This window comes from Idiotropiscis lumnitzeri, chromosome 7, assembly GCF_059441095.1.
Source record: "Idiotropiscis lumnitzeri isolate Australia: NSW breed Sydney's pygmy pipehorse chromosome 7, RoL_Ilum_1.0, whole genome shotgun sequence".
Taxonomy (NCBI): domain Eukaryota; kingdom Metazoa; phylum Chordata; class Actinopteri; order Syngnathiformes; family Syngnathidae; genus Idiotropiscis; species Idiotropiscis lumnitzeri.
In genome coordinates, this window is record NC_142397.1 from 12,237,368 (window position 1) to 12,309,456 (window position 72,089).

The following is a 72,089-nucleotide window of genomic DNA, read 5'->3' on the forward strand; positions in this document are numbered from 1 at the left end:
AGCAGTCAGTGAGAGCAGAGGAAAGCCGGTAAAAAGCACGAAACGAATAAAGTCACAATTCCATCTCTACTGCTGATTACCAAGGACACCAGGTCCCCAACAGTTGGGGAAGATCATCATATGTATCTCGGACCAGGGTGCCCACTGCCAACAACAGCGTGAGATTACCCCATCTTTGCCTGTCCGGAGTATTTTGTCTGGAAGGTCAGCAAGTTCCTGGAAGTACTCTGTAGTGGTGATCATCCATCGGGTAAAATGCCGGGGGATATTTTTGGCAATTGTGTGAGTATTGAAATAACAGCCATGATAAATTTGAGTGCTGTTGACTATTTTATGGATTTTTCCATTTGTCCCTCAGTTGTCTACTTATTGTGCTTGATGGGCCTATGGAAGTGCAGGGCCTTGATCGCAGATTGCTGGCTAAATTTACACATATGACAGAGTCTGCATGATTTTGAAGTTATCTTGTAACCACTAAAAAACAAGAAGTTTTCTCATCATGGCCTTGGCATTTGTTCCATTATGTTCATCTCCTATTTTTAACAAACTCTACTTGCCCAACACATACCACTTGGTAAGAATTAAAAAGGGTGTTGACGCGACTTGGCATTCAACCCTCCTATGGGACACTCAGAGTATTTATGTCTCTATTTTCGTCTGCTTTATAGGTCCATCCTTCAGTTGTTAGCTGACCATTAGACCTTTTTTTTCCCCATAAATAACTATTGCGGACGCAGCTCGTCATTGTAATCATCTCAAATTCCTCTTCCATGATATCTGTACTTGAAGGATGCAGGCAACATTCTTCAAGATTTATTATCAGTCGATCAGTGAAGACAAACATCTAACCCCACCCATTCCCTCCACCACACACATTGCCGAATAATACCGGTTTGTACCTTTCAGCATTAATGGTGCCTTGACAGGTGTGTTACTTACCCTTGCTATTAGCACGAAGACAGCCCTAACCCACCACAGACGCTGACCTTTGAACTTTGCTCCCATAAGAGTCCTAAAGGTATTTTTCCTCTTTGACCCGGAGGACATAACGTCCTCAATTTTCAAAAACAATTTCAAATGTGGGCTCGTCAGACCACAGAAGACTTTTCGACTTTGTATCAGTCCATTTGAGATGAGCTCGGGCGCAGAGAATCCGGTGGCGTTTCTGGGATAAATGGCTTTTGCATTGCATAATAAAGTTTGAAGTTGCAACAGCATTCTGTATTTACTGACATTAGATTTCTGAAACATTCCTGAGCTCAAGTGCTTAAATTCTTTACACATTGATGTCGGTTTACGATGCATTGCCGCATTCACTGTTGGATTTCGGCCTTGCCGCTTACATGCAGTGATTTCTCCAGATTCTTTGAAACTTTTGATGATATCATGGACTGTAGATGATGAAATCCCTCCACGCAGTTGTTCACAGAGAGGTGAACCTCGCCCCAGCTTTGCTTCCTTTTCTCCCCAATCATGGCACCCACAAGTTCCCAATTAGCCTGTTCACCTGTTGGATGTTCCAATCACCTGTTTGATGAGCATTCCTCAACTTTCTCTTTTGTCTTTTCTGACACCTGTCCCATCTTCTTTGGAACATGTTGCAGCCATGAAATTCAAAGTTAAATGAATATTTGTCAAAAACAATTCAGTTGATCAATTTGAATATGAAATAATTTGGCTTTGTAGTGTATTCAATTAAAAGAGGTTGAACAGGATTGTCAAATGATTGTATTTCGTTTAGGTTTTTTCTTACACAATGTTTTACACGAGGTTCCAATTTCAATGGAAATGAGGCTGTATAATAGTATTTTCCTAGTCAGGCATTTCCCAAGGAGCCAAATGTAATTGAAGAAGAGTGAAGACACATACATATTTTTTAATTGCTAAAACAAATATGAAAGGGCTTGACAAACGGTCTAATTGAAGTACGATTCCAGAACGTACCATCAGTGTTTTTTTTCTCTCTTTCTGTTTTTGGACTGATGCCAACAACTAGCACAACCTGAGATATGTGCCTGACCTGGTCCATCAAAATATGTTCCTCTTTATTATAAGACATTTGTTTTTTTGTAAAATGGAAGACAACGGAATGTATCGATTCGGTGGTACTGCAGATTTACCTGCGATTATTACCGTATGAGCATCAAATGGTACTAGTGATTTGCAAATTAATGCTGCACTGTGTTCAACAGTCTCACATATAGAGCCGACACAGTAAATTGGTAGTTATCAGCAATTCTAGGATTAGCGATTTAGGCGCGCTCTTGGTGGTTGTAAGTCTCATGAGAAGGGGAGCTGTGTATCGAAAGGCATTACCGGTTTGACCACCTCTAATGTTTCCAAGCTTGAAAAATACTTCAGCAAACTGAGTGATGGAGTATAAACTTTTTTTTGCCACATTGGTTAGGGCAAGGTACACTTTCAAATTCACTCAAGGAGGGTACTGGGAGGTTTGCGCACAGTGCACTGATCAATTCGTCTCGTCGCTCATCAACACAGGTGGAAGAGGGCGAGGTGGTTTAAATCAGTGTCAAGCAAAAGGACGTGTACTGTATTTTAGTTGTTCAACTATTAATTTTCAATCATGTTTTTATGCTGTTTTAGCTAGTTAAAAAGTACATGCAGCAAAAAATAAAGACCTAAAATATTGGGGCTGCTATCATTTTCTTTCGCAGTCCATCAGGACCCTCAAAAAAAAACCGAGACACGCCTATGTTTATCAGTCAAGTCAATTATGTAATTTAGGTTATTGCAGGCTTTTAAACCTGAGATAATAAATATGAAATTAAGTGACACTCGCTTTTCTTCAATATTCCATTTGTCTACTTGAATAGAAAAATGGGCTTGGTAATCACTTTTAATGTCCACTGCCAAGTCTTTATTACAACATGTTCCGCCTTAACTATGCCTCATTGTTGTATGTGTGGCGGAGTCTTTAATTAATGAATGTGTCACTGTCAGAAATGTTGTTCACCACTCAACCTTGACATCTGTCCCACAGCATAGAAATCATTGTCTCTTATTTTTGTCATTTAAAAAAAAAAAAAGAGTGGCAATTTAATTTGAATAAAATTAGATGAGGCACGCCAACAACTTTGGCAGGATACATATGCAGAAAACTCTTAATTTTTTTAAGTCATTCACTGCCACTGACGTGTATAGAAGCCAAAACGTACATTAATTTTACTTGCACTGTCAGTGTTAACGTTATTCACCAACATGAAAAAACAGCGACTAATGTGCTCTTTAGAATTTTTAAGAACTAAGGCAGTCGATAGAAAGAGGAAGTTGGACACACATTACTAAAATTCACAGAAAAAAAATCTGACTAAAAATCTTGCAAATTTACACATTAAATTTGAAAGTGACAAAGTCGTTGCTTTCTATGATTGTTATGATTGAACAGGTTTTGCTCGATTCCTGTTCTTTTTTTGACACATTTAGCTGATCATTAGTGCTGTGCGCAGTGCCCATTTTCATGTTTTTATTCAGTTGTCATGCCGAGAGGTTTTTTTTTGCATGTCCATTCCTTCTTATCCTAATCAGTCTGTGACATGGTAGAAACAATGCAAAAATTAAGCGTTCATTGCGGATTAAAATGTTGGAAAATTCAATGTTAACAGGTGAGTGTTTATTTATGCTGATTTATAATTTCACACAAACAAAAACAAATGAACATAAATTTTCAAAAATAATTTATTTTACCATTAATTTGGTACAAGATCAAAGCAAAACCCTCTATTATTAAGCTACACTTAAGTCTTGGAGAAAATGTAAAATTTACTCTTAACTAATATGGATAAGTTCTTCCTCTTCTTCTTGTAACTGCAATTCTTGCCAATACATTTTAACCCAACATAGAGACAAATGCATTAGTAAAAATATCGATTCCTTGAAAAGTAAATGAAAACAAGTTTTGGTTTATTGAACACGGTTCTATCATCATTTCCAGTGCAGGTCTAGCATGAGGTGAGATCTATGTCTGCTCAAGAGAGGGCGAGACTGGTTTTTGGTATACGTATAGTCTTTTGAGAATGTACCTGTATATAGATGATGTACTTGCACACAGCAAAATTTATTATACTTGTTTGATGATCACTTGACAGTTACTCTGATAAATAATGTTTCCTTACCTTTTTGACCCCAGCTGCCTCAAAAATCTTAATTCAGATATTAATTGAGATAAATAAATATTCAAAATTAGGCTTGGACTTATGAAAAAAAACAAACCAAAAAAAAACACAACTGACAGTTTGAATATGATTATATAAAATCAAGCCAAAAATGAAAAAAAAATTCCAGAGTTACAGTGCGGCAGACAAAAATTCAGTGCAGCTCCTTTACTTGGCAAAGACGAAAATAACTTTCAATACTGCACTCAACTCATTATATTATATTATATTATATTATATTATATTATATTATATTATATTATATTATATTATATTATATTATATTATATTATATTATATTATATTATATTATATTATATTATATTATATTATATTATATTATATTATATTATATTATATTATATTATATTATATTATATTATATTATATTATCCATCCATTATCTGTTCCGCTTCTCCTCACAAGGGTTATGAGCGTGCTGGAACCTAACCCAGCCGTCTGCCGGTAGTAGGTGGAGTACACCCTGGACTGGTTGCCAGATCATATGCTATATTATATTGCACCAGCCATGGAGGTAAAAGAGAAAAAGACTGGTTGGAGAAGGCCATATGGTATATCCCATAATGCAAAATTCTATTAATGCTGCAGGAAATTCTTGTTGCAAGCATATCTCATAAACACAGTCCACACACGTGCACAAATAGATTATGTGGGCATGCAGTCAAGGTACAGTTATCATTTGTGAGGGGGTGGGCTCACGTCTGACAGTCAAGCAATATGGAAGACATATTTACCTCCTGCACTCTTTACAAACAGAATAACATGATAAACAATGAAATTATAAGGAAAGTGCAATTGTAGTGGAGCATTATTCCATTTGCCGTCCTACAAGCCTGTAGATCATCTGTGGAAAAACACAGTCACATAGAATATTTATGTAGGATTAAAACAATATATGTGATCAATTATAATGTAAAACAGTAACCTGTTTTGCAAACACTGACAATTCAGTATACAACATGTGAGGTCTGATTGTTAAATTGTCTGCGGTGGACTTTTGAAATGTCTTTTGGACAAAATTTGGCACATGACTAAATGTTTAAAGTATGGGCCTAGTCAAGATGGCTCGTTTTTCACTCACAAGCTCAGTTTATATATTTTTTGATCTCATCACAAAATAAATAAATTAATAATAAATGTCTATGTCTACTCATTCCCCCTTCGGTCTCTGTTAAATATCCCGACTGGTGCTTGTATGCCGTGCGTCCTCACCCTGATCAGTAAAAAAGCAGTGTGCCGCGTCCTCTCAGCATAATCTATGTACCTCTGCTCACTTACACAGTTCTTCATTCTCATAAAAATCAGCCATTGATCACTGTTTTTGGGCGTTATGATCAATGAAAGTACAATGATTTCCAACAGAGAGTTTGTAATCTGTCCCTTTACTGACTCTGCAGTCCCATAGGGAGAGAGGAGGGGGGCGTGGCCATATTCCTCATTAAAAGTAGTCATTTTCCAAGTCGTCACTTATTTCCTAAAAAAATGATAATTCATTTCAGGTTCCTGATTAAAAAATATAGAATTTGAACTTTTTAGTGAAAAATGCCCCCGCTTGCTCGGAGAGATACTTTAAGTATTTTCTCTTCGGAAAGTGTGTTTTTGCTAAAACTCCTTCCGTTATGTTCTTCAAAAGCATGTGCACTAATAAATGGTGAAAAATGACCTACCTGAAACCTTCTGTATCCTTGGCATCACTTTAGTCCACAAGTGACACTCTTTAGCTCTCATCATACTTCGTTTTTCAGGAAGTTTAGAGTTCAGCATGACATACTCTTTGCCTTCAGGGGTGAACAAGGGCCATGCAGCCCCATCAATTCCTGGATTTCTGAATAGAAAACGAAAAAAAAAGATTTGAGACAAAATAAACTTACACGCTTCAGGCACGCCTCATTCTAATTATCAATGCCCAGTAAAAGATTCATGAAGAAATTTGAAGTTCATCCCCCTTGCTGCAGTATAACTTTATGTGGTCTGAATTGCTGCTGTCCCAACTCCAATTGATTAGGCAATAACACATTTTTCAAATTCACCTGTTGCGTTGCTGGTATTCCAGAACTTTGGTGTTGATTTTAGAACTAGCCACAAATGTTTGAATGAAGCAGAATGCATGCTTAGGTGATTGATTAAATGCATGTGCGGCAACGGGATGACACTAAGTCTATGATTAAGGAGTCATTTTGCCCACAATCCTCTACGAATCCGATTATACATACCCTCTCCTTGCAAAGTTGGCCCAGTGTTTCAGAAAATTCTTGGTCGTGTTGACTTCAGTCTTTGTGTATCCCCATTTTACATTCAGCGGCATTCCGAACACAAACTCTATCTCGTACCCATGTAAAACACCCATCCATGCTGGCCAAGGATTTATGGAAGACTGGTGGTCAAATAAATATAGGTATGATTTTCCGCCCTGTTGTGAGTACCTGGGGGGAACAAACAAGAAATGAAGTTGCAATATAGGTTTTAAAAAACACACACTCTAAACAGCCATTTTATTCAAACCTTTACCATATGAGCTTTATTTTAACAAATCTTCTTTACTGTTTATCCTGTTCAGGCTCACCCATATTATAATTCAAAGACTGTTCTAATAGTTTGAATACAATCTAAGTGAGACATCTTTACAGGCAATTTTTCTGAGAAACAATTGTCAAAACTTATACAGAACAATTAGTTCTGCCCATAAGCGCCACACTCCAGCAGTGTTGGTTTGCAAGGCCCTCGGAGATGATGAGCTAAAAATCTACACCTAATATGGTTCAGGATTTGAATTTGGCTTTACAAAGTATGCAAATTATCGTCGAAGTAAATAATTCTGAGTTAAAATATTTAACTGTTAATTTTTTTAGATTACTCTCCAGAGTTAACACTTGAAACCACTAATATATATATATATATATATATATATATATATATATATATATATATATATATATATATATATATATATGCAAAACCAGATTCTCTGCTCGTGAGACAGGCATGCTGGCCACCATCGTATTGCTCCAAATTACCTGTGAGCAAACTCTAACAGAGGACAAACAAAATATCGGTCTCCAACCACATCCCCCAGGGAGTCACGGTTTTTCATCCTGTTATGTTCGTCCGTCCAATCGGTGTAGTGGAAAATCACTCCTTCTTCTGCAACAGTGTCAAAGCCTGCCATAGCCAGCCGCAATCCTTCCATGAACTCCATCCTGGTGATAAGACTCTCACCAGTGATGTTAAATCCTGGCATCCCATAAACTAAAAAGTAGGTCCCTTCATTTTTGTTCAATCCAAATAACACTTCTTTCTTTGGAAGTCTATTACTTTGCAGCAACACCTGTAGAGAAAAATAAATATATGTTTTAATTTGACTTCTATTTTCTTTTTTTTGTATGTAGTCAGTAAGTTTGACTGCAGCGCTTGTGTGATCACATGACCATAATTAGCCATTCAAACTGTTTATCAGATATTTGCATGAAGCCATGTTGCATGGCTAACACAAATTATTCTTCTTAAAAACAGACTCATGGATGGACAGAACAATACTTTTCTATTCTTTTTCGTTACTTCCAGAAAGCATCTCATCCCACTGTCAACAATTGAATGTGGATCGGGACAGAACTTCTTTAACAAGTCAGGGTTCATTTTTAGGCTGGGTCTTGTTTTGTTTGAGTGGAAGTGGTACCATGTTTACATCATGTTTAATAAGTCAGGTGTCAACATGACATTCTTAAGTCCCTCAAATTCCAACTGGTAACTTTAAAGATAAATCCTGAGTGCGGTTTACAGATGAAAAGCAAAAGTAGTTGTTTGTGGTTTGTCTGTTTTCTCCAGATCATTTATGCAGAAATTAATTCTTCTTCATATGACTATTGTTCATTAATGAGTGTTTCAGTAGCGCCAACAACTTTAAAGCATGAAATCTCTTTTCCCTAGCGTAACATGTACGCTAGTTTCAGAAAATAAATTCTCCAATTATTTTTTTTTCATATTATACTCATTAACGGATAGCATCAATAAACTCAAATCAGGATATGATCTTAAAATCGACCACTGATGAATTTGACAGAGTGAATGTGGCATACCCAGAGGACATGACATGATAGACCCAAACCTACTTCAGGTTCATCAGGTAGGAAGTATCCATCCACAATTGGCGCGAAGGGAATGGACAGTATACTAGGCGGTGTGGGAATCTCAAATTGCTTTGAGGTTATCAACAAAGGATCAGCCATTTGTAAACAACTGTCCAGTTGCGCTGGAGAAGACGTGGGGCAGCCAATTAATGTTGCCAGCGTCAACGACCTGAAAGCAAAAAGCAACAATGTAGCTGTTTAACCTTTAACACAGCAGGTTTAAAATACTCAGAATTGTATACTGGCCTATAAAAATAAGGTAGCATTTAGGGGCATGATATCTTTGTTGAAAAATTAGCAAGATTTAAAATCTGTAACAGTATATTTGCAAATCGATGGTGGGTTCACAGCTTTAAAATAAAAACACGAGTTTGACCAAAGAAAATCTTTTCAGTACCTTTCATAGGCAACAGTCTTGCTGACTGAGGCCCATGGTGCATTCGGGGCACCACTCTGCATGACAGCCCTTTGAAAAAGGTCATGGCTACCTGGGGAGAGGACGTGGAAACCGACAGATGCAGACCCAGCACTCTCCCCAAAGATGGTGACCTTGTGCAGAACAGCAAATCAAGAAGAAACACTTTGTATTACTTTAGCGAAGACAACTTTGCAAATGAATTACTGTAACATAACAAAGAAGAAACTAATCAAAATTCTTACCTGTGAAGGATCACCCCCAAAAGCGACAATATTATTGGCAACCCATTGGAGGGCTAGGCGCTGGTCCAGGAGACCTGCATTGCCTCGGATGTTGTTGTCAGGCAAAGCCAAAAACCCAAGCGCACCAAGTCTTAAATACACGATACAAATTTCTTTAAGCTTGTATAACGCCGTTGATACCACAGGATGTTTGTTTTTTTTTTTGCTTTAAATTTTTTATGATTTATTTATTTGAATCTACCACTTTTTTCATATCAAAATTTCGGAAAATTCCACGAAATACTAAAGCAACAAAAAAGTGAAGCGCAAAGTGACAAAAGATTACTGTATTTGCATTACAAATTAACACTCTTTGGTGTTGAACTAACACCACCACACTTAATTTTCCTTTTAGCTATATCTGTGTACCTATGGATTAGTTTGTTGCTTTGCAGCCCTAAAAAATACAAAATACATAAGTAACCCAATCTTTTCCCCCATAACAATCAGCTGAAAATCTTTTAACCTCTCCCAATTTCTAATCACGTGATCGTGACATTCCTACTACAAATACTTTTTAAAGAATAAAACCTATTATTATCTATTATTTTTACATTTTTTTTAAAACCCTTTTTATGTCTACGATGCTATGCTATTTTAATGTTGGTCACTGCCCAAGTTAATAATCATTAACTCGCAGGTAATTGTGAATGAGTCATGGAGAAGGATTTAATCCTCCACCAGCTGCAACTAGGCCACAGTTTGAACATTCGATCATTACAATATTAATGGGACCTCAGTAAATCATTATCAAATAATCCGGTTTACACATTAAGTCCTTACCTGTAATTCATTGATACCACAACAACACCTTCCACTTTACTCAGGTATCGGCCATCATAAATGTCCAGAGAGGATGTCCCTGAAATAAACGCCCCACCATATATCCAGACAAGGACAGGAGCCAGTGGGCTCTGACTAGCTTTGGTAAAAGGAGTCCAAACATTTAGATATAGACAGTCCTCGCTTAATTTAGTGTTTGGGTTCCACATCTCTGCACCCCTGAAACCTGCAAACATGCAAAAAAAACAAAAAACTCAGATCTATCAAATGAAAAGTGAGAGTGAGACTGGCTCAAACACTGTTAGTCATAAGTTCAAGAGCATCATTTCATGAGCATGTATTATAAAAAGCTAGCATGCGTAGGTTCTGCCAACAGAGTATCTAATTTGGTTTTCAAATCTATATTTGGAGAATTTTTGGGACATTTGCAGTATGCATACGCCGAGCACGATCTACTTTCCAAACAACCATCCGTGACAGGTGGTTGTGTTTATAAATAGCCATGTATCCGTGACCCTGGCTCATTCCATCTACTGTAGGAGATTTGGCTTGTCGGATCACACATGTACAGCACAAAACAAATAAAAAGAGAAGAAGCAAACAAATAAAAAACTAATTTTGCATTTTGCAAAAAAGACCCTTTAACTGAATATTGCCAGTATTCGGGTTTTTAAAGGCCATGTAAATGCGATAAAATTCAGAGTATCATGTTTGGGTTACTCTTTTTCGAACCCAAATTTGTGCACATGTAAATCAGAATACCGCGATCGCACAGGACACTCAACCACAAGGAATCTTGGACTGTTAGTAGTAGAGGAAATGTTTTTATGTGCGGTGTTTGGCGAGTAACCCACCGTAAATACACATTTCGTGAGAAACTAAACATGGCAAGAGCCAGATTAAGTATGACACCACAGTTTTGGCGAGAGGAGGAAGGACTTGGAAGAACAACCAGTGATGATGTCTAATTGCGTCATGATGTTGTTCGTGCATTGCCGTTTCAATCGTGTTATTTAAATGTGCTGGTTGTCCGCTCAAGCCATGTAAATGGGTTATTCCGAATGACTATGAAATTGGAATTTTGACCTTAAATTGTATATTGGATGTAAACATAATCTATGAAAACATGTTCTAATAGCCCCCCATAATGAAGACTATAAATATAAATAATATGAATAAAGAGGGTAAGAGTAGTTCCAAAAGGATCACAAACCAGATATAGTTTGCTTCTCCAAGACCATCATGCAGATTTAGCGAAAATTAAGCGCAAAAGTCCATCCATTTATAGTGTTTTCCTCATTAGGTTCACAACAGCGTTGGCGCATGGGCTGATTGCCAGACAATCTCCTGACAAATGGTGGTCCGGAAAGGGCAAAGTCAAATAGTGTTGTTTGACCAGTCTTGCACTACGTAAAGGTTCCCCTTCTTATTCTCAACCACGTTTCACCACACCACACATCCCACGTTATATATATATATATATATATATATATATATATATATTTATTTTTTTATTTTATTTTATTTTTTTCATGTCTTTGTTGGGCTTGTAGACTTGTTTTTGACTTCCTTCAAAATGACTATTATGATGTTTTGGAATATTTACAAATAGCATTTGTCGAAAGGCCAGCATCATATGAAGCCAAGAAACAAATTTGTGCCAAACGATGCAATTCCCATTCACCACACACACCCTTGCCAAATGTTCTTTTGCAGTCTTCTGTGTTGCTACAATGCCACAGACCACCCCAAAAAATAAATGAATAAAAAAAAAAAATGAAATATGAAAAAGTGAGAGGCTGTGGCTTTTAGTGTGTAAAACGTGTCATACCTGGGTAGGCTGTATCGGGAATCTGGTAGCATGAATTCTCATAGTTTGTAGCATCTAACACCCCCTCCCATCTTTCTGCAGGTTCTGGAGCTCTGAATCTCAGTTTGCCAATGGGCGGTTTTCCGTATGGAATTCCAAGGAAGGCTCGGATATCACCACCGAGCACGGAAAGCTGTTTTCCTCTGACTTTCCCTTTGCTCGTATTGACTATAAGGTCATTTTGCGTGGTGAGTGATACAGACAGGAGCGAAAGCAGGGCGAGAAGAACACAGTGATTATGAGCTGAGACTGTCGCCATCGAAAATCCTGGCAAAAAACAGAAAATACAAAAATAAGGTCCGATATTAGAATTCACACTATAATAAGTTGAAAAAGTTGCTGTCAAACATGATGCCACATGGTCCCTTCAGTTCAGCAAGTGTCAATCAAAGAATTTAATTGAAACATGTTAAACATGATATTGGCTGTGGAAGTTCCATCAGACTAAGTCAACTACCAACGATTGGTTTAATTCCTGTTCAGAATGTGCAGTTTTGGCAGGACATATTTTTTAGTTTGTAGTCAAATTTATTCTAAGGTGTAATTGTTTTTTCATTAACTGGTTATCTGAAAGCTAAAATGTCAGGACAGTTAATACAATTAAATACCAAAATGTAACTTATCAGTATGATTCCACACAGGAATATTCATGGCACCTTTTATGGCACAGCCATTTTACCCTCTGGAGGAAAAAATACATGTTGAAGTGAATAACTTGTCTAAAAGTGGCAGAAACAATTAATATGCAGTACGAATTAAGGCAAATATGAAAGAAAACCTATGGTAACTTTGCACTAAACTGCTGTAAAGTGTGTTAGTTGGACACACGCAGTAGCGCACTAACAAGCGCGCTAGTAAAACCTCCGGTCGTGTGCGCGTGCGTGCAACGTGAAAGCGCCTAACATTGCACTTTGCAGCTCGGTTTGATAATTCCATTTATTCGCCGATTTCGCGGACATTGCCCACGCACGCAAAACGTGCAACTGCCGAACAGCAATGCATTAATTGAGCGCCGGGATAATTAATCAACTACCAAAATGGAAATTATGCTATGACGTCTTACCTTGTCAGTCGCAGTTTGACTCTGCGTGGAGTGGATGAGTACACGCTGTGTTTTGACATGAGGAAGGCGTGGAATCACTGTGTCCCTGTCCCGCGTCTGTGGATTTCTCCCCTCCCAGAGTCATACAGTAGCTTCTCTGCAGTCTTATACTGTATCCGAAGTCGAACTACAAGGTAACTACAGTTGAACCCTGTAAACTGGGGGGGGGGGCGATCTTTACCTTTACCTGGGCCTATCCTATTATGCAGAACTAAGACACACCTGAAAAACTGAAACAAGCCTCTTTTTAATTAGAAGAGAAACTATTCATCTTTACCTCAAATGCGTCTTGTATTATATAATCCAATCGGGTGGCGATACAGGTTATTTCATTAATATTTTGAGAATGTTGATAAAAAATGCACAGTGTCTTTTGTTAAAAATGTGCATTTGTTACAACTGTTATTGTATTGAGTCTTCCTTGATTGTGTTCCAAATGTTTTGGCCTATTAATTGTATTGTATGCCTCATGTGGTTGGAAAATTGAAGACGCATTTTCAAATCAATCCTATTAAAGATAATACTTATTTTAATATAAACTCAGTGACTTGGATAATTGGGGAAATGGTCCAGCAAATGAAGACGACGCACATGAAATAATGTGTTTGTTTGTTTATTGAACATATTAACAGATAGAAAATACTTCAGTGGGAAGTAAATACAATTAATAAGAAGAGAAAACATAAATGTGATCATTAAGCATGGTTTAACAAGAAAAGAAAAAGAAAAAAGTCAACATATAAAGCTACTCCTATACATAACTTTACTTTTGAACCTGTTTTTGAACACAGCAAGTGATTCACAACTTTACTGTCATGACCCGTGTCGGGCATGTCTGTGTTTTTGTTGTTGTTTTCTTCCCTCCTTCCTGCCATGTGCCTTTTTGTTATTGTTTTGTCAGCTGTGTAGGGGCGTTTCCCTCTCAGCCGTCTCATCCTCACCAGCCACGCACCTGTTCCCTGTCAACCATCACGCACCTGATTCCCATCTGCTCCCCTGATTACTCGGACTATTTATCCACCCCTTGCCGACAGCTCAGCGTCGGAACATTTCTCCTGCTACGCCCTGTTATGGACTTTCCACGACCACCCTCCGTCTCGCTCATGCCCACGAGCCCTAGTGTTTGTCACGGTCCTCGTTATTTGTCATTTTTTGTTCTGTTTAGTCACGTTTAAGTTTGTCTTTGTTATTTTGCACCCTGCCACGTTTGTTTGTCCACGCCACGTTGTTTGTCCTCGTCTGATTAATTTAATAAATTCCCTTTAGTTTACCCTTTGCCCTGCTTCCTCGCATTCTGGGTCCACCTCCTCCTCGCCCACCGGCTAGCCTGACATTTTCAGGTCAGTTTCGAAATTATTTCACAAAGTAACACCTCTTACGGGAACACTTTTGTTTAATGTTTGTTCTTGTTCTGGATTTGTTGTAGAGACTTTTACCCCTTATATCATGGCAATTTTCTCTAATTTCAAATAGCTTCTGAGTATTTTTGCAAAGCAGTTTATTGTGTAATTTGTTCATTATTTGAGCTATTTTAAACTCAACCAGATCATAAAATTTCAATGTGTTTAATTTGATAAATCTTGGATTTGTTGCTTTTTGGATTTATAACGATTAGTAATTTTAATTGCTCTTTTTTTTGTAGTTTGAATACAGGGAGCGTATTTGTTTTATAGGTGGTTCCCCATATTTTGACACATTCGGTCAGGTATGGTGATAATAATTCCCTGAAATCTTATTCTGGATTCCCTGGTTTTGTGAAGGATCCCTTTGATTTTTAAAGTATTTGTTCAGCCATGATAGTCTCAATTGAATTTCCCATAACTTACACTTTGTGCTTAGTCTCCATTTCATCCATTCTGGTTGCACATGAAAAAAGAAATTACGTGATTTCATTTGTTTCTTTACAAAGTAAGGCGGCACATTTATTTTGTAATATAACACAGAAATTGTGAACAAACCAAACAAATTACAAATAAGCGGGATTTTTAATTCGAAAAAAATATTCATGATATTTAATTTTAATTTAATTTAATCTTTGCAATCTAAATATCTTATATATCATTTCTTCATGATTTTATTTTTTTATCTGGAATCTTTACACATTGATGTATTTTTCTGTTTCTGCGCTAGTCTCCCATCTGTGTCGCCTGATTTCATCCAACACAGCAGCCCATGAGAAGGGAGGATTCGCCACTGGCGACATGCAGCTCAGATGTAGAGTTAGCCTGTTGAAAGTAGCAACACAGAAATTAATAGGGAGGTATACACAGCCCAAATGGTCTGTTACGATGATTAATAACACTGGACCAGATTTATTTCACCTGAACATTGCTCACTGGGCCCCCTCTCTGGAAGCTGCCCTGGAGATGGGGCTTGACGGGGAACAGCTGGATGTGAAACAATCGGGACAGCCTAAAAACAGAAACATGGGTCCCCCTTCCAATAGCTCACCACGTGTACGAGAAGGCTATCCAGGAAACGCCCTCCCTCTGGGGATTCCCTCGTTCAGCTGGGGGATTCAGATGGGAACTGGGAGACCCAGAGTGGCATGAATGGGAGCGACCCAATAAGAAAGAACTCAAGTGGCGCTTTGTTATTCAGCTCCTTCGCTCGTCAAGTATTGTCCAAAATTGTCCGTATGTGGACTTGGCATCGGGACACCCATGGCTGCAGTATGTGACAATTTACAACTGGTAAACCCCCAAAGCAGACTCAGAGAATTGCAGGGAAAAAATATTTTCATTTACAAAAAAACAAACAAAGCAACAACAAAGAATCAGCACAAAAACATCTACTGATGAGTAATCTGAATCCAAAGCACTACTAAAGAATAGAAAATCAAGCACAGTAAACCGCTGCTTTTGTAAGTGGTTGGCACCAAGCCTGCCATATATGACAAAAATCTGCGAGTAATTTACATGATACGTTATAATTACCGAACGATGACACAAGGTGGTGACAAAGTATGGATGTTGTCTAAATAGAGCTCATCAACTTACTTCAACAATTTTTCTTGACACTGAGAAATAGCAGCAAAGCAGCATTTCTATTGCGTTGACTTGACCAGAAATAACAAGGTTATGCAATGGCAGACATCTCAGAGAAACGCATTGCAGCTGCGTGTAGGAGACAGCAAACAGCTGCCGTACTCCTTTCGATCCAGAGTTTTACTGTATGGATTGATGAATGAAGTCATGTCTTCATGCACACACACAACCCACATTAACCCATTAGTGGCTCATCTCCACAGGTAATAGAGCACGCAAGTGCTTGCCTAATTGGTATAAGAGATAGATTGAGAACAAGGAGGCAGCGAGAGGTTAGAAGATGTTACTTGCAAACCGGTGAACTGAGAAACAAGGGGAATGAATGCGACAGATGGCTAAGTGTTTTCAGAACACCGCTTTAATGAGATGATACTATAAAAAAAAAAAGTGGTAGATGGAAGACGAGATTGTCATTTTTTTTTCCTCATTGTGTGTAGCTTGGGTTTTGTTTAGGTTGGTTCTTTGACGGAACAAAAAAAAAATGTCCTTTCCTGGACACCGCAAATTAAACTTCAACTTCAACGTCATCCAGTTTAGAATGCACAAAAAAAATTAGGGGGGGGAATATAGATTGCCTCTAAAGTTAGACAAACGCAGCCATCAACTCAGTCTATTTGTATCCAAGGAATTAAAAAGTACATTTTACTTATTATAAACCTCTTCAAATATTACTTAAAACATTGCCTTAAACGTCATCAACTTTAGAGTGCACCTTTATGAAATGTATGCGCTCTCAGTGGAGTCACGTTCAAATAGGGACACTCCCTGACAAATCTGTCGCTGCGCTCCCATCGACTAAAGTGCCTTTCGCCGAAGGTCTATGGACGTTCGAAGGCAAAACATCATATTGTACATTTTGAGTTATTTCACAGCCACTGACCGTCTGACCCGGATGATTCGTGCGGCCGGGGCAGAATTGACACACGTGGCCGATATACACTCAGCAACTGCCCAGTGCAGGTGTGGGCAAACTACGGCCCGGGGGCCACATGTGTCCCGTTAAACGTTTTGATCCGGCCCGCCAAACTTGAAAAAAAAATAAATGAATAAACCTTGTTAATTTTTTTTTTCCCAAATACTGTGATGTGTCAAAGATATATATATTGCACATGCTGACAGCGGCTTGGAGTTTTTAAGCAACAATCACACAGAAATAGAGTCATCAGTCATCAGTTATAGATTTTTTTTTTTCTGGTGGTATATGACGTGCCACACGTGTAGTGTGTTGCTTGGCAACCTGGTCAAATCCCAGTGTGCACCATCTCCTAAGCATTCTGTTATGAACGCAGTATTCTGATTAAATTGCTTGCATCTGATTTATTAAAAAGTGAATGCAATAACACACCCTGCTTGAAAGTAAGCACTCGATGAGCCCAAACGTACGGTGGACGAGAAAGGTCTCAACTGTTGCAAATGCCACAACACAACAACATTGACACATTACAGCGCGACTGCAAAAGCCACAACACAACGGAAGTGAGCGAAACTCCCGCGCGATGGGAAAAGATGCGAATCTAGAATAGTATGTTCAAGCATAACAATTTTAAAGTAAACCTTGACAAGTGTATTGTTAAACCTTACGTCCTCTCAATATTATTATCCACGGAATATTAAAAATCGTGCATACAAATTGGACGGGAGGTGTGTGCGAGCAGGAAAGAAGCGGACGGAGTCGAGAGGGAGATCAGTGAGGCATGATTATGGAACAGGTTTGCGAAGAGTTGGTTGACCATAGTAGCCTTGTTTGTTGTAACATGAACTTTTAGTCTGGGCCGCTTTGGGAGCGTCAACGTTCAGAGAAGAAAAAGGAAGCCAACTCCACAGCAATGGAACGTAATATTTCAGCTGTTGTAGGTTGAAAAACTGGGGCCAATCCACATCCAAATAAATGTACACGTATAGTCATTCCCACTTAAATATCTCGACAGGTGCTTTATGCTGTGCGTCCTCACCGTGATCAGCAAATAAGCAATGTGCGCTCCTCCCAGTCTCATCTATTCCTCATTCTCATATAAATCAGCCACAGAGAGGTTAAACCTTTTGATATGTTGAAGTGGTCATAGTGAGGGATGTCCACGTGAATTTTGGTGCCAGTTGATCACTGTTTTTGGACGTTATAAGCAATGAAAGGTTTCCAATAATGAGTTGGTAATCAGTACCTTTAATGACTCTGCAGTATCATGGGGAGTGCCGAGGGGGGCATGGCCATATTCCTTATTAAAAGTAGGTGTTTTTCAAGTCATCACTTCTTTCCTAATTTCCCCAAAATGAATGTATAAAAAAGATCAGAAAATTTATAAACTGAGATTTTTAGTGAAAAATGGTCCATATTAGGGCTTGTCTTCCTTTAAAGAATAGAATACATAGGTCAGGTATTGACTCACAGCCGGTACAATTCCATGGAAACAGGTGAGGTGGCAGCCAGAGGCCATGGTGACAAGTTTATCTATTTTGTCTTTGCGCCAGTGCAGTTGTGCCCTTATCATTATTTGGGTCAAGCTTCATTCTCCAGCCAACATGTTCCACATGCAGTACATGTCACAGACAGATTATGAGAGATTTAATCCTCATGGCGCGGTATGATCCTGCCTAAAGGTTACAGTATTCTGAGAGGAGTGGGACTGCAGCAGAGCAAGACTTTTCTGTGTAGGTTGTGCGTGGGCATGGGCATGAAAGGGATAGCAAGAGGACGAAATCTGATAGATTATATAACTATTTCAGTTGTGTAAAATTTCATTTAAGAACCCACTTTCCATTCAATCTTAATAAAACAATTGCCTGGCGACCTATATAACGCCCCATTGCACCCACACCTTTTCCAAACTCAATTGTCTTCCTCACTTGCTCATGTGTGCACTTGCACACACAAAAGGTTACAACTTTATATGGCTGCTGTGTGTCTGAAGTGTTGTTTTTATATTGCGGCCATATTTCATTTTGGCCTACTTTCTTTAAATTGCCTGTGGGGTTTTGTATGGGGAGAAGAGCCATCACATTTATATATATGAGATTGAAGGAAGGGAAGGAAGCTTGGAGACTTGTTTATGTTCTTATTCATTTTCCATACCATTTTCTGCCTGTCTTCATACTACCTTTCCACGATTATGCTTCATTCCTCCACTCTCACTTTTCTCAGCTCCTCACGAGCCGTTGGCGTTGACTGTATTACTCCTCCCTGCATGATTCTGCTCTCCCCAAGTACATATTTGGTCCCATACAACTGGTTTTGATTGCTGTTCAGACAGAAGTGAGAAGACCTATTGCAGGATGATCTCACCAGAATCCGGTGGGTAAATTCCGCATGTGTTACAAAATTTGATGGTTGTGCAGCTTGAACAAATCGCACTTTACTGTCGTACATTTTTGTACGGATACATATTTACAACCTTTGGCCTATCCATTTAAACCCATCGCAATAGCGAACACAACAAGCACACACTGGAGCAAGGGGGACAATTCATAGGATCCGGGAAGCAGGTTTTGACTTTCTATGCTTTGTCAGAGGGCACGACAGCCATGGGTGTGAACTAAAATGCTTACAGAATATTTCATTACACATTCTCGCAGATATGTAAAAAAAAAAGAGAAATGTCAAGTTCTCAGGACTGTTTCTTTCCTGATGTTGCATCACACATTTAGCAGCATTCAGGTATATTTATTTTCAAGTTAAATATATCATACAACGCATTATCCCTTAAAATGTATTTGCCTTTTCATACAGTAGACGCTCATTTACATACAGACCATCTTGAATTATGCGCGTGTGTGTGCACATGCGCACCCTCTGTAAATGTGGAAAATACATGTATATTGAGTCAAATCATGAAACCAATTTAAGACAATATGTGTCTCTATTTCACTGCAGCTATCACCAGAATCAGAGAGGGGTAAATGGAATTTACAACACAGCTATATGCCGACGTGATTTAAATGAAGCTGTACCCATTTTAAATCTTATCAGCTCCTAATGGAATCCACTGAAGCCACAAATTGTCCCATGCTCGTAACATACCAAGCATAGTTAGTTTTGTGTATGTGTGATTGTGCCGGGGAGGCAATAACTGCTTGCCTGACAATATTTTGAGCAAGTCTCCAACTCACCAATGAAAGCAACACATAAACGGCATTTCTTTTAATTCTGGAAGTTTTATGTATGCATTCCAAGCATATTGTGTATATATCTCTCTGCCGTTATTGTACAGCGTATGTATATTATTTTCATTCAACACTAATACGTTTGGGGTGACCTAATGATTGCTAGTAATTTTGGCATGGTTGTGTGGGCTAATTAGGGACACAAAAGCAAAGACATTTGCAATGTGTGATGTTTACACAGCACGAGAAAAACCACAACCGATCATTCTGTGGATTTGTCAAGAGTGTTCATGAACCAAAAATTGTGTGAACCGAGTGTTGTGCGCAGTCCAGTGGTGTCCAAGACATAACAAAGCTGCGGTCCACAACTCCTTCAAGTCCCAAGTTTGCTTGGTGAGACTGATTTATTTGCTATTTTAGATTTGTCATGAAAGACAAAAACAGCAAGGGTGTATTGCGTCATGTTGAAGATGTTTCTGCAAAGATTGTATCAAATGTTGCTTCATTTAGGCTACGTTCACAGGTATATCTGATTTGTCCTCTAATCCGACTTTTCGGGCTGACTGACTGACAAATCAAATTCGGCCCTGTTCAGTCCGCGCCATCTCATTTTGTCGCGCATCCGAGACGCAAAGAGCTGCAGGGTTGACTTTTTACGAATCTTTTTAAAATACATCCCCATCTTTTTCCCACTCAGTCTCAACCGCTTGCGTCGGCTCGAGAGACGTTCAAAGCCCGCATCCGAAAAACGGAAATCAGTGTTACCTTCGATGGCAATTGGAAGAATCACCGAAAATCCAGCAAAGCATCAGCAAAATAAATTCCATGGATGTGTTTGTGAATTCATGGCAAAGCAATAACTCATTAAAAAATCATCATGCACACAATTTCGAAGATGGAGGCAACTGATTCGCTGTGGCGACCCCTAAAGGGAAAAGCCGAAAAGGAAAAGAAGAAAAAGATGCTCGCAATTTCGAACCAGTCTAATCTCCCAAAATTTACCCATTTGACAGGTTGCTGTAGCCAAAACATCGGAACAAAGGCGTCGTCCAGCACGGTAGTGCTTATCGTCATATAATTGCAATAGTGGCAACACACGACGTACTATCATAAATGGATTTGTTTCTATCCATGTCACCAATCTTTGCCTGTATGGCGCCATCTCCCGACAGTCGGATAATGTAATGTGTTTCCTCCTCTGTCCAGGGACTCTTGTTTTCAATTTATTCAATCTGCCCCGTTCTGTAGCGTTCCACACTGCTCTCCGACAGCCCACGGACAGTCCAAACGGATTGCTATTTGGAGATCTTCAAACTGAGAGGCATCCTCTCCAAATCGGATATGAAACCACCTCCCGAATGTGGTTTGAACCAGTCTCTTAAAAATCGGATTCCATACGCTTTGTGACTGTTCGGATGATAAAAGAGCCATCTAGTTTCAACCTGGAAGGGCTAAAAATTGGATTTTGGCTGGCAGTCTGAACAAGACCTTAGGGGTGCAGTTGTAAATGAAGTCGCCCGAAGCCTCGCTGGTTTGTATCACGTGAATGCTTCAGAAAATTATTTTTGGTTTTGCGAGTTGAGAAACCATTATATATACACCAAAGCACTCTTCATCGTGCTCCTAGATTTTATTTTGTTTTGTTTGAGAATGTTGAAAACGATCCAATTTTATTTTCAGGGCAGCCTTTGGGTAAAACAACGCACAAACCAGTTTGTTTTTCAGGAAAAGACCACGGGTGGGAGGCAAGAAACAGATAACAGAACACAGGGGGGACAAAAATAGAAGAAAGTGGGTGGATCTGCTTTTGGTGCTGAAGGGAAAGGTTCGAAGGCTTTTAAGTCATTCAAAATGAAGCCACTTTGAACGGCATTAAGATGTACAGTATTGTACAGTAAGTTATTCAAACAGCTCCCATACCTAATTGTTGCCTGGCTGTTGCTGGGAGTGTCTCAACCATCTGTTTCTATTAATACTAACAACAATCAGCGTCTCACTGAGGGACATTCTTGCGGTGGCAGTAATTTCCCATGTAACAGAATCTCAATGAAACTGTCAGCTACGGCTGTTTATTGTGCCTTTGTTTAAGAACATTTGGGGGGGGGTGGCAATATGGTACGTATTTGGTATGAAAGACACCCTTTTTATCTCATTCTGAAAGGAGTGTCCTGTGCAAGTGTGCTTCCATTTAGCAATAGCATGATTTATATTTGCTGGCTATTCTCCTCCCACTATGTCTGAATGTCTGAATTACAAATATCAAAAATTTTATTGTCTTTTATTTGTGTCAAGGACATACGTGAGTTTATTGTTTGCAGTCGAGTGAATTGTCCATGCATCTATTATCTAAGCCACTTATGCTAACGTGGGTCACTGGGGGTGCTGGAGTCTATAACAGCTGTCTTCGGGCAGTAGGCAGGGTACACCCTGGACTGGTTACCAGCCAATTACAGGGCACACAATCACAAGCAAAAATCTAGGGTCAATTTAGAGTGTTCAATTAACCTACAATGCACGTGTTTGGAATGTGGGAGGAAACCGGAACACTTGGAGAAAACCCACACTGGTACGGGGAGAACATGCAAACTTCACACAGAAAGACAAGGGCTGGAATCGAACCCCCGACCTCTGCACTGTGAGGCGGAGGTACTAACCAGTCGCCCACCGTCCTGTCCTAGTGATTTAAAAAAACTCATTAGAAAGTGTTACCAAATAAAGTTGTGTTAGTTGCTAAATACTTTCCAAATTTTCCTCTCCTTGAAAGTGGCTAAGAAGCAGAAATATAAGAAGATATACACACAATAGTGAGAAGAAGTATGGGATATGTGCTTTCATTGTGTATGCCGGGAATTATCTTATGAGGATTTTCTGCAGCGGAAATGCTGTTGGATGTTGGCAATCTGCCGAACATCTGCACATCCATCCGTCCATTATCCAAACCGCTTATCCTCACAAGGGTCGAGGCCATGCTGAAGCCTATCCCAGCTGTCTTTGTGCAGTAGGCGGGGTATATTCTGAACTGGTAGCCAGCCAATTGCAGTGCACGCAGACAAACAACCATTCACTCAAACGATCACATCTCGGGACAATAGTGTGTTCAATTAACCCGCCATAGGAGTATACGGAGAAAATCAACACAGGCACAGGGAGAACACGCAAAATCCACACAGGAAGGCCAGAGCCTCGAATCGAACCGTTGACCTCTGAACGATAAGGTGGATGTGCTAACCAGTCGTCCACTGTGCTGGCAGCTGCAGAACAGAAAACATTGAATGGACTGAGCTGTATAAAAAAGTACTGTTGACCGAGGGTCTTCAATTCTGTTCCTCGATGTCCGCTATCCTACCTGTTTTCCATCTCTCGCTGCTGCAACACACCTGATTCAAATGATCAGGATTGTTATCCAGCTTCTGCAGACCTTAATGATTATCTGATCATTTGAATCAGATGTGCTGCCGCAGTGAGAGATGGGAATCAATCGGTCACTGACTGATGCTCATTTTGCTGGCGAATGATTGATCGATGGGAAATTTTTAAAAATTGTGCACCAACAGAAGTGGGTTTTCGTCCGTCACTACAATCGTCACTAACTAAAACCTTCTGAGTCCATCACTGACGGACTTTTTTGCTCTCAGGTGTGTTTGTTCACGGGGGCTTCAAATAATGACAGACTGAAGATGACGGACGGATGGCTCGGCTGCTGGTGAATGATGAATGATGGACCAGCAAAATTTTCGGATGCACCCAACTCTAATATGACCATGTCGTTAATGTATTTCATTTTACTTTTGGGTTCAACAAAATCTTCCTAGCAAATTAAATGAATCGCAACATAGTTCTGTCGAGATGGGTTAATACGCCTTAAGAAGACATTTTTCGGTGCTTTGGTAAAATTGTATCTGTTGTCTTTGTAGTACAATGGAAGTAAGTTCCCTGTCATTTTAAAAATAAATATATAAACATGATTCGGTTATTACCTTGCACTTTCAGCCTTGTTCTTCCGACCAACTACATTCAAAGTAAAGGTTCATAAAGGTGCAGTATTTTCTGGAAACTCAGCCCGTCACTTTAGATATTTCTTTAACCACATATTTTCACACATAATCGAAAGGATTTGCTACCCTCGTCTTCTTTTGGTTTCTCTGTCTGCAGTGTTGGGGCAGCCAGCACATTACTCATCTCCCTGTCTTCCTTTGTGGATATGAATGAGGGCATTGCCATGCTGAAAGTGACCGCTACCTTCCCAGTATAAATGTTTCATTGTAGGACAGAGGTTATAAATCAGAACAGTTTAGCATTTTTCGCTGTGACTGTTCTCTCTGAGGGGACAAACCAAGCAAAGCTTTGCCAGCAATATTATCCACCCAAGCACAACAGAGCCACAGTATCTCCTTAATTTGAGGTCAAGTGTTCAGATGTATAATGTCCACTTGAAACTTACCATACATGGTCGATGACATATGACTCATCCAACTCTATCTTTTTGTCCTGTGACTGTGTGCTTTCGGTTGTTAAAGGGGCAGTGTGAATAATGTTTTGATATTTAAAAGTTCATTAAAAACAACATTATTAATTTCAATAATATGCAAAAAATATCTTATCACATATATCCTACATACGGTCCCTTTTGGAAAATCCTTCCCAAATATATAAATGCATAATAATAATAAAGTTAATTAAGTTATTTCACTTTCAGCCTGGGACTGCTGTTTGCTGCAGTTTAAACCTGCTGTTATTATTATTATTATATTATTATTCATTTAAAAACCCTAAGACAGAACAGAGGTAAAAACAAAGCTAAAGTGATAACCAGAAAGATCATTCGAATACCAGCAGTCATCAAATGATTTTATGTACTCGAGTCTTCCCACCACCAGCTTCTCAATAACTTGGAAAGAAAACCCTAGACTGGAGTATATTTCAGCTAACACCCTGAACATGCTAGCATCTGTTTTAATTTGGTTTTCCCTCTTGACTCGTTTCATAGGATCAGGTGTGAAAACAGAAATCAAACTTCCTGAGGATCAAACTGAACTGTGAGATCTCCCTAGTTTTGGTCCCAAATGAATGCTGACTGACGCAGTTCAATGATGAATAATACTCTCTCTTTACTTACGGGGTCCCTCTGTCTGTCTGTCTATTTATCCACCTATCCAAAAATTCACACCTTTTCCATCCATCCATTATCCAAGCCACTTATCCTAACACACCCTGAATCGGTTGCCAGCCAATCACAGGGTACACAAAGACATACAACAATCGGTGCTCACCCTCACACCTAAGAAATTTTGAGCGTCAAATCAACCTACTATGCATGTCTTTGGAATGTCGGAGGAAACGGGAGTACCGGAGAAAACTACACGGACACAAGGAGTTCATGCAAACCACACAGGAACGCTGGAGCCGGAACTCCCGCACCTCTGTACTGTGAAGCCATTGTGCTAACCAGCCGTCACTTCACTTTTTTGTGCCCTCTGACATTTACCAGCTTGGCCTCATCATAACCCTGTGGCATGACCCCGTCACGGTCCAATTTACACATTGCTAAATGGATATTACCCAAAATAAAAACTCATTTGAACGACTGCAACTATTTTCAGAGCTCTCTGTGGCATTACATTTTTAAAGCAGCGCCCGAACTGGCACATTTAGAGAAAAGGCAATTATTTCATGTCTAGCATGGTTGGGATTCCAAGAAGAAAAAAAACGGCTCAAACAGAGTTTGTTTCTACATGTTTCAAATACGTACTTAGTTAGTTTTATTTTCCTGTCAATATAAGTCTGAATTAAATGTGATGTACAGTATTACTTATTCCTGAAGTGAAAAGACACACAATCTCATGCAATTATAGTATCAAGCGGTTGTGAGAGTGGCCAGCAATGCTGCAGTGGCATTTAAGACTCAATTCACACAACAGCTGGGTCAAAGAGTGGTGGGCAAACACCCAGCTTGACTCATACTGTTGGGAACACAAAGGTGCTCTTTTCTCTCCTGTTCTGTCACTGAATCCTACTCATTGAACATCGAGGTCACATATTCTGTCCTCGTAAACCACATCAAGGGACAGCCGAGGGGAGTGCCAACAAATCTTAGAATAGCACTTGCATAAATACTGTACATAAAGAGGCTTTTATGACATTAATAAACAATATCAAGTAACCATGGAGGGAGAACATCCATCATGGGTAGGAACCATAGCAGCCAACCCCGTATGCGAGTGGTTGGCAACCTTTCTGCGGAAATATCATTTTAGAATGTCCTTGTAAGTTAGTGCACATTCTCAAACTTCATGTTTCTAATAAACGGTGCTTTAATTGTGCCGGTACACGCCGATACGGAGTACCAGCACTTCTCAAGTGTAGCCTCTAGCGTGTCGGGAATTTTCACAGCGTATCGATACATCACGTGAGCCCAAATTTGGTGCATTTCTTGTTACAGTAATTTGGGTAGCTCAAATTTTAAAAAATGAAAGAGCATTTTTTTTTTGCCTCTATTAACAGTTAATTAAGCATTCGCGCGGTCATTTAGGATGCTACAAACATACTCATACCGTAACACGCCGCATGCGCGCAGGCTAAATTAAAAATAAAAGCAATCCAAATCATACATAAATGACAATGCGGACTTTTACGCAGTTGGACTGCATTGAGGGGTGATGGCTAGCTTGATTTTATTTTTTTTGCGGCATTTTGGCTTGCATTTGCGGATTTATTAGTGCAATTACATAGTTGTTACCAACATCAACACAACACCATCCTCAAATCATATTATTTTTTTCATTTAGGAAGCATATCAATGACGGTTTATTTAAGCCGTCATTGTATGATGATACGTCACAGTTCTCCAGCGTTAGCATTGGCTCACAGGACAAGCGGTGAATTCAAATTGAGTTGGAAATTTCATGCTCAGACAAAAAAAATATGTATTTATCATATACTTATTACCTACTATCTATTGTATATTTATTTTGTAATTAAATAAAATCCCCTATTTTACCTGGCACGAGTTTAAAACATGAAGTACTGGCACTTATTTTTTCCCCAACTTTAAGCACTGCTCATAACACTAAATAATGCCAGAATATCAACTGTTATCCACAAGGCAATGCTGTGGAGGTTTGAGTAATTTTTCTCATATACGCAAACAATTAAACCACAAGACAATGATACACAAAGGATGCTCAGAAAATAAAAACTGTAATAAAAACCTCATTATAACATGCATACTGCTTCCCCCGTATGTATAATGTCATTAAAAAAAGCTACACTCAAATATATTGACTATCAAGAATGTTTGTCTGTTTGCACTGCAATTCAAGACAGCCGACCAGGGTGTTGCAAAAGCTTGCTTGCTGTCTTTCCACATTGGGACACAACACTTTTGATTAATTTATTTTGAGTGCAATGTCCTGGAAATGTTTAGCTGCTGTTGTATTTTTATGTGTAATTAATATTAAATAGCCTCTGTCTAATTACTTAAAAAATGTTCCAATAATGTGGGTCAAGTTATTTATTTTTAAACATTTTTCCATACAATGTTATGTCTCAAGTCATCTCTCTATTTTGCCATCTTGGCCAAATCTTATCCTTTTGTGTGTTAAAACAAAGCAGTCATGGCAAAAGTATTGCCGGTTGAGCCGGGAGTTTCTTAAAGGGCACTATAGTGCTTAGTTTGTATTATCGTTGCTTCACAACAAGCTTATATATATATATATATATATATATATATATATATACGTCATATATGTGTGTGTATTATGTTGGAACTTTTATCAAACAAAATGGCTTTGAGCAATTTGTTGATTTGTAAGTTTCATCTGTCTTTCTCTAACAAACAAACACATTCTAAAACACGCGCGTGCTACCGCACAAACACACACACACGCAAACACACACACCAAAATGCCGCAATCAGCACATCCCTGCCATCTAAATAAACAGACTGCCTAAGCATATGTGGAGCACTGAGCTGATACTATAATTAGCTGCGTAATCATAATCATTGTTACATTTCTCCCCTTCACTTCCTGTGCAGAGGGAAATCTCAGTCCAATTTACATCATTAAAGTAATTGCCCAACACTTGCTAATGCACCAGTTAATGCCAACTCGCGCCAATCTAGCATCCCTGCTAGCGCTCATTTACCATGATTAGCCGCTGATGCTAACTGAGCCCATCAGTGGGAGGCCCATCAAGAGATGTATGCTGGCACATGCACACAAAATGGCAAAAAGATACACAAATGCTGCGGTTGGCTGGCGACCAGTCCACAGTGGCCCTTGACTCGCACACAAGACTGTGAATAAGTGGTACAGCGGAGGGACAGAAGGATGTAACGACACATGACGTGGTTTGATCATATTTTACTTAACATAGGGGCTTAATGTGAATTTTATGTAGTTTTAAAGCCATCGATTTGATTTGAGTAAAGTATGTTACTTCAGTCATTCTACTTCGCCATCGCAATGGTCAAACGATTTGAAGTTTTCCAGGCCAGCTGGGAGACATAGCCTCTCCAGCATGTCGTCCTGGGTTGTCCACTGAGCCTACAGTCGGTGTGAGATCCCCGGAACACCTTACCAGTGAGGCGACAAGAAGGCATCCTAATCAGATGCCCGTGTAGGTGCAGCAGCTCGTCTCTGACTCCCTCCCAGATAACATAGTTTTCCACCCTATCTCTAAGGGAGAGCCCAGACATCATGCTGAGAAAACTCATTTTGTCCGCATGTATCCGATATTTTGTTCTTTCAGTAACCGGATCGACAGCCTTTCAGCTCAGCTCCTTCTTCATTGTGACAGAGCAATACAGGGCCCGCATCACAGCAGACGCTGGACTGACCCACCTGCACATCTCACGCTCCATCCTGCCCTCACTCGTGAACAAAACAAGAGGACTGGTAGCAGAGCCCAAGCGGTATGGGGAGGTGAGTCTGACTACTTCCAGTCGGAACATCTTTGCCCTGCGTACCAGGTTGGGCTCTTTCCCTTTCAGCGTGGTGACACTCCATATCCCAAGGGCTAAGTTCAGTAGGCAGGTATCGGACTGCCAAGTACTCTGCCTTTTTCCGCTGCCCAGCTCACAGGTCACCTGATCCCATTAGCCCCTCCCACAGGTGATAATCCCATGCGAAGGGGGACCCAGGTTGTCTTTTCGGGTTAAGCCCGGCCGGTCCCCATGAGTGCAGGACTTGCCAACAAGTCCCACCTCCAGACCGGGCGCCAAGGGGGACCTTACCAGTGTTGCATTGGGTAATGCATGAATAAGTGTCCAGTAAATGTAGACACTTGAAAAAAGAATGCACAATTGATACAAATACAAGGAATAAAGAAACAAGAAACAAAAATACTTGCAATATGCAAGGAAGGAAGAAACAACAAAATGTCCTTGCAACACACAGGGAATAAACGAGAATAGATTGAGCAAAGCAAGAAAATGATAGAAAAACACAGGAAATATGCTACACATGAGGACAGGGGAGCAATAAAATACTACTCCTGATAATAAACTCATAGCAGAGACACAGTGAAACAATAGGGGTGAGCAAGTGACTCAGCTGACACTAAGGGGCAGCTTCAGCAGCCTTATGGGGACATCTGAGTGACAATGGACAGCAGATGTGCTGAATGAGGACCCGCCCACTGAGACCTGATAGCAGATACATGACAGCCCGGGGCATGAAGCCCCAGACAACTTAGCTCCGAGGGTCACCATGACACACAAACCCCTCCACCACAGTAAGGTGATGGGTTTTTTTTGTTTGTTTTTTTGTAACGTCAAAAAAATGTCTTTGCCCTACTCAGTCTCATATGGTTTCATTTGCGTATAAGCAATGCACCTGTCTTGATTGATGAAAAATTATTCCTCAGCCAAGTTATCAGTGATGATGGTGACCTTGCACAACAGAAACAATCAGAATGAGAATATGTCAGACCTAAACTAGACAAAGCTCAAATGTTAAAGGTAATGTGAGTTCTGGAAAGGAGACAGTAGGGGGGAATTTCGGCCTAGTCTGGTTTAATTCAAAAGATCTCATGAAAATCCACAATTGACATCATGGCCAACCCTGGTGCTGTGTATGATGATTGAAAGGAAGACAGTCCAATCATTACATGACTACACTGAACGCAAGAGCGCAGCACTTAAAAGTCACGCGGACCAACTTCGATTACCAGAACGGTTACTTTTTGTCGATGTAGAAAAATTGTCTTGAGGATGTTTGGGCACGCTCCTTAAAATTCTCGTGAATAATAGCACAATGCAATCTTTCATGTCATTCTTAATAAACACAGTCGGACACTTTTGTTAAGGTAACACAAAGTGGATGTGTTAAGGAAGAACAGACAGTCTGGTCGATTCGTTGGAATTTTGTAAATAAATAAATAAAATTAAATAAAATGTTCCATACAAGTGAGTACAACTCTATAGATAGGATAGGTTTTTGAGTTAATTGATAGTTGTCTAGACAAGAAGAACTGATAATTATATTGTGCGTAGGGCAGTGTAGAGGGTGCGACGGGAGATCCAAACTCTGAATGTCTATTTGGAGGAACAAGTGCACTGCTTGTGGTCAATTAACCCTGAGGGCTATTACTGTGTGTGGTTGGTGTGGGCAAACACATACATGCTCAAGGGGCAGAGGGTTGTGGAGGGTTGATGACCCTTGGTAGTCAGAAGAGCGCAATTTACAGAAGACAGATCTAACCCTTTCGCCCTCATACTGCCGTTCACTTTAACGGCAGCTGACAGCGCAACACAAATGTTCACGCACATACACACTAATGCAAAATCACTACTTTCTCCATTTTTTTTTCCTCAGCCAAAATGCAAATCCTCTGACAGATGTGTCGAATCCAGATCTAGAAAGCTGCCGTTTGTCTTTTTCCGCATGTGCTTCTAATCAAGAGCTTGTTATCTGCCGGTTGAGTAGAAGCACCTGTGGCTAAAGCCAAACTGGGGCAGGTTTTACTTTCTGGATTTGGCACCTCTGTCAGGTCAGAGGATTTGTCACGTAAGAATGATTCTTTGACTAGGGCAATGTATGTTTATATTGGCAATTAATTCAAACCAAGCAATATTTCAAAATAGTTTTTATAGAAGTGGGGCAGACCTACCATGCCTCCCACTCAACCTTTATCGTAAAAGATCAAACCATGACCAACACAAGAGACAGTTTATCAAAACATATTGATGAACTTTAAACCAACAAACTGAAGCTCTGAATTAAAAAAAAAAATGTTCGTTGCGCAGTCATTTTTAGTCTCTTGTGTTCGAGATAATAAAGTTTATTTATTTATTTGTAATTTTGTGTCACCAGGTGTATTCTAATTTAGATTGAAATAAAACCCTATTGGAAACTACACATGTATTATTAGGGGCGGTGTTGTGGTTAGTTTTAACCAAGGAGGCGAAAAGCGGACCAAAGAGCAAGCGGAGTCAGAGAAGGCAATAAGTAAGGAATTATTGTGGAGTGAATGGAGGTGAGGCAATGTGTCCAGAGTGTCGAGGAATGGGGGTGGGTTGAGACCGGGAGGACAATCCAAAATCCAGAGAACGAAGGCAGCGGTGAGGTAGGGCTCAGCTTCGGGCAGGCATGAGAAGAACAAAAAACACGGAGACAGGTTGGCACAAACCAAGCTAAATATGAGGCAGGAAAATTCTGCGAGCAGCTCTGGGCTGTAGAACAACGACATAAACAGGAATAATCTGGCGCCTGACTCCTGGCTGCACTGATCTTTTATCTGGGTGTTGATGAGCTGCAGGTGCCAAAGAGCCGGAACCTGAAGCTGCAGGGGCGTGACCAGGAAATGAGAGAGGGAGCCGCCCAAGCTCTGTAGGGAAAACCAGCGGCTTCAAAAAATATGCATCTCATCTGAATGCAAACCTAAAAAAAATATTGTGACAAGAATATTTAATTTTTATTGGGGGGCTGACCGACAAAAAAGGGTCAAGTGCCCAGCTCTGGCAAAATGACATCGGAGGCTAGTTGGTGACAATTAACTAATGATTTTCCCTTAGCTTGTAGTGAATCAGTACATGAGATAGAAATAGTCATTGAGATAGTACACAAAAGCAAGGCCAGGGCAAATAAAATGGCATTGTCTAGTTATCACCCTGGCCACCCCACTGAAAAAAATCTGGCCATGCTTCTCTCGATTTTCCTTGCAAATCAAACATGATGAGCGAGAAGCATGGTTCGCTGACAAATACCCATTTAGCCGACAGCTGTCGAAAATGAAAGATTTGCACTGTATGAATATTCTCGTTATTACTGAATGTATCCGCTGAGAGACCAGAACAGTGGTAGTTATAAAGGCTGGATATATTTGCAAGGCGTGAGAAAGGCCTTTAGTGATTACATTTGAGTGTGTGGATGAGGTGTGACCTTCAATGGCCAAGTATGACGGGGGGCTATTAAAATATTTTTAAGATAGCAATTATTATTACGTTAAATGAATTGATTACTACAATGATCCATAGGTAGACGTAATCCCATGAGGTCCTTCCACGCACTGAATCTGTCTGCGTGTACCTCAATTAAATAAACCAAAATGGCGTTAGACCACCTGCAATGCAAGACAGACCAGCTTTTAAGCAGTCTAAAATTTTGTCTGCTTTTTTTCACCAAATTGCAAGATGTGCTGGGGAGCGAGAAAAAAAACGTCCAGTGAGGTATAACGTATCTATACCATAGTCTCAAACACGCTGTAATAGCATTGCTCCGGCACGAAAATGATGTTTTGACTACAGACTATTTTCATTGACCAAATTATCTGGTGCGTCTGAGACGAGTCTGACTCTTAAGTGAATCCAACAAATTCATCTCCAAACATCTCTTGCCTCTGTAATAGCTTTAAAATGCTTACAAATAAATATAAATTAAATGACGCAAGTGAGAGAATTGAGATATTTATCGGCAGTAGTGTGAACATTTTACGAGCATAAAGCCAATGTCAATATAAATGCTGAGCCTTGTCTAAAAATAATTTACACCAAATTTACAACATTAAATGTTTATCAACACTGACAACAATAAGCACGCTGCTTGATACACAACATATCTTGGACTGTAACAAGTAACAGGCTACAAAATATAAACGATCTACAAAATATAGTGTAATGAGACCCCAATAGACGTCTTTGTCTGAGCCCGCTGATACTCACTGATACTTACCTCAATTTGAGTCACTTACACCTTACAGTCTTTAGACATTTAGGCAAAAAAAAATGCACATAATTAAATGTACATTAATTTAAGTTGTTCTGCTTTCATTAAAGGGAGTATACTATATGAGTACACTGAAGTGTCTTTTTCTGAGTTGGTCTGCTCTGCTTTTCTAAGGAAAAGAAAATTAAAATAGTTAGCTTTTTTTTTTAGTATAGTTACTGGATTTCCATTCATTTTTTTGTTCATATATAATCTGATAGATGTGCAACCCTCTTCCACTTTCAACAAAATGTGCAACAGCTATTCTTCCTGACTGGAGTGAATGGCGAAAGAGACAATGACACGGCACCTGTGGGAACTTTAAATGTTAAAAATGTATCTTTTTAACACAATGGGTGTTATTTTCATGCCCAGGACAAATCTAGTGCAATGCGCGGTCTAACGTACCCATGGGTGGGGTTTCTTTCTTTTGGTATTTTCGTAGATGCCTGCAGTTCAAAACGGGCGTTTGCGCCATTGTGGGAATGAACGCAGCTGGCTTGGTTCCACTAGAAGAAGGTAACCACTTGAGCAAGCCTTGGGAGGACGTGCAGACTTAGTCACCATCAACCCGATTTCTTACTAGTTATTATGGCATCTAGAGGATGTTTTTCATCTGTTTTTTGAGTTTCGTCACTTGACCTGCGTCTAGCGGATTGTAGATCTGTAACCACAATTATTGTCTAGGATTTGAATATTTGAGTAATTGTTTATTTTCCACTAATTTGACAATTTTATGTTCCAATGTATTTGTCGACATTTCTTCATACAAACTGACTTTGCACCTTGATCTCCAGCAAAATCACAGAAGAGGCATGGAAATGACTTTCCTCATTGACAAGATGGTAATGAAGATGTTTACATTCATTAGATACGGGACCCCATTTCGGGACAAGGAACTTGTAGGTCATGTTTGTTGACATCATTCAGCAATGCCACTGTTGCTGATTTATGAATGTGATCCTACAAGCATTTGCATGAAACATTCATCCAGATCAGACTTAGTGTGGTGAAAATGATTTATTTCTACTCGCTCCTTGATGGAGCTCTCTTAAAGCAAATTTTAGTGTGAGGCTCTTCAACTCTAATCATCACTTGCTCTTTTCATAGCGTTTCTCTCGTCCTTAAGCCTACCCAGTCCAGTCCATGAAAAATATTATTTAGAATGATATATCAATTTTTACAATCTCAATTTTGCCTGCATTCTCCTTTTCCCTTAATTTGTATTTGTTCATGTCTAAACATGTTGAATAGCAGAATACTGATCATCACTTTCCAATGGAAAATATGTATCTCCATTGTTTTTCTTTTGCCACCTCCAAAACCATTACATTTCATAGCTGTTTTTCCATTTTCATTTCAAACAATTTATCAAGAAAAACAGTTTTTCATTATCCGAAATGATGCAGAATTCCTTTTGCATGTTAGCTGTAATGATCATTTTTAATCAGTTTTATTCAAGAACGCATACATTGGCCACAATAGTGCAAAAAAATAACTTACAAAAAATGCAGTCACTGTATTGAGTGAGTGACAACACGATACCCACAAAAGTTGACCTCTGCATTTGATGCTTCACAATAATGGCTACAGCAAACACACAGTGGCATTGACGAGTGACTCACTGCCATGCTACCCTATGTGTGTCCGCCAACTTTGATTTGACAGATCAGACTGTAAACTGATGAAAGTAAACGGACTGACGTTCTTAAAGGTGACAACCTACAAAATGCACAAAGTTGATACCTATCACTCACCCATCAACAGTCACATGCACACAAACACACACAGTAATATATTTAGAAAACAATTGTTTGTCTTATTTTAAAATCTGTTGAATGCATGTTCATTCCAATATACAGAATAAGTCAATATTTATCATCAAAGTTACAATATTACATATATTGGTTACTGTAAACACTGCAAAAGAGGCCAAAAGCATGTATTTTTTAAAATAATATAAGTTCTGGTAAATTTGCACTTTATTTCATTTTCTCAAGTTAATGTTCATTTAATATATAAATAAAGGTGTGAATTTACTTTTGTGTTAAGATCCGTGAAAAAAAATATTCTTAAACTTCTATTCTATTATCAGTCCAATATAATTATATTTTTATTTAGAGAGATTGGACTTGCTTTTATCCTCACTCGACTCGCTTGAAATTTTGTGGAACTCGAACTTGACCTGCTTGATTATTTTTTTTTTTTTTTATTCATAGTAACTTGTGACTTGACATAAAACTTGACTTAAGACTTGAGACTTGCAATTTGCCCAAATGTGACATACTCTTAATTAAACAAGCCCTTCACCTGGTCTCGGCCAGAGAACACAAACTGTAGGCATAAAAACAGAGCAAAACCAAGACACTAAGGCCTTTCTCAGAACTGAAAATGAAGAGAGCGAAGGACTGACACTATCTGTCACTAATGACTACGGAGCATCATGAATCATTGGCACCGTATCCTCATCAAAACACATCAATATAACTATCTCCTACTGCCATGAGATAAAGGAAAAGTTGCTTCTAATAGTCCGACTCACCATCCTTTTGTAAAGTAATGAAGGAAGCAGCCTGGGTGAAAATAGAGCATGCATGGGTACAAAGGAGCGGAATCACTGAGCTGTTTGATCCCAACGATCTCTCGATGTAAGTTAAATTGGGCATAGAATGCTGCCAGATCATTATCATAATTACTAAAGTCTGTGGGGTTAAAGTTATGAGGGAAATGCATGTGTTCAAATGTTTCTAACACATTTTTTAGGCAAAGAAAAAAGATGCACACATTCTCAAGAGAGCACGCAGACCCACCGCAACAAAATGTGGCAAGAGGAAGTGCGATAGTTTTGCAATAACTCAAAGGACACATGAAGAGATGTTACTCCCAATTAACTTAACCTCGTTTGCCTTTTGCTCTGCTCATATTTCATTACTAGAAAATTAGACGGTCCCTGGAACAAAAATAACTGCTCAGTACTCCAATTGTCCCAAAAGATGCTCATTCTCCAATAGAAAAACAAGCCCACTTGAATGGAGTGCAATTTATCGTCAAGGACCAGCTTTTATTGACTATACCAACACAGAAAAAATATTTTGGAGCGCAATTTAAATACGAGTGTTTCTCTCATTTGGCGTTACAATGAGAACTTCAAGTATCCCAAAAGAAAATGCATTTGTGTGTGAGTGGGAGCATTCTGCAGTCCAATTCGGCGGTGGCACCAGAACATGTGTATGAAGCACTCATTTTTTTTAAGTTTATTTTACTTCTGTTTAATTTTGTTATTCATTAATTCAGGCATGTTTCACAATAAGCAGTTTTCTCACCATTGTCTGAAAGGAAAACTAAGCAGAAGCATCAGCTAATTATGCCTAGCACATGAACAACGTGAATGAAATACTAATTTGTTGCCAAGACGTAGCTGGGTAAGCAAATCGAGCATCGTTCTCTAGAAACGATCAGGTGGGGTAGTAGAGGAGGAAGCCGGTGTTTGAGCTACATAATGAAGAGGTCGTATTGATGAATCAGTTTTATTGGTTAATTTTTTCATTGCAATTATTTTTGGGCTGGGGATGAGTTACAAAGAAATTTTGAATTGACTGGCGTTGAAATATATCACCAAGCGGCATTTACAGTACATAATAAAAATTAAACTATCTTATATACAACTTAGGTTGGAGTAAAATTAAAGCTTAGTGGAATAGACAATGTAGCCAAAACGACGAGTTTACATTTAGTTGCAATTTTCAAATAATCCTATTGGATCTTATCACCACTATTTCTACACACGGCAACGTGTGTCACAGTTCATCTCTGTTCTTGCTGGCTCAGTCCTTCTTAATATTGACATTATAGTTTAGTATTATTGTGGAATAGCCTCAGGTGCTTGCGGCATGTTTTTTTTTTCTTGTAAACAAAAAATATCCTTTGAAGAATGATTACTGTTTGGAAGCAGTTGATTGCTCTAGATTGCATTGAGGTTTCAGATTCATATACATTTTTGAAAAGCGTGTACCATTTTCATTCCAAAATGTGAAAACATTAATGGAGTGTAAATACTTTTTAAGGCACTGTAGCATGGAGTCAATTTAGAACAATTTTGAGTTAAAAAAGGCAGTTTTAATGGGTTCCCTAAAAAGCATGGACTTGCTCATACTGGACGTAAATTCCTTATAAACCTTATAAAAATAATGGTGCAAGGAATATTTATTTTTTTCTTTAAACATCTCGTAATTATGCTGGCCACCTCTACTAAAATTGGCTACATCCTCGTTCAAACAGATCTGCTGGGCTTGATGTTGGCCTCTCACTTCAGGTTCTGCACACCTGCAACCTTAATGAGAATAAGCAGTATAGAAAATTAATGGATGCATGACAGCATGGTTCCTTGGAAGTCCTGGACTTCAAAATGTGTTACTGAAGTGTAGACTAATTTCTGGCTTTAGTGAAACATGAACATAAATATGGCATTTACTACTTTAATTAGTCATTTTATGTGTCGTAACTACCTAGATTTTTAAGGGTGTACATGAATTTGGGTTTGGAGGTTAATTGGCTCGGTACCATTCCTTACCTTGATGCTCCAAGACAAATAAAGGAGATAAAAGTGGAGTTGATATCATGTATTGCATTTGCATTTGGTATCTGTTTAATTGGATCACAAAATTGAAGTTCAAGGAGATCCCAAGACAGGTGAAGGAGGCCATCATTAAAAACGATCCTAAATCTATAAGAGAGATAGCATTTATTAAAAAAAAAAAAAAAAATAGAAGGCACTGGTAAGTTCAGTAACCTCAAAATTCTAGAACACCAAAGACGATAACTAAAGGAGAAGTTTGCACAATCCATTCCGTGATTAAGACAACGGCATATTGCAAAAACGGAGACATACAGAGGTACAGGTCACTGCGAATAGTGAATAATTTGAAGTCCAGTTTTTCTATTAGCCTTGTTCCACATTGAGATGTGCTTGCTTGACCACAAGTGGTCGCTATTCCATTATGCTTTTTCTTGGCTGAGAAGTTACAATTGAACCGCTTTTCGGAACCATCTTTGAGGTGGTTCTAAAACGCTGGCCATCGTGGGACAATAAACATAATAAACATAACGTTTCATAACAATGCTGCACCATATTTACAATTTCAAATGTCATCACAGGTACGTATGAAATTGTAAATGTGGTTTACTGTTGATGTAAGACTAGTTATATGTACTGCACACCCACTACTTTAGTCCTGATGTTGGCCGACAGGCGGGTGAGTCTCCCTTAATCCCGGAAATATATTTTTCGTCTATACCAGGCGTGGGCAAACTACGGCCCGCCAAACTAAAAAAAAAAAAATAAATAAATAAACCTTGTTAATGTTTTATTTTCAAAATACTGTGGTGTGTCAAAGACAGATATTTTGTTGTAATGCTTTTGTTCATTATCATTTAAAATTAAATGTATTTTTTTTTTCTCCGATGAGGTGAGGTTACCAAAACACTCCATCCATCTGCTCCTGGTCCGGCTCCTCTGTCAAATTTTAGAACCTATTGTGGCCAATCAATCAAAATGTTTGCCCAACCGTGGTCTATACTTTATGTGAAGGTTTCTGTGCATTTAATGGGATGTATTTAGTGACATCGCCAACGGCAATTCATAGCTCTCTAATCTCGTTGCACACTTGAGTACAATGACAATAAAGGGATTTCTAATTCTGATTCTGATATTTTGATTCGTTGCAAAAAAAAATAAAATAAATAAAAAAACATCGGCGGAGACTCTGCACTTGTGAGACGTTATTGCACAACCCCAAAAGCTGCAAGTGGCTTGCACAGTTCACTTGATCCCGCCTCCATCCCAGTTATTACATTAATTAGCAAATGGACTTGCCATGTTTTCTCAGCATATATTGTTTGGTTTTTATCAGCCAAATGATAGAAGCTAGCATTAGCGGGAGAAAATTAATGTCATCAGTATCCGTAAAGACATGAATATATTCACAAATCCTGATTGTGTACTCTTTTATAGATTTGGCCCTGATATAAGACAAGAACTTTAAGAAAAAGTATGCATACTATAGTGTGCACGTAGAACATAAAGGCTCAGGCTTTTAATATACTTTAAGCATCTATGAAGCACTCCCTTCAGTTCTGACAATCCCTCTCACAAGCTGCTCACATTAGTCCCCTCCCGCCTGCTTGGTCCTGTCTCGCTTCACGAGCACCTATCACTGCAGCTGAGCAACAGCAACAGCAGCAGGCAATTACAACCAGGTGAGAATGTGACACTTCTCACAAATCACTTAGCAGAGAGATTGCTTTTCTACAGCCTGCTTGAGATGGTGTCTGGATGCGGGAAAAACACTGCACTCACACACAAGGGGCCCGGAATGTCTACAAGGTTGAAATGAGGCATGTTTTGGCACACATACACACACTCGTACACACCTACACGCACGTACACACGTGCACATGCATGCATACATTTGTAGGTCATTTCAATATTTATATTACAATATGAAGCGGCAAACATCAGCAAGGTCCGTTTTACATGGGTTCATTGAAATCTGGTTCATTGAAATGCAGACTACAGACAAGGTGAGTGCGATCAGCAACAGATTTCCAAATAGTGAGGTATAGTGATGTAACGGATCATCTTTGATCCGTGTTCCATTCGGATCAAGCTCCACCGTTCGGGCTGGACACGATCCGTGGAAAATTTGGTGACATTTTTCTTGGCTAACTTCAAAAAAAAAGTTTACCAACTAATACATTGAGTCATTGATGTCAATGCAATAGCCCGAGAAGACAATTTCTTTGCTTACTTGATTATCGCAGTTTTAATCGATACAGTACAAGTCTCCGGCGTTAGCTAGCTGTGCCCGACTGGTAGTTCAACAGCTGTTCCTTGGCTTACCTTTTTTTTTTTTTAACTTCCTTTTTAATATTGTGGCTCTATATTACTTTGTAATGCACTCTCCATGTTTAAAGGAAGGAATGTGACTTAAAATGCAATTTCAGTATGAAAAATAATAATAATAAAAAAAGAAAACTGTCTTCATTAATTTCTTAAAACACGTTTGCTCATTAACTAAATTTAATAATACATTCTCAAAATGTCTTGCAGGACACCGTATTTTTATCGACTGTACCAGGTATAAAATAAGAATGTGCGCTGCCTTATATTGTGTTGATTTTTTTAAATCCTAAACGGCCATATGAGACAGGACGTTTTTTTTTCTTCATTTTTTTCTTTTCTTTTTTTTTTTATGGGCAACAGCGTTTTCTAAAATAAATGACAAAGTTCTACTAGTTGTGTTATTTATTCTCATTTTCTTTTCTTTTTTATTTTTTTGCAAATCTGAAAAACAATTTGACTCAATTGACTCAAAATACGTGATCCGATCCGAACCACAATTTATGTGATCTGTTGCACCACGAGTGAGGCATTTCACACTGGGAGTATTTCATGGTTGCGTTTGAAGGTGTCCCATTCATACATGTTTGGGATTTAAAACATGTGAAAAAAAATAATAATTGTAACTTGAATTATTATTTTTACGTTTTTTTCCCCCTTGTTAACTTTGTATTTTTATGCTATAAACCATGTGTGTCTTTTTTTTTATTCTCTGTTTAAATGACTAACTCCACATTGCCTTTTTGTGTCAGTCCAAGATGGTGTAATTGCCAGTGGCTACAATACTGTTGCCAAAATGTTGTATCAAATAGCTTTAGTTAGTTGAAATAACAAAGATTTTTGCCTAAAAATATTGTTATCTCATTAGATGACATTATATATCTCGATAATCATATTGTTCAGAAGCACCCTCCCATACCCTTAGTCCATCCCACCCACTTGCAGCACTCTGCGTGTCGTTTTGCTCGCCTATTTTTGGCCATGGCTTCATGTTGAGCATCCCCTGAGGGGCCCTTGCTGAATCTTGGTAGCGGCATTTAATCCGAAGCAGAGCTCTGAATCGCTGTCTTTTTCTGTGTAATTTATTCCACTACAACTGAGAAGAATTGTGACATTCTTATTACAGCTGCTTTTTGTTCATCATTTGATGGTGTAATGCAGCTGATAGATGCTGATGCAACCTCCACACAGAGGTCCAATCCAAGATTTGGACATGCAACTGTGGACTCAGAGGCAGATCCACTATGAAAACTATATGTACAAATTAATCAAATTCATGATGACATAAATAAATGAGTATTCACTACTTATTCAACTCATATTTTTTGTTCGATATAAGCCAATTCAAGCCGATTTGATCTCCGTAACCTGTGTGGGTCGACTTGTGTGCGTAAGTATGTGTGTGTGTATGTGTGTATGACTCAGCAGGAAGTGGAGGTTATTTCAATGAGTGCTGTTAAATTTTTTTTTTACAGAACCCCTAGCATTTCTGCCCATATTGACTTCACAGATTCATCTATTTTCATTACTGATGTCAAAACTCCATGGCAACCACTCAGCCGGCAGCCCCAAGCTGGCTAAAACAGAAACACCCATGAGACTCTCACATTCTCTCGCTCTCTCTCTCTCTCTCTCTCTCACGGGCTCACTCACGCACACACACTGATTGGCGTAATACAACTGTCCGAGGCTCTGTCTCGCATTACTCCTTATTGACAACTAGATACTATTTGTAGGACCTGGTCAGTTGGGGTTGTATGTGTGCCGTGTCAAAACTACAAGTGATATAAACCAGTAATTGCAAATTCGTCAAGCACATTTTAAATGTAACAGATGTTTAGGGTATTTATAAAAATTGGGCCCCTGCCACGCGTTAACTCTGAGGCCTGATTATCAGTGTTCTTCCACTTTATTGACTTGCGGCATAGGAAGGTAGGGCGGCGCCACAGTGCGTGCGTTTGGCAAATCTCTAAAAATTGAAACTGCCTATGCTGCAGAATTCCCAATTTCCACTAAATGATTCAGATCTTGACTCACACTGGAATCATATCATGTCATAATTTTCTGTCGGCTGGTCATCAGGAACTACTAGGGGGTTATATGGGCGTCCTAGCAGGAAACGCGGACAGTGCATTAAAACCCTAACTGCGTTTTAAAACCCCAGATGGGAAACCTAACTATGTTTTAATACCTTAATTGGGAACCTGAACTGTGCTTTAAACATAACTGGGTTTTAAAACCCTAGCTGGGAACCCTAACTTATTTTTCATTTACTCTTAACTCACTGACAAAAGTTGTTGTAAAATTGAAACTAAGCATGAATCACTCACTTTTTTTATGCTAAATTAGGTAGGATTTCTGGAAAAGTGTCTGCCTCATTAAAAATATAGTGAATCACGAAGTTGTTGCATCGTTTTTTTTTGTGACAGCTTGAATGAGTGTTTCCCTGACAGATGTGAGATGTTTGACTATTTGTGCTGACTTTCCAGTTAATCTGCCTGTTCATTCTAATTAGTGTGTCTTTCAGTTCCTATGCCCATGGATGGACGTCTGATTGTCCGATTTAAATCATTTTCTCCTATTTTCTGCCGCTATGGAAAATCCATGTTCATCCAGCAGCTCTAAAAATGGAACATGATGCAAGATTACAGATGGATGCTGGGTATGCCCTGACTGACCTGCAAAGCTTTGCAGTTAAAAAGCCTGCCAGCTTTGTCACTCACCAAAACAATTGGACAATGTCGGCATGCGATAGACATCAGACTGTTTTTTGCCAATGCTTTATGTCCAATTTCATTGCTCACCAGTTTGCGCCTCTGTTCTTAAATGTATCTTAACATAAATTCAATTGCTTTGCAAGTTTAACATCAATTCAATTGCTTTGCAAGTTTGTTCCCCTTTTGGGGCACTTATAAAATCTCTCTATTGTTTGTTTGTGTGTGTCGCAGTGTTCAAAATACCTAATTTGTAAAATTTTACACTAATAAATATCAAACGTGAACATTTACAAATATTCGAGCAAAGTGTGTCTTCATACATTAGCAGACAATTTAATCACCAGTCTGATACCTTAATTGTTCATTTATGGTTTAGTCAAATACAGACAGCAGTTTGATATCTGTGAGAAAAATATACAACCTCAAAGAAAACACGCTAAAAATTCAATTAAGGCAATGATGTCTTTCCAATCCCTTTGTCATCCAAATAATTAATTCAACTCCCTGCTATGACCCCTGCCCATTCACCCATCGAGAGTGTTATCGCAACAGTGCTATGTTCTCACAATTTATTTTACTCTGTTTCAAAGAGAATGGAAAATTAACTCCGGAGCACCATTCAAAGAACATCAGACATTCTGCAAAGGGTTGACTTTCAGTTCCTTACTTTATGCCAGCAAATTTATCTCTTCAGTATATTATATTCACTTTATATGCACCTCTGTGCTGTCATGTTGGATAAGGAACCTCACTTTTGGGCAGTCAAAGAGGCAGAATAATTTTCTATAAAACTCATTTTTTCTGTGATCACACTTGTTCATCTTGCATTCATGTAATTTAGTGGAGTATAGAATACAGAAAAGATGAGCGCTCTCGATATTCATTTCCATGCCAAATAATGATAATATAAGTTTGCCATTTTTTACTTTCAAAGCATTTTTTGTCATGTTAATTGACTGACAGTGTGCAAGCAGATTGTTGCCAGCAAAGCACCTTGAAATGGAAAAGTGAATTGGAACAGAATAGAAAAGAGGGATTCTCATGCACACACTATTCTGCAACTGGTAAAGCAGGATTAGGTTTGGCAGTAAAAGAGACAAAAGGGACCACGCGTATTTGTGTTGATGTCTGCATATGTTGGTCTATGTGTGTTGGTGTGCCAGCACAGTGCTGAAGTCGGGGCAGCAAGGTTTTTAGGGGACTCAATTAGTTCAGCCCGAACACAAATCCGGAATCTGTCACATTCAAGGTTTGTCTTGCGTATGGCAGGAGAAAAAAAAAAACAACGTTAAAGCTTTGCCTGCAATTCGCCAAAGCCCAAAGTCCTTCTGCTGCCCTGCTTATCCCTGAGAATCCCTGCACACCGAGGGACTAGTGGGGAGCCGATCACAGCTGGAATCCCACGATCAGCCCCTGCTCTAGGTTTTCGCATGTTACTGTGGCTTGTTTGGGCTTGAAAGGAGATTTGGCCTCATGTCTACGGGTGCCAGGTCTATTTCAATTATATATTTGCAAAACTCACTGTTTCTGTGTCACACATGGCGTGCAGAGAAAGCGGAGAGAGACTTTTGACTGCTCTTTGGAAAGCTGAACAGAACATGAACAAAATGACAATGGTTGTCCCATTTGCAAATGCAAAGACAAGTCAAACTCATTGAGGTGTTTAGTGCCAAGTCAAGTAAAATTTATTCGTACAGTTCCCCATCTGGGGAAAAATGGGGCCGCAGATTGGAACATCCCCCTTTTAGGGTGACCAGGGTGCAATGGATGTCCAGCGGGCAACATCCAACCAAACTATGCTATGAAATATGAGTTAGAATAATGTCAGAGTGCATTTAAAAATATGAAGCCCTGCAATTAAGATGCTTTCAGATAAGTGGGTCCTCCGCAAAACCCAGCCAAGTTGGTAATTGAGGAAATCTGTATTGCAGCACCTACGAGGAGGTGGTCCACCTCAGATCTTGTCCATTACAGTTGGAGCAGAATCCGTACAGCGACATCCAGTTGGGTCATCATTGTTCATCATGTTACAATAATCGAGGCGAAACGTAACAAACGCATACATTTGAAAAGAGAGTTGAGTCAAGATATATTTTATTTTAAAATTGCAAGACATTCATTGTTTAATGTCATCATGACATACCTAAACGTTACAACAATTGTGTGGGTCTGTTATTTCTAAAGACGTAATTGGGTATCATCGGGATAATGGTTAAAAGTAATATTTATATATTTACATATAATATAATATATTTACGCAGTATAATATCACCAAGCCAAAGCACGTTGATGTTCAAAAAAGACAGGGCCATGTACCTATTCCTGCGGGACTCCACGTTATGATAGAAAACTCAGAAGTCACATTGCAGTGAGTTATATGATGTGTCCTCTCGCTGAGAGATAAGAGTGAAACCAGGAAAGTGCTGAGTTTAAAATACCATGACACATTTGGACGTGTTCCTATATTTTATGATCGACGATGTGAAAAGCAGCGCTAAGATCGATTCTCATAAAAGCATCAACAACTTCATCAACACTTACCATCAGCACTGAGGGCCCTCAAGGATGCATCCTCGCTCTGCTGCTCTTCTGCTCAGCACCTCAACGCACCCAACTGTTAAACTCCTCAAGTTTGCAGATGACACCACAGTCATTGGCCTCATGAAAGACAGTGACGTACCAACAGGAAGTTCACCACAGCTGCCCTTTGTCGACCGTCGAGACATGTCTAAATATACCAGGAAACCTCTGGTAGTGCGTTACTGTCTGAGTTAATGAACAGAAAGTCAGACAGCTATAGACTAAGGGAATACTCCAAAAACATCATCATCAGGGTTATTCAACAAGTTTATCCAGACACGTGCATTTTGCAAACCAATCATTACACTGTTTTCAAAAGAGAAAAATCAGCACCAGTGAGGAGCGGACCCCAAAGTAACTGATGGCATAAAATGATGTTTTATATTATATTTCTTCAACTGTTGAATAATGTATGATTCCTAATGACAAAATTCAGGCATATGATGGAGATGGTTATGAAGAAAAGTTCTGTGAGCTATTTTTGCTCAGTGGAATCGGGTTTGCCTGTCTGCATCAGTTTTTTTTGAGTTTGTGGGCTCAAGAGTTGAGTATAGAGAAATAGAAAGAGCTAGTGCTGGCTTCGGGTCTTACCTTAATCCTTTCCACACATTTTTCAAAGCATTTCTCTGAGACATCCAAAGAAGCAGAGGGGCATCCTTTTGTCAAAGGCAGATTAACCTTATATAAACAGGTTTCAGAGAGGAGAAAAGGCTGAAGTGATGGGGGAGGGTGATGTTTTCAAGTAACTTTGAAAATGGACTAGAGTGAAATGAAAGAAGTGCAAAATGAAAAGAAAAAAAGCAAAATGATATACAGAGTTTCAAAGCTGGCCAGAGAGGGAAGATTGAAAAGATGGGCCAATTTTGATTGGTGGCTTGAAGAGGAGAGCTTTGGTTTGGTTGGGATTGCAGCCAGTGGAGCAGCTCAGTGGAGTAAGCTGCTTCCAGATGAGTGAAAGGAGTGACACACAAGCCCTCCCATACGCAGGCACAGGCGACGAGGAGCAGTGAAAGGCCACAATAGCGCCATGTTCCCGTCACACTGCAAATCAAAGGTCCGACAGATTGCTGCCACTGGACTCCGTTCGGCTTTGAGGAAGCAAAGTCACACAAACTATGAGTGTCATGTAAAGCAAATAACATTCTGATATCGACCACAAATACTGTTTGTAAACTTTGAACTATTATTATTAATACGCAGTGGTTAGTACGTCTGGCTTTATCACTGACTGACAACCAACCTTGAGTTGACGCTACCTTTTGCCCAAACTCAGCTGAGGTACACTCCAGCACAAACCTTAACATGGTGATAGAAAGGAAGAATGGATGCCAGCACATTTGCTGTATAGATACATACATCGCCTCCTTTAATCTACATCGTTCCCACCGAAAATGCCTCCTATTTTTTTTATCCCTTGTTGTCCTGTTCAAATATATGCCATGAAAATGCATTAATTGGACCTCCTGAGCCCCATATCAGTTCTTGATCATACAGTATTGCCCTGCGATTGGTTGGCAACCAGTTCAGGGTGTCCCCCGCCTCCTGCCCGAAGATAGCTGGGATAGGCTCCAGCACGCCCCGCGACCCTCGTGAGAAGAAGCGGTTACAGATAATGCATGGATGGATGGATGGTGTTTTAATATAGGCCTGTGTTTTTGGTGTCTCGCCATACAGGTGGGCACGATCAAAGGAATGAACGGCTGATGGACAGTGGTGCATTGGGTCGCACTGGACCCTCGCAAAGGATGTTCTGGGGTCAAATCTCTGCTCATGTCAAGGTTCCATGTTGTCTCTGTGCTGCGTTGGTTTTCTGCGGGTATTACATTGCAAAAACATGCATGTATCATTTATGGATTGATTATTTGAGTCGATCACTAAAAATAAATAAATAAACGTACTAGGTAGTGCAATTAGATAGATCTCTTAAGAAATTCGAAAGAAAAGACTTCAGTTGGTTAACAGACTTTTGGGTATTTACTTTTCCTGTCAGAGTTTTGTGACTCCAGCTTAACTTTATGACCTTCAACTAAATCCTCCATATCTTGGTCTTTGCTCTCTCTCACTGTCTCTCTCTCTCTCTCTCTCAACAGAGGGCTGCGTACTTCTGTCTGAACCCAGGAGGCATTTACCTTTTTTTTTTTAATGTCTGAACTGAATTTAAGCCGGATGCAGGTAAAGTGAACTGCGGTAAGAGTTTATTATCCACTGTTCCGTTTCAGTGGAAGAAAAGTAACTAAAAGAGAACAAACACATTTCATTTGAACACCACTGATCAAAAAATAGAAACCAAAATCATTTTAAAACTGACCACGCTGCACCATGAAGAATTTCACAAGATCAAAAGGCCATTTGAAAGATTATTTTCCAGAGCATTCTAAAAGCCTTTTTTTTTTTTTTTTTTTTTTGACAACACCATTTATCGCGCTGTTACAAGCAAAGGCCACATACCTTGGAGTGTACATGACTCTAAATATAAGGCACTCTGTGTCACTGTGCTTGCTAAGGTCCTGATCCATGGTCACACCAAATTTGAGAGTCACTGAACTGGACAAAAGAAGGCAGTGCTGTTCCCAAGCCGGAAAACACACACATACCATTGTCAGGAAAACCCCATTTTGAGTCCGTGGTGGGAATGTCAGCACTGAAGTGGAATGAATGCAGATATTTCCAAGGAAAAGGTCTTGTGCTCATGAATTACAGGAAGATGTAGGGAATAATAGCATATGCGCACACACATGGAGTTGAAAAAAGGACGGAAAAGAATAATGTGAAGATTGGCATTGCAATCCGTCACGCCTCCGCACTGTTGTGTTCTATAATTGATTTAAATAGGCGGAGGCAATTACTTTAATTCCATCCATCATGTGCAATGGGAGCTCCAATTGAACATTAGTGCTGTCATATATTTATTTTTTTAATACCATGTTCATAAAAACAAAGGCCTACATTAATTTTGTGGTGACTAAGTCCGTCATTCAGACACATTATTTTGCACTTTATAATGATACTTTTATATTGAACACTAATTTTCCCAAATTCTTATAACAGCAGTTAGGGGATGAATTGTTTTTTTTTTTTCATACAGCATGCAAATAATAATCAATGACTCTAAATCAGGGGTGGGCAAACTACGGCCCGGGGGCCACATGTGGCCCTTTAAACGTTTTAATCCGGCCCGCTGAACTTGAAAAAAATTAAATGAATAAACCTTCTTAATGTTTTATTTTCTAAATACTGTGGTTTTTCAAAGACATATATATTGTTGTAATGCTTTTGTCCACTTTCATTTAAAATTAAATGTTTTTTTTTTTTCTCCGATGAGGTGAGGTTACCAAAACACTCCATCCATCTAAATCAGAGGTATTCAAATAAAAGTCACAAAGGTCCACAACTAAAATTTCTTCCAATTAAAAGGTCCGAACCAAAGTCCAACTTGCCTTAATGTCTAGCCTATGTTTACATTTTTAGTTTCAATATTTAGTCATTTTCAACAGAGCGCACTCATATACTAAATATTTAGCAATGTTCCCGTTAAACACCTTTGCCAGTCAAACAAATATAAGGCGTGTATTTCACATTCAAGAAAATGTGGCTCCAGGAACTTAAGTTTGCCACTTCCAGAAAAAAACAGTCAAATCATATCAAGTGATAAGCATTGAGTTAACATCTTTTGCCTTTTTTGTTCTCAAATCAAAGAGTTATCAGCCTAAAAAAAACGGAAAGCCTAATTATCCAAGTAAAACAGGTCAACATGTTCAGTTCACAATCAATAAAAATGGCTGTCCTCATGAAAAACTAATTCAATATGAGCTTTGACACCACTTTTTCTTTTGAATATTTTTTTAACATCTCTTAATGAGAAAAATGAGTTTGTGACTGCCCTGCCAGTGACTTAATTCTGGGTTGGAACGGAGTCGGGGCCATTGGGATTTGGTAGATTATTTCACACATCTGGCGTTTGTGTTTTCCTTTAAATAATGTTTGTGCAACCGTATTTAAGCACTCCTTCACAACTTCCCCATCACTGAATGTTTTTTTATGTTTCCCCAAAATCCATGATACTTTTAGTGAACATTCGTTTGCATGCCGCTGTCCTGTAAACGAAAATGTAAAAATCTCTTATACTGCACTCGAAGTTCGATGTTTTTGCGTGCGCTCACCTCAAACTTCAGCGGATGACTGTTCCAAAAAAGGGCGGTGCTTTGTTTCGTAGTGGCGCTTCGCAATGTTGCGACGGTTTCGGAGAATATGATGCACACTGGTTTTGAATCGGCTGAAGCCAGAACTAAACTAAATTTCTCCGTCCATTCATTTAAAACAACACGCATCGACTTTGCTAACTTTTTAGCAAGGCATACTGTCAGCAGCACTCTCTTCCGGTCCGCTGCGCAATTGGCAGTGGATCGTAAACAAAAGATTTGATTGGCTCAAATCAGTGACGCCTTTTCCGTATTAACTAGAATTGCAGCGCTGTTTGCGAATGCGCCCTGAAAAAAAATTTATCGTACAGCGGTCATAGGTCCGGTCCGAACCATCGCGTGGTCCGCCATTTGGTGATGCCTCATCTAAATAGTAGCACTCGGGGTAGGATGAAGAGACTTGAGAGAGTGAAATGTCACTTTAAAATAGGCCACATGCACTGCATCACACAAGACACGGCATGACCACGCCAATTTCACTGTAGGCATTTTTTGATAAGGACATGGGTTCCTTAGTATCTCCTGAATAAAACTCTTTCCATCACAGAAGTCCAACACAAACTGGGCAACATGTAACGATTACTAAATAAAAATATAGGACCTGTTGAGTGGGCTTGGGTGGTCCTTTAAAAGGGCAAAAATTGCTATTCATCTCACATATACTTACTCCAGGACTCGCATTACACTGTGAGTTGTACTACCAGGAGTACAAAAGAAAAAAAATGTTAATTAGTTCTTCTAAAACTACGCCACTTGTCTAGAGTACTGCTCTCCAGATAAATTAATGTTTGATCCATGTAAATTTACTGGCATCTTGCAACTGCTATTTATTATTCATTCATTTATGGAGTAGCAAAACTGTAGTTGGGCTCATTAGGTTTAATCCATTGTATATTGCACTGTAATTCTGCAAAAAGAGCAAAGAATACAAGTGTATGACTGAACATCTGTGGATATCAGTGTAAAAAGGAAGCTTGAGGGTGGCAGACATTAATCAGATGGAAAAGCCCCCAAAAGCAAAAATTGTTTGTCGTAAAGTAAGCGTCATGACAGCATGTCCAATCCCTTGAAGTAAAGCAAAGGTGAATGGTGTGAGCGGTCTCTGTCCTTTTTCCTGAAGTATTAATGAAAACAGCAGATGGTGGAAAGCGAGCAGAAATTGGGATTGTTTTTGCCCCTCAATAGTAGAATGAATCATTTTTATTGGCCTTTCATATTATGTTGAGGTAAGATGCAGCTGTACTTTTCTCCATTTCTGTGCATATTAAAAGATCCAACATAACCACAACAAATGTGTGGCATCAATTGGGTTTTATTGGACATATTTAAAAGAGGCAGTGCATTTTAGGCACAAATGCCAAGTACGCATTAAAATTTGGCGCATCCTGCCAATGCTCTTCAGATTATGTACTGAACAGAAGGTGTATTGAATTGGTGAATAACACAAATTGGAAAACACAGTCATACATATACGTAACATTTAAAATTAATTGAGGTTCTCAAAATGAATGATGTATTAACTTGAATTTACTGTACACCTTATAGATAATGATGCAATTTAGCTCACTTTGGCCCAATCCAAAATTCTCTCTCTAAGAATTCCTTTTTTAAATGACATCCTACAGGTGGTTTGATTGTATTTATTTTTGCAGTGTAGAGGTAAGGAGAACACACTGAGAAATGAAACGATTACCTCCACAAGTGTGTTTTACATTACCAAAGGTCATGATGTTTTTTGTTGCCTCTCGACTTCAGACTTCATTCAAGAAATACTTGTAAAGAAGCACTTTGTGGCTTTATCTTTCACAGTGGTTAACTCCTCTTTAAATTCACTTGACAGCAAGGAATGTGAAACTGTAACTTCATATATTGACTTTAACATGAATAAACATGATGGTAACAGTCTGAGGCCAGAGAAAATTTGGTGAGCTGTGGAGTGAGGTGTGCTGGACTGCAAATGCTCACAACAAATCCACTGCAAACGCAGAATATGCTTGGTGGCATGAGCAATGAAGATTTGTTAGATCTTACATATCTGCTGCTTACCAGAAGAGACAAAAGCAGTTTTTATGTCGTCCGTGTGAATTGTGGTTCGACATCTGTGACCTTGTCCCGCTTCTCATCCACCCGCGACCCTGGGAAAAAGTGCTATTGATAATGGTTGGATCGATTACAAAATGTTTTTTTATGTCTTTAAAACGTTTTTGTACAAATAGACGCCTCTACCAATCTGCACTTGAAATACCAATGCTGCTATTAAAGTTAATTTATCATTGTACACTTACCAGCAACTTTATTCGGTATGCAGGTACAATCTAATAAGAGCTAATGCAAGATTTACATAAAAATGCGCCATGACAATGATAAGACTGTCACTGACAGATATATTGATGTAATAGTCTTTGAAAGATACAGTATATAGATCTATCCACGATATACACCGTCTGATTGTTTTCTCCACACTTCTTCATTGTCACAGTAGGTGAGAGGTCCAATGATTATTTCTGCTGTCTTTACTGTGCACTGCAATCTGTTTTTAGGCCTCAGTGGGTCAACCCTGATGGATGAGCCCAGAAGTGATTCAATGTCTGGATCAGCAGCTCTTATAGCCATCGTACATCGTCTGCTGGGTCATTTTGAGGATGGGGTTGATGTTCAGCGGGGAAAGAGCAGTCTCTGAAAATCCACTATCCTCGCCGCATTCTTGAGCATCAGGTTATAGAGGCTGTGATCTCCTTCCAACATAACAACTTGGTTTATATCTTATGTTGAGATTTCGTGGTTGGTGGTCGTATAGATCCTACTTGTGAAATACGCAATCGTTCATTATTCTATTACCAATCTTTCTGTCCATTAATTTCTCACTTTGTGACACCTTAGCTGCTGTCCCATTTATTTGCCCCCCCCCCATTACTTCTCTCAGATCTGCAGTTGTGCATCCCACCTCCTACCTCTTGCCAGCAATTCTCCATTTGCTTCCTTATATCCTTAGAGATCCATTCCATGCAAGCCACCTCCTCCTCATCACCATCTGTTAGCCTGGTTGTTTCGTATGACCCATCCAGGGGGTTCCATCTGTACCTACTGGCTCCGCTCCACTCATGGTGCTGTCTCATTTGCATAAGGCAACATAATTTGAGGTTATTGATATCAAAGACACGGAAATTAATAAATGAAATGATTGCAATCTAATGACCGGAAAGGTATTACTTAACTGATATGAAGGATGAAAGCGGATTTGAAAGTAATTATCAAATGCCTCCTTTTTTTTGTTTGTTTCTGCTACCTTCAAAGGTAACCAAAACAATCATGACATATGGCTTCTTGCAAAGTAGAAAAGTAAATGTAGTAATACTCCCAGTGTGCAGAATCTACACACCACGACACATGATTGATACTGATATTAAATGACATCTTGTAAAATAATACATTGCCATGGAAAAAATCATAGGCAAGTATGCTTGCATGTTAAATGAACCCACTAAGTTTTACCAACAGCATGGATAGAGCTACGGGGATCAACAGTGACAAGTTCCTATTTTAGCTAATACGTTTTCTTTGGTAATATGTAAATGTTGCTGTAGCTACCGGTTCACATAATAAAATAAGCCCCATAAATTCCACCTAATGGGCAATTTTTATAATGCTGTCTTGCCTGAAGTTAATAAAATAATTATTTTAATGGGGAGTAGACAGGAGCAGGTCTTGGCTTAGGTGGGGATACGTTTCAGAAAAACAGTAGCAGCAGCCAGTAGTCATAAGAAGCAGTAATTTGAGATGCAGCCGGTAGAAGGTGAAATGTTCTACCGCTACCAACAGTAGCTGATTGAGAACAGAGTCTGGCTGAATGCCACTGCTTCTGTCATGTTCGCAGGCATCTTGACAAAAATAAATAAATAAATAAAACGTGACTGTCATAGAATATAATTCAATAATTTCCAGAATTATTAATATAATTGCAGAGCAGTCGAGAGAATTAAAGAAAATAGAGTATTTATGTGCTGAATTCTACTTTTAGGGCTCTATATTTGCAGCTGACGCATCTAGATTTTGGTGCTGTGAAAGCAGTCTAAACTTTCTCCCTTTCTGGAACCATGTCTAAATACTGGCGCGTCATGTGATTTTGGTGAATTTGGGAGAATAAGCGGACAGATTCAGTGCACTGTTGGTGCGTGGTTGATTTTAAGCATGGATGGAAGTGCTTTAAAAGGATGAGGACGGATGTGACTACATGAAGAGGACTTTATGAATGAGGATGGAGGAGCAATGACGTAAGGGTGCCACAGTCAAGGATGAAGGATGAATGGCAGATCAGCAAAATAGGGTAAAGTGCCCATCTCTGATTTTAAGTTTTACTTACTTAAATATCAGCTCTGCAGTGTCTGCACCCTGAGCCCTGTACTTTTTTTTTGTGTAGTTGTGTGTATGCACACACACACGCACACGCACACACGTGGGTTCACAGGTGTGCTGATGATGTGCAACAGCTGCACCTAATCAGCAGCTGTCCTTTTAAGATGACCATGGACTCCTCTGCACCTTCAGAACGTCTACACTCGACATTGAGTTAGTTTTATCTGACAAATCGGAGTAATTTCTGAGCTATTGATACTAGACCGAGCTGCTTTTTTCGCCAGCTACAGTCCACTGACTTCCTTGGCCACCCAGGTTGGACTATAGTCTCCTGCTTCTGACAAAGACTGATTCTATTCAGCCAGAAAACCTGCTGCATTTGAGAATAAAAAATCTCTCTCTGCATCTGGGACTTCCTCACAACCCGCAAACTAACACTAACCACATGAATCATTTCTTAGACTGCACTTATGTCAAGGCCAAAATGGCTGTTCAGAATCAATATATTGTTTTTTTGTTTTAATATAGAGCAACTCTTTAAAATTTTATCAGTTGATTAAAATGTGTGCATGTAAGAAACTCTTTTTAGAAACTTTTATGCATAAAAAAACCCTTCGTTTAAAGCTTTACTTACTAACCCCATTAATATTTTTTTAGAGTGTAGAAAGGAGTATGTGTTATTGGCTTGACAGTGACGTGAAGCCAATATTGTCATTTTCAGGTCGAAATAGAACATTACAGCACCACTCTCAGTCTTGACGAATGTACTATTCCTCCAAAGTAAATTAGCAAAAGTATTTCTATGATCTTAAGCCATTAGTTCTCACCAGTATTTTAAGTGTGCATATCCTGTTATTTCTCAAAGGCTTGAAGCAACCGTCAGCCCTGCCCTAAGCTTGCATTGCAAAACTGCTGGCTTCACATGTATTTGAAATTTGTTCCCGCAGAAAGGAACCTGAAAGGAAGTAGCTGCATAGATATTCAGAGAGGTATCCTGTGTGGAGTTTGCATGTTCTCCCCGTGCTTGTGTGAGTTTCCTCCGGGTACTCCGGTTTCCTCCCACATTCCAAAAACATGCATGGCAGGCCGATTGAACACTCTAAATTGCCCCTCGGTATGAGTGTGAGCGCGGATCGTTGTTCGTCTTCGTGTGCCCTGCAATTGGCTAGCAACCAGTTCAGGGTGTCCCCCGCCTATTACCTGAAGATAGCTGGGATAGGCTCCAGCACCCCCCGTGACCCGAGTGAGGAGAAGCAGTACAGAAGATGGATGGATGGATAGATTTTTATCCCAGGCCTGTTGTTTGTACCACGTTTCATGAGTTTTTCCTCAAATTTAGCTAATCTAAAACAGCATATTAGTAGCATTGTTTTTGCATAATAATAGCATTTGGTTTTCATGATGAATCCATTCCAAAAAGTCCAAAAACTAAATTATATGAAAACCACAGCAATATTTCTGGTGGGAAATAATGACAATTAATCTCAACATACACACACAAATATTTACAAAATACATTTTAAAGAGAAAAAAAATAAATAAATATGAAACAATTATGAACTGGAGGGGAGAACATTTGTATTACATTCACTTTTAAGAAATGATGAATGGAAAAAGGAAATAAATGTCCGATGGAGAAGAGGTCATTGTTCGAAAGGGTAATCCACCAATTTCGTAAGAGTTTGTGCTTGAATTCTATGGTTATTCCTCGTCTTTTTAATTAAAAAAGCTGGAAAGTCACAGTACCACTATCATAGGGAAAATTGCACTGCCCATAGATTGTCAAGTTTGGCCACGTAGCTGCCATTTTCATACGTTGGCATCTTCCTTGAATCCTACGACGTTTCTTATCTTTTTTTTTATCAAAGGGCCAATACTTAAAGCTTTCTTTGAACCCATGGTGGATTATTGCGCACTCACACTCAATAAATAACCAAGTCTAAGCAAGTCAAGTTTATTTGTACAGCCCTTAATCAATAGAGTCTCAAAGGGCTTCACAGGCCCACAATTCACATTGATCAACGATATCTCCTGGTCTACACCCCAACTAAAGCACAACAACTTTCAGAATACTTTTGTTATAAGCATGCAGAGTGACACTCTCGCTCACTCATGAGGATGATTGATATTGCCTTGTTTTTGATGACACACATGGCATTATCTACTCCGCATCGCTCTGGACATACCGCCACACAAGCAATGGTAAGGATCTCTCGTGTCATAATAGTTGAATCTTTGGAAGATTACTCCAAATCAGCTGCATATCATGATCACGTTTAGCTGCAATCTAGTCATTGCTACTAGAGGAAGGGTGGCCATCGTGAATTTGGGGAAAATATGTGAATTTTCCTGAATGGTCGGTGCATTTCCGGGCCGGTCCTGGCCATCAAGGCTGACAGATGCCGTTCCCTCATTTTATGGTTAACAGTCTCTGGGTTTTGACTAAACCTACTTTGTGAACCGGTTAGTCTATCTAATTTGGGTTTGTTTAGACGTTCTTTCATGCAGTATTGTTTTAAAATGTTGAAATTAAAGACGTTTTAACTGCAAACCTGCGTCGCTTCCCTGCACTTCCACAAACCTGACTAACCGTAGCAGTAGCAATCTAACGATAGTTGTGATACTCAACTGCCATGTGCACGAACCCTGTGACCTGTTCTCTGTCATTTGAGCCATTAGATGAATTTTCTTTTGGTGAAAATAAATTAGATTAGTATTTAAATAGCATATGCTGTGTATACAGCTTGGCATAATATGAAAATGTCGCGAGTGTCTATTTCTACAGGTCGGTAGGTGGTGTCTATGACCATGACTAATAATAGGATATGGTTGCTATACATTATGAACTATAGCGTGCCGTATGGACAGTGTACTACAGTATACATTGTATTGTGCTAACTGCAATTACTGGAGGAGAAAAACATACATGTGTATACATGTATACAGTAGTGCAATGGGTTGAGTTTTACGGTCGTATACATGACCAAAGTAAGGCCCAAGAATGCGCTGTACATTTATCGCCACCTTCTGCAACAGTTTTTAGAGCAAGACAGATCAGTTCCTGAACTAAAGTTCACCCGAATGTGAATATAGTGTTTTGTTTTATTCAAATAAAGTTGTATTGTAGTCTTTATTTTCATTCCCTAAATGCTGTAATTCATTTTTCATCTTGTTTTGCAAAGTGATGCTTGAAAAGAGGACGCTATTATAACGGCAAATAGGAGGACCAACTCCATTTAATTCCACATTCATTTCATGTACATTAATGGCTCGAAAAGACCACTGCTTTTGTCTACATAATATTGAGGCAAATCGACTATAGTTTGGGTACAATACGTTGCCTTCTCTCTCCCCTTCATAATAATTGCCTACTTCAAGTTATTGCCTTGGCAAAAAACGGAGAAAGCCCAGAGCACAGCATGAGTCATACCAGCTGATCTGAGGTTTGCAATTAATCCCACGCTCCATTGCACTGGAACAGGAACAGTGATCTGAACTGATATCTGCACAGTCACAAAACTGACCGAAGGAATAGCCACATTGCACACTGCAGACTGTAGTTTATCATAAACATTGGGCTAAAGAAAAATCAACCCATTTATCAATTTTCTATACCACATGCGCTCATTAAGGTCGCAGGTGAACTGGAGACTATGCGAGCTGACTTTGGGTGAGAGACGGGGTGGCTGGACTGGTCAGCAGTCAATTGGAGGGCACATTTAAACAAGTGAGCATTTACTCCCAATTAATGAATTGACCTGTGAAGAATGTTTTGGGCATGCGTGAGGAAGCCGAAGTAATTGGAGAAATCTAATGAAACCATGGTAGTGGCACCAGCGTATGGCACAGTGATGGACTCATTGAAGGACATGAAGAACTGCACCAAAGCGTTTAATCAGCTTCAGCTGGGCCTTTTTGAAGACAGAAATGGTCTGCTCGCACTGGTGCTCTTGGGTGATGATGGTGCCCAAGAAGAGGAATAAGACCATGAAGTACATTATCATCTTTACTTTCTGGGTGGTAAGCTCCGGGTTGTTGCAGTTGCTCAATGACAGCAGCCGATACCCCTGCAACCTGTAGGGAGACTCTTCACCATCTGAAATAAGCCGGATGATGTTGGGGATCAACCAAAAAACTTGATCATTTTTATGGCTTGAGGTGCAGCAGATGGTGTATAGGGAAAGAGCCAGGGGGAAAGTACACAACCCTGAGTGTCTCCAGTGCTGTTGGTCCTTGTGTCCAAGGCAGCCATCATCATCATCCTCAATCACTGATGATGTAGAGGTACATTTACCTACCTTCGGTGTAGGCTTTGCAGGTTCTGTTCCCACTCAGGGATGATGTGATTGTGAGTGAATGGTTGTCTCGCTCTAGATGTGCCCTGCAACTGACTCACGACCAGTCCTGGGTGTAGTTCGCTTTTTGCCCAAAGTCAGCTGGGGGAGACTGCAGCTTCCGACCATGAACAGTCTAAATGGTTTTGAAAATGGATTAATGGACACAAATGAACTAACTGTCAACTTCTGCAAAAATTCATTCAGTTCAGTAGACAGGACACCACTCTAAACATGTTCAGGTTACACAATGGAGTGTTTAAAATTAAAAAAAAAGCTTTTTGACCATAAAACATTTTTTTTTTTTTTTGTTTTTTTTTTTTACAAATTGACCAATATAAAGTGTCGATTTTTTTTTTCTTTGCTGATGCAATGTTAATGACTCAACAAACATGCCATATTCTGAAATAGTGTTGGTTTTAGAGATCTGCCTGTTGTATACAAGTGTGCAAACAAATATACCTTGGGGAACAAAGCCAATTTCCCAAGGTAAGCCCAAAATAATCTTAGAAAAACAACCTTCTGTTTTGCCATTTCGCTGGTATCATTTATACGCCATCAAACCCCCTTCCTATCTGAGACTCCGGAAAAACATGATTGGTACCCCAACGCAAAGTGTATTTGAGCCAGTGAAGTTATAAAGAAATGAGGAGGCAATGCTGTCTTATCAAAATGTGTAATCTTAGCTTTTAAGCATTTATTAGGGAGAATTCAGAGCTAGAGAAACGTTTGAAAGAATGACCTAATTAAATCATGTCCTTTGCTCATTGTGTCTGAATGCAGTGTAGAACAAACCATAAGTATCGGTGGATAAAAATCTATCTATACCAATATGGCGGCGCGCATGGACGCAGCGGCTAACAGCTCCCCCTCTTGCACACTTGAGTACAATGACAATAAAGGGATTTCTATTTTTCTATATTTTTATGCAACAAGGACAAACAAAAGCCAGCTTTGCTAAAAACGTATTTCTCTGATAACATCAACCAGATCTTTCTTTCATTATACCATCCATTATTAAGTGTTACCCTGTGTCTATGTGACTAACCCCTGCCTGTAGAGTGTATGAAGAAGTTGAAGTTGGGGGCAACTCATCCCTTGACTCAATTTACACTGTTAAGTGCCAGTAAAATTGAAACGTAGCATAAGCATTTTGACTCAGACTTGCACCCACACACGCTCACAACTGCTACACACACTTTCACAGAGTCGAGGAAACTTCTATTTGAGGTGAAGTAGAGTCGTGTTGTTTCCATGGTAACATCTCAGCAGCAAATCAAGGAGGTGGGCCAACATATCAAATGAGAACACTGCCCCCCCTTGACAAGAAAGAGAAGAAGAGTTGAAGGACACAAAATGAATGACAAACAAATAAGAAGGTGAAACAGTATTTTTTGAGACAATCAAGATGATGCGGGGGGGGGTTCACAGCTTGTGAGTACATATTTCTTTCTATTCCCAAGCATAAATGACAGAAAATATGCCATCTTGGCTCTACCTTGTCATTGTCAGAATAAATATGTATCCAGCATTATGAAAATATTGTGAAGTAGGAGCACATTGAATGTAACTGACAGATTTAAATGAAGACAAGAAACCAGTTTAAACTATGTGCATTTGAAGCAACCCTTAGAAATGACAATAATAATATCAAATATTATAAAAGTTTTTGCATAAAAAAAAAAGCCAGTAACATTTCAGAGTAGCACCTTTTGAAGCCGCAAAGAAAGCATATTTCTCAAGGTGTGAAAAACATGACAGTGATATTTATGTTAGTGACATGAAAGCTGGTGTTAATCTTTTCTCTGTTTTTCTCTATTTTGTAGCACCAACACTGTGCTTTCTATAAATACCTGAGTGATCAACAGCTACCAAATGTGTTTTTCTTAAACACACACACACACAACACTTTTGGAATATAAACGGCACTTGAGCCTAAGATTGACTTTCAAGAAAAGAACCAGATGATAAACCTGTCTTGTTCAGGACACGGTGTTCAGTAGAATTATGACAATTGTTTATTCTCTTTCCCTATGGATTTTGTATTTATGCAAAGTTTAAAGGAAACATTTGTTTTTGTCCGGCTTTCATCAATGACAAATGGCAAATTTTGTGTTTTTCTTTTTACAATATTCCGTTGACTGTTGTGAGTCTACGGTCCTCCCTTTAGTATTGCTGTAGTTGCGCAAACAGTGGGGTAAGATAAAATTGTATCACTCTGTTTTGTTAGTTCACATAAAAAATTATGTGTGGACAACAATACTGTGCAATTGGAGTAGACTGCTTGTGTGTTATGAAGGATGTCGAATTTAAGCGTTGAAAAAGGGATGTCAACAATGCATAGTTGTTCTCTCTCCATTTCTAACCTACAATCTCATGTGATGATGGAAAACCAGCTAACCAAGGTGGACATAAAGCGAAGGCTGTCATAGCTAATTGAGATAAACGAGGCTCATCCCGATCAAGGGATACATGTCCTATTTTGTTGCTCCGATGAAAAGAGACAAAATTTGATATGATGCCGTGGTGAAGAAACACAATATATTATACGGCCCAGACCATCGCTCAACGTCAGAAGATTTGACATTCACTTTTGCATGAAGAACCCTGCTGTGGTATCCATGCTAACAATGCTAGCCAAGAAGTACAAACTTGGATAATATTGTTGTCCATTAAATAACTGCAGTATGCGTCTATTTCAGCTACATCAACAAAAGTTCAACAAAGTTGTGATCAGGTCCACTTCTTGTTCATAGTTTTGTTTGTAGCTGTGTGATTTGGGTCCTTATCCTGTTGGACAAGCCGTGACCTGCTCGGCGCAGCTGAGATCAAGATTTCCTGCGCTGGTCAGTGCATTTCACTCTAGTCTTAAGACTTCTCAACACAGACTCAAGAGCCCCTCTATGTGGGATGCAACAAAGCTTCCCCACAACATAACAAAGCAACCTCCATGGTATAGTATAGGCGCATCCCCCCCCCACACATTTCTTTATGTGCACAGTGATGTTTTCTCCCTAAATAGAAGACGGATAGGAAATATGACGGTAGGAAGTGAATTCATTTAAATTCATCTAACCATTTTCAAAGCCACTGTTCCTGTTAACTCATTCACTGCCATTGACGGCTATAGAAGTCAAAAACTGCATACATATGAACTTTGCCAAAATGCCAAATCACAAATTCATAAATCCAGAACCCAATGAGAACCATCTGGAGTGATTTATTCTTTTCATACGACCTGAGGGAAATACTACGAAATGATTGCAGGCGCAGATCCACAATATGAAACAGGAAATACTAAATGAATGACGAGAGACACGGTAAACATGGCCTTGGAGGCAGGGCGGGACAGCAGAGTAATTAGCTGTAGTGATCACTCCTTGGCCTTAATCTCCTTAATTGCTCTGTGCTTAAAGGGGTAGGATATTAATGAGATGTCCTGCTACACAATAACTAATGCATTTTGCTCTCCTAGTCAATAGCCATATGTTAGACTGAAGTCTTTGCAAGACTCTAATTAGGCTGCAGCACTATCCCAACAGGCATTGCTTGCGATATCGCAAAGGAGAGAAGGGAGGGGGAGAGTGGCTTAAATTGGAAGAGAATGGTAAGAATGCAATTTGAAACTTGAACCTACCTGGATAGATGGGACGTGGTTTCATGGCACAGTTTTTATCTTCATAGATAAATTTATGTCATGATAATAAGAATGAATAACCATAAAAGCAAGATTATGACAGTGTGTTCTTGTCGTATGTTAGCAGTATACAGAAAGATAAGTGGGGTAAACATATAAGAGGGAAAATACTTCAATCATCCATTTATTATTTGAAAGTAGATACGGAACTTGAAATGAAGGTAATGCTGAAATGTATTGCAGTGTTTTGCTTTTCATCAGTCTCTCTTTTCTTTTCGCACGAAAATGTCATCACCGTCGCCATGCAATACGTTGTACATGCTGGTGTCAGATGGCAACACTTGAAGAAATTACAGAACAAAAAATGTAGTTCCAACAATAATGTGCTGGTTGTTTTTTGGTCACACTTTAAAAATGCTTGCTAATATGCCTGCTGTTGAATGACTGAAATTAGATGAAAATCCATTTTTACGGTCATTTCAGTTGTTAGTAGTCATGTGTCTGCACACTCTCATTTAATATTTTTGCAAGTCACCCGTTCCAAATTATGAGTCTCTTGGCTGTGGCTGTCAGTGACGAGGAGAAAAACACCCTTCAAGACAACGTAAGAGACAAGGCAAGACAATTTTATTCATACAGCACATTTCAGATCTAAGGCGAATCAATGTGCTTCACACAAACAAAAACACGACAACTACATTTACAAACACAACTGTTCATGACATCCAGAAGCAATGCAAAAATCACCAGAACATGCATTGACACATTAACCGAAAACTTTAAAAACATTTTAAAGTCACGAAAAATTACCGAAAAGAAAAATATATTTAAAATTGTTTACAGGACCTTAATCAAAGGTAGGGGGCAAAAAAGCTGCATTTTTATCAGGATTTAAAATCGTTTACTGACTTCACCTCTGTCTGCAGCTCATTCCATTTATGTGCAGCGTGACGGCTAAATGCAGCTTCGCCAATGTTTACTTTGAACTCTGGGCTCCCCTAATTGACCCAAGTCAGCAGTTCTCAGACCCCAACTGGATTTATATTTAATTAGCATTTTCTAATGTATTCGGGGTCCAAACCATCCAGTGATTTATCGACCAGTAGCATCATTTTAAAATCCACTGTAAAGCTAATTGGGAGCAAGTGGAAACATTTTAGGATCCGAGTGATATGTTCTGACATCTTTTTGTTGTGGTCAAAACCTGGCCTGCAGTGTTCTGAATGAGCTGCAGCTACTCCATGTTCTTTTGAGGGAGTCCATTAAGAAGATCATTACACTTATCGAGTCTACTGGAGATAAAAGCACAGATACATTTCTCCTGGTCTGCTTGGAGCTTTCTGAAGATGTTGGGATAGAACTGTGTCTCAGGTTTGGCTTCTGTGTCTTGGCTGCACAACGTGGAGAGCATTAGTATGAATGGATTTGTGTTTAATTTGTCTCATTACTTTGTAGAATATGAAACCAAAGCTAGAGAACCTTTAGATACAGGGGTGGAGCTAAGTGGTTGCCAGTGCCTGTGTCAATCTTTGGCCACTCCCACACCTAGGCCATCTGTGACATTTAATCACTGTTAGCTTGCGAATCAGTTTATGATAGAAAATTGGTCTTGGGGTGGGGAACGTGAGTTGCCGACCTCTTAAGGCAGGGGCGGGCAAACTTTTTGATCGGCGGGCCACAATGAGTTCTAAAATTTGACAGAGGGGCCGCACCAGGAGCAGATGGATGGAGTGTTTTGGTAACCTCACCTCATCGGAGGAAAAAAAAATACATTTAATTTTAAGTGAAAGTTAACAAAAGCCTTACAACAATATATATGCCTTTGAAAAACCACAGTATTTAGAAAATAAAACATGAACAAGGTTTATTCATTGAATTTTTTTCAAATTCGGCGGGCCGGATTAAAACGTTTGATGGGCCATATATGGCCCCCGGGCCATAGTTTGCCCACAGCTGTCTTAAGTAGACTATGAAGTTATACAGAAAAGCAAAACAACTGCAAAGAAAATGGCGTTATCTCGTCAGGCTGGTCCAATATGGAAAAAAAAATCATAATCATGATTATTTTTACGGCATACACACACATGATTTTTACAACAATTATTCATTGAGTTAAAAATTGTAATAACTAAAACTCAACTACTCAAAACTATCATCATCGCGTCATGCCAATTCATTCCTGCTCGTTGAACATTTTATCGTTGAACACTCTATTCTTTTTGTCAAACATAAAATGACCTTGTAAATATCATGTGAAATTCAAGCCTCTTGTGTTTTCCTTCTGCTACATCCACACCTTTGATGCCTTGTATCTATGCACACACCTTGAATCAGCATTACCCTTATTTTATCTTGTGTTATACTTTATTTATAAATCTTGGGACTTAACTAGGCTAACCTGGGACTTCAGGGATTGTATTTCGTGCCATGCCATGTGGAAATGCTTGCAGCATTGTGCATTCAGGGTAATTTTGCAACATCGGAAACTTGTAAACACACCGCGCCGTTCTGCACAATAATCGTTTTTTTTTTTTCAATTATAAAATTTTAAAGCTCGAGGATAGCCAAAATCAAATTCATGATTGCATTTTGATTAATCGTCTAGCTCTATTGTTTTGTAAATTAAACTCAGCAAAATGTTGCTTTTTACTTGATGAGCATTGTTCTAGATAGAGGTGAATTTTATTTCAACCCTGACTGTGGATGCTATGATATAAAATGCACATAGCCACCCCTTGGTACCCCTCAGTGAGGTGTAGTGTCTCTCCGGCCAACCTAATGAAAAAAATTCTGGCTACGTCCCTGTTTTGATTTTGTTGGGGGGAGTAGAATGTTGAAGGAGTGCTCAGCATGTCTGCCTATTAATTCTGCCGTTCGCTGTTGAAATGTTGCTCCAGCTTTTCCTTGCTTGTATGGCTTTTTTACAGATGCTTTGGCGTCCTAACGCATTCCAAAAACATGCAGGTGAGGTTCATGGAAAACTCATCTTTCATATGTGTGACTGTGAATGTGAATGGTTGTTTGTCCATTGGCTGGTGACCAGTCGAGGATGTAAATAGCCTCTCACCCGAGGTTTGCTGGAATAGGCTCCAGCTCATCCGTGACCCTGATTAAGATGGATGGATGGGCTGTTTGTGGTGGATAAAGAAGTCTCAACGCTTTACTGAATATATATATATATATATATATATAGAGCGAGAGAGAGAGAGAGAGAGAGAGAGAGAGAAAGAGAGAGAGAGAGAGAGAGAGAGAACTCTTATATATTATAATGTTCCTTATTTTATACTTAAATTCAGTTTTCTTGGGAAGCAGGTAGAAGATGTAAAGTAAAGGCAGGCTATAAGAAAACCCAACCATTCGTACGATAAAAGAAGCAAAGCATAAAGGAGTGAGAAGATATGTGAGATGAAAACTGAAAGTCGTGGTGCAAAGAAATACAAAGTAGAGTGAAGTTGTGCTGTCCTATTCAGCAGGAACTTTCCAGCTTCTCATTTGATGTTTTCAGAGAGGATTTCCTTTTCCTGCATTCCCTAGTTGACAAACTACATTCAGAATTTCTCTTCCTCGTTCAAAATATCCTTTCTTCTGCCTCCCTCAACACACATCTTCTGAAATCAGACTTTAATGTATGTTTTTGTCTCACAGTATGTGCCTCTTAATACAACTCACCCAGAGACCACAAAAGGTCCAGTTTAAAATAATCAGAGGCTTCCAAAGTGTAAATTTACCTGGGAGTCTGGGAAGTTCATAATTTATAATACAATATCGTTTGAAAGGCAAATGAAATCAGCAATAAGACAATTCTGGACATTATAAATATGTTTTGATTAGATATGGCCCATAACCAGAATCTAAATTTAATAATTGTTGACAGCCAAAGTTTTTTTGTGGGCTCATCAATTTTTGGTGGAGAAAACCTTTGAACATTTGCCAGTTGTGCAGTCTTCTTTTTTCAGAAATAGACTGAGTCCCGTCAGTTCAAAGAACTGTGCGAAGTCCCCCCATTTGAAGAAAGTGCCACTAGTTTAAAACTGCTCATTTACAAACGCTTTGCTCGCAATCTATGAGCTGATCCTACACCTCATTTTTGTCTCAACTTTGGAACTTTCCTGAAGTTTCATTCATGTCACCATTAAAGCCTTGCGGCAACCCTCCTGCTAAGAGGTTTGCACCCACCTCCCAGGAGATGTGCTCCCACTTTATAAGACACTGAGCTAGGTAGGTTAAGATTCTGGAGCCTGTGCAAAAAATGTGTGTGTGTGTGCGTGTGTTTCGGGGGGGGGCAGTTCTTTTACATGGAAAAGTGGACAATGTACCATTCAAATGTTAGGTACGGGCAGGAAAATCGTATTATATTTATCCAGATTTTTTTTTTTTTTTAATTGCATGTGGGGCAACAATTTACCCTGCATGACAAGATGTGCATTCATGTTTTCAATTTTATAAGAACTCCAAACATAACAGCAAATGTGTCAATATTAAGATAATTTCAGAAAAATTAAATAAATATGTTCAACTGCATTGTCCGACATTTTACTTCACACTTTTGACCTGAAATTGGTGACCCTGAATCCATTATTCAATAACAAAATGACATTGTTTTGATTTTGGTTTGTTTGTATTAAAGGATAAATTGTCCATCCGCATTTCCACTATACTTGCCAGTAGTTCATTCTTCACAGTCATTATGCGCCCATTGTAATTATCACTTCTATAAATACGGGCCCAATTTTACCCAATCCTTTAGATAAGTTTTTAACCGCTGTCCAGCAACACCTTGAATTCCATACGGTTGGAGCTAATTGAGTAGGATTTACCTTGTCACCTTGTCATCAGGGAAATAATACGGGTGTGATGATTTAGAGATTCCTTGCGTTATTAAACATTTTAAGATCTCCCAATTTCCTTCTTATGTTGTTTTTATATCGTTGTTTCTTGTGGTATAGCTGCTTGCTTGCGCTTATAATGCCGGTTTATTTATTTCAGTAAAATCTATATCTTTGTTACGCTTCTTTCGTTTTTGAGAAGCTGTTTATAAAGGTTGTTTTTCTTTTTGTAAGCATTAACTATTACCTTCATGAGCCAAGGACTTCTTATAGGTTTCCTCTTCATACCGTTTTCTTCCACAGGACAATGTTTACCTTACAGCAGGGTGAAAGTGTCAACAAACGGAACTCGGAACGCCAATCCTGCTGCACGAGACTATTATTCAAAGCATCTTGATTGCTTTCTTATTTGTTGATCTTTTTTGTAATTACAGTCATTCAAGGCAAAACAGGTAAGCAGTCAGTAATATCACAAATACCAGAATATTGTCAAAATACAATAAATAATAGTGACACAGTGACATCATTCTGCTTGGTTTTGTTATTATTGGATAAAGAGCTAAAGCACACAAAATTATCTTTGGATTCAAGCTTCGTTGGATTTAACAATATAGATTAAAATATTACTTTTTATGATTCACAGAAGAAAACAACTTTTTTTGTCCATTCAGTAAAAGTTTCAATACTTTAACCAGGTGTCCAATGCGCACAACTTACAATAATTCTATTTATCTATTTTTTTTTTTTTCATTTTTAAACATTCCAACATTTTTGAATGAAAGAAAAAGAGCCAGGTAGTGGATGGGCACAAGACAGAAAGACTGACTGGCGTCTCAGTTGCAGTTAATGGACATTTCAGCTCCCTTTTCAGCAATCGTTGTGTTGAGCGTGCCTTTCAAACATCTGGCAGAACACTCACTAACATTTTCGTCCAGTCTCGTCATGATTTAGTCATCAAAGAGACATGTTTTACTCATCACTGTCACGCTATCCTCACGAAAAATAGAGGGATCAATGAAACCATTTCATCGTTGTCATCATCGAAAACAACACTGCTTAGCAGTCTGGATGTTCCACCTGTGCACCTCAGGTGTCTATTTAAATGTGCAACAATATTTCTCCAAGCTGAGTTCATTTCTGATACTCTCAGCTCAGCTTTCTCTTTGGTGGGTGACCCCTCCCCAAGCTTGTCATCTCTATCTTTTCACTCCCTTCATGTCTTTTCGCTCTTCTCAGTGATCCCCTGTTCCATCCTTATCTAGTCAACCATTTCTTCACTACCTTCTTCCTCCTCTCACTCCATCAGGCTCGCCTTCCATTCAGTGCACAGGCAGCAGCAGTCAAATTGATTTAGCCTCTGTGCTTAGGAGCACAATCAAGTCACAGATTGGGTTTCCCGGTTACACACTCCCTCTGGCCCTGTGCATTGCTCTATATTTCTCCCACTGTTACGTCCACCTTTTTTCCCATCATCTTTGTCTCCTGTTAGTCACACTACACACACGCACACGCACACAGTTTTGTACACATCCATTCTTTTTTTTTCCTCATACACCAATAGCTTATACGATGTTGTTGAAAAGTTGTTTCAAAAGATGCACATTTAAAGGAAAACTAAACTACTCTTTCAAAGTCATACATTGACTTAAAACACATTCAGAAAGTCCAATCCACTAAGATTTTGATTATTAAATGTTTGGAATGAGGTTGGGAGATGCTCGGGATCAAAAAAAATCCCCAAAACGTTGCATCTCGTGATTGATTGACACGTCTACAACTTTCCGCACGTACTTCAGACCTTGTTGCTGCGCGTAGAATGCACCGCGCATTCTCTTTCGTGATTGGTCTGGTATGTCAGTCACATGCTGTACTCAGCTTTCCCTGCCATGGTTCTTAACTCATTCACTGCCAGCCCAGGTAAAATGAAAGTACGTCTAGATCCGTCAATTGTAGCAAATGAGTTAAAAGGTCATTTTAATTTATTTGGCACTACGGAGGAGAGGATCCACACCATGCAACTCTTTGCTGCTGCTGCGAAGCAAACTACCTTGGCACCAGCGTGGGTGTTAGGTGTGTGTAAAGGAGCCTACCACACACATATCACCTAAACCTTCCCGCACAATTTCGCAGTACAATTAAATACATCAGCTAGTCATCAAGGTCCCTTTGTTCTAGCATGAACAATATCCATTGCTTTTGATGCTGTTTTGTTCAGCATTGTAAAAACGGCGACCGGTATTGACCAGAAACGTAACGACACTCTCCGACTTGCAGTGAAACCGCAACAAATTTTCAAAACAAAACATGTGTAACACATAAGTATAAAGGCAAACTGCGAATGGAATTGTCCCAGTGACGTAGTATTCCAAACATATGTTACTGTATCTACAGTCCAGTAATAGAGTATAAATACTTTTGTCACGTACCTGTAGTTTAAGTCATTGTGTATGCCGATATATTTTCCCTAGCTATGTCCGTTACTTGTTACTGCAAAACAACACCCATAATATGGTAAATTGACTCGTTGTAGTTTTTGGACATTTAGTGACCGGAAATCTTTTTTAAGTTTCTGGAGGCAGGCAGTCAATTTACTGTAAACGAGAGAGAGAGAGAGATTTTTTATTTTTTAATTTTCAATTATTTTTTTTCAATATTTTGTTCCCGTGGATTTTTTTTTTTTTTTTCCGGTGTGTTAATGTGCCTTTTGGCGCAGTAAATCCTGGCTGTGGAAGTGAATCCTTGTTGTAGTGGTTCCCATTGCTACCATTTTTCCTTTTCTTTATCTGAATGGAAGATGTGGAGGAACGTAGCACATGCAAAAAAAAGTGAGGGAATACTGTAATTGTAGCTGGTTTGATTTTGTTTCATAAACATAAAATATAGTTTCACTTATAGTTTGGGATTTTTTTTAAAAAAAGCATTGTTTTTATTTCAGATTTTTTTTAAAAACTTAGTTGCAGTTATTTGGTTGTTTATTTTTTAATGATTAACGATGATAACTGGTTGTCAGCGGAGACATGTGCCTACATTATACGCCACCAACTTTGGCAGTTTGACGGCAGCATATACAAAATTAATGGGTTGGGCGGCAGCACAGTGCAATACGTTGAGTGTTGCGTAAAAGGACCCTTAGACATCCTCCATCTGCTGTCATTTGTTTGATCATTTCTTTTGCCACGACTGACATTGGCTTCTTTGCCATATGTGAAAGTAAGGCATTGAACAAAGACTCGAGGAAAACGCATAACAAAGACCACATACTGTATGCGACGTCAAACCGAAAAGTGACCTTTATTGCAATAGCTGACTCTTTTAAGATTGATGTCGTGTAAAGGATTGAGACAACCATTGATCTTTTAAACACTCAGCAGACAAAGAGCGGATTAATCCGCAGGTAGTGGAACCATAGGCAGGGGCCATTGATCAGGAGCAAAGGGGAAAAAAAACCACACATATAAAAAGAGAAGTAGAACACACCAGTCGGTATGCTCATGAAAAAGAAGCATTTAACCTCAGACTTCTTCTAGTGACGTCTTACAACAACAAAGGGCCAATAATTCTTCAACGTATGAGGAAACAAATTCATTCAATTCTATCCGATTCTGCAGTACCCCTGAGTCAAATAAGGTTGATTGTCTGAAAAAGTTTGAATGTTTGAAGATTAGTCCGGAGTGGTCTAGCGTTAAAACTTAGGCTGCATTGGAGGAGGGTGGGAAGTCGGACTTTTCTTTCTCCGACCAGGAGAAATGCACTGAAACGAGAGTCACAAAGTCCATTACAGCTGCTGACGATTACAGGTTCGTCCAGCTTGAAAAAAAAATGACTGATTGACGGGTATCCAGGCCACTGACGACTGACAAATGACGGCCCGGAAACCTTTTGTAAAATACCCACCTCGGGTTGTTGTTTGTGTTGAAGAAATTCGGATATAGCCACAGTTTGGGACCAAACAACATTCCTCTGCTCATCTCCAAAGATAATTAATCTGAGAGTACCTCCTGAATTTGGGAGTAGAAAGAATGCCGTGGCCTGTCAACAGAACTCACTTCAGCTAAGCACTTATGGGATCTGCTTGGGCTTATCGGTCTTGCTTGAGGTACCAGCACTACCATCTTGACTGACTTGCGACCACTCCTGGTTGAGCAGTGGTTGACATCTCACAGTAGCGTGTGACCATTTGGTGGTGAATGGCCCATCAATATCCAGTTAAATGGGTAATACGCTTTCCAGCAATATAACATTTACTGAATTGTTGTTGCAAAAGAAAAATAATCTCTTTTTGCTTATTTTAGTATATTTCCTGAACCAACGAACACTTCCAGAAGGCACATTGAGATTGGTGTCATTTGTCATGAGTTGCAGCAATACACACAATAAAAGTCTATTCTTTTCAATAATTATGCACCATGACCATGCTGTTAGTACATTGTTCTAGGCTATGAGACAGACATGTTAAGTAAAACTTCAAATAGTCCCTAGTTAGAGAGGGTACACCATGCTTTCTGTCGTTAATAAATCTTTGTCAAAAGTTTGGGAGCCTTGGAAACGTGCAGAGGGCGATAAAGCCACTGGAATTAGCAACTCTGCAGATTTACAACTCGGTAATGACGTTGATTAATTTGGATTATTTTCAACGTGTCTCACACACACACACACACCTACACGCGCACACAAGAAGCAAGGAGACGAACAGGATATGGAGGATTTGGTAAGAGGTCATGAAGTCGGAGTCAAAAACTCAAACAGGAAAATTAAATAATAAAAAGGCTGCCAATCATGTGCCAACTTTTTTCCCCACTGTGACAAGAGTTAATTTATACTGGGCTGGACTGCTCCTTTTGAGAACTATTGGTGTGAATGGTTTGTCAGAGATGTATGTATCAGTATAGAAACATTTACAATACGTAAAGTATTAATTATAGTTGATCATGAGCGTTCTGTGACCTCCACCCCAAATATTCTCCGAGACCCTGAGTAGGAGGAGTCGTCGAAAACACACAGTGATCTAGGGGCTATTATTGTCACCTACTGGCAAAAATGTCAAGTTGTGTCGTAGTGGAGGATTGAGGTGGATGAGGGAAGCGAGGCAGGAGTAACTTAAAGGGGTATTTAATGGAAAGAAACAAAATACTAAAGTACAAAATAAAGGGGTTTTGTTGTAGTCCAGTTAATGTGTACCCTGCTAAATCCGTTTAGGTCAAAAATGCGTAATCTCCAGATTATTCTTTCTTTCTTTCTTTCATTTACCATTCCAACAGATGACAGCATTCACACTTGTCATAGTTGACCTCGGTTGGCATTTAACAAAGAAGCATGCCACAAACCCTTTAAGAATCCGATTTGGCTTTTAGCCTTAGTTTTTCTACATGAATTGGTCCCTGAATATTGTGCCAATGGTGTTTCTGGGGGTAAACTGTACAGTATTTC

At 39.2% G+C, this 72,089-nt stretch overlaps 1 protein-coding gene and 1 long non-coding RNA gene across 4 annotated transcripts; one reads left to right on the forward strand and one right to left on the reverse strand.

The window, feature by feature from the left end:
- Nucleotides 1–3,678: 3,678 nt before the first annotated feature.
- On the reverse strand, nucleotides 3,679–12,855 carry LOC148333587 (acetylcholinesterase-like). Of its 2 annotated transcripts, none has more exons than XM_088300726.1 (10): nucleotides 12,733–12,855; nucleotides 11,631–11,936; nucleotides 9,800–10,025; nucleotides 8,978–9,107; nucleotides 8,715–8,866; nucleotides 8,300–8,486; nucleotides 7,208–7,518; nucleotides 6,407–6,616; nucleotides 5,861–6,018; nucleotides 3,679–5,037 (listed from the first exon to the last, which is right to left on the reverse strand). In XM_088300726.1, the coding sequence occupies exons 2-10, from the start codon at nucleotides 11,926–11,928 to the stop codon at nucleotides 4,940–4,942; spliced, it is 1,770 nt and encodes a 589-aa protein (XP_088156852.1). In that variant the 5' UTR covers nucleotides 11,929–11,936; nucleotides 12,733–12,855; the 3' UTR covers nucleotides 3,679–4,939. The 2 variants fall into 2 exon arrangements, with proteins under 2 accessions (XP_088156852.1, XP_088156853.1); XM_088300727.1 differs by having other exon boundaries at nucleotides 11,631–11,837; nucleotides 12,733–12,782.
- Nucleotides 12,856–13,821: 966 nt separating this feature from the next.
- On the forward strand, nucleotides 13,822–23,711 carry LOC148333588 (uncharacterized). Of its 2 annotated transcripts, none has more exons than XR_015844268.1 (3): nucleotides 13,822–14,111; nucleotides 18,955–19,104; nucleotides 23,549–23,711. It is a non-coding gene; the product is annotated as an uncharacterized LOC148333588 (long non-coding RNA). The 2 variants fall into 2 exon arrangements; XR_015844269.1 differs by lacking the exon at nucleotides 23,549–23,711 and adding an exon at nucleotides 20,155–20,285.
- Nucleotides 23,712–72,089: the final 48,378 nt, after the last annotated feature.

Excerpts from the sequence above, each read along its gene's own strand:
- LOC148333587 (XM_088300726.1), bottom strand. The coding sequence starts at position 11,928 with ATGGCGACAGTCTCAGCTCATAATCACTGTGTTCTTCTCGCCCTGCTT. Across the intron at positions 7,519-8,299 it reads TCCTACCTGATGAACCTGAA|GTGTTGCTGCAAAGTAATAG; the intron begins GTAGGTTTGGGT and ends TTTTCTCTACAG. Across the intron at positions 6,019-6,406 it reads GCCAACTTTGCAAGGAGAGG|AAATCCAGGAATTGATGGGG; the intron begins GTATGTATAATC and ends TTTTCTATTCAG.